Below are 67,737 nucleotides of genomic sequence, written 5' to 3' on the forward strand. Positions count from 1 at the left end.
CCTCCACAGCATTTCTGATGCTTGTCCTGCAGCAAGAGAGCAAAAATCCTTTTGCCAATTGTAGGAGAAGCTTCTAAACTGATTGTTGATCTGAAGTTTAGCTTCTGCTGTGGTACAATAGCTGCTACAGCCTTTGACCAGCAAACAGGGCAGCTAGAAACCTGCTATTCTGGCTGTGAATGCTGTCCTCTGAGTCTGGGAAACATGACTGGATTTGCCCTTCTGTTTGATTTCACAAGAGATCTGACAACTGGGATTTGTTCCTAAATAATTAAGAGGGCTATTGGCAGTATGTAATCCAATATGGATCCCTGGGGCTTAACAAAATGAAAATATATAAAAATGAATGTAATATACTATACATTGTGTTTTGGTTTTCACTTGATATTTATTTTTGTAAGTGCTTGTTTTAGTTTTGTTTTAATACATCTGCTTTTAGTTATGCCTGATTGTATCAATTATCTTGTGTCTGTGAGCCAGGACTGCGCTTACTCCTCTTCATGAACCTGAAATACAATTGTGAAAGTAGAAAGCTGTGTCAAAACAAAACACTGTACAGGGGATTTATGGTAAGTTCACAAGTAAATGACAGAAACTTCCATTCTCTAATGCTTCTGCTTCTTTGCTTTAGCAGCTTGTAGCTGAAACACACTAGCACTAAATACATATACTATATTGAATCTAGCCAACCTTTTCTGTCTTACTTCAGTGAAGAATACAGGCGTCTTGTCCTAATGCTAGCATTTGTATCCTTTGAGAGCAGATGACATGTTGCAAAACAGTATTGTTTACTCATACCTCCTGGAGTTTCCAGGAATAGGAGTTAGCAGTAGTAGGAAGCTATTTTTAATTCTAATCTAATAATAAAGTGTTCCCTATGGCAACTTCTCCCTAAAAGATTTATTTTCTCTTACTTCACCTCTATTACATTTATATGATGTTAAGTGTGGGAGTTTGTTACCTTTGCAAATGAAGCAAATAAAAGCAGTGACCCTGCTCGTCTTCTATCACTGCTACAAGCAGTAACACTACCCTTCCTTTCCTTGGCTGCTATCAGGCAGGTACAGTCAGGCATGGTCTGATTCTTGTAGCACCTTTCAGTTTCATCAATCTTATTATACTACCATTTTGCTCAGGTGCAAAATACCACAAATGTATTTCTCATTCCTAATCACCCCACCTGACTAACAACTAATATTTTCATCCAGCCCTTCAACTCAATGCAGGTTTTCTTTTTGAAAGAGCAGTGTTAGAATATCTGGCACTCTGCTAATGCAGTAATCCCCTGGCTCCACTGCATACCTAGGTATCTACATCATTAAAGGGAGGGAGGGACAGAGTTTTTTAATATCACATATGCAAAACAGTCTGGAAACTTCTGGCTACTGTGTATTGACCAGTCATGTTTGCCCCATAGAGAAAAACTGTACCTTTTTCATGCCAATATCTCTTGACTTGCTCCTCAGCTTGTTAACTTGAGATTCAGCTATTTCTGCCCTTTCTTCAGCATCATCCAGATCATGTTGCTGTTTTCTGTACTTCGAAAGGTACAGATTGGCTTGTGCTTCCTAGTGAGAGAAAACAGAGCTGATCTCCTCGGCTTTCCATTTCATTTCATCCATTTCATTTCCATACAAAGCTTTCCATTTCAAGTGTAACAAAAGGGGCTCAGCATGACTAAGTAATAGCCCTATGGGACTCACTTGATTCTTAAAGGGCAAAGGGTTGGTGGGTTTTTTGGTTTTTTTTGTTTGTTTGTTTGTGGTTAAGGGATTTTTTTCTCCACACAGAAAGGATTTGATGTTTTCAGCAGCACTCTTCATTTAAGTGAGCTGGAAGGCTTTCAACAAACCTCCTGAGGGAGTACTAGGAAAAAAGTCTTTCCTGTTCTTCCCTTCCCTTTGAGTCCTGAAAATTACCCTCCAATCCTGAGCTAAGATGGAATCATTTCTTTTAAAGTAATCAGTGCAAATGCTATATCTTTTATACATAAATACATTTCTAAATCCAGCCTTCATATAAACACAGCTAGGAAAAAAAGGCCAAAGTAAAGTAGTCACTTACAGCTTCCTCTGCTTGGTGCTTGTAGCTCTTCACTTTTAGTTGTAGCTTGTCTATCAGATCCTGCATTCGGGCCAGATTCTTCTTATCTTCTTCTGACTGTACCAAAACACAAGTAATTGGGTTAATAGTGTCAAAAGGCCAAAAGCATCTCCCACAGTGCAGTATATTGGCTTGTATATTATTTTGCAAACATGTCATCTGAAGTATGAGCAAGTCATATTGTGGTCAACCCGCGCATAGATTCTGTAGGCTGATTGAAGATGATGTGTAAGATCTTGGAGGCTGGGGACTAAAAGAGAGTAGTGTCTGTATTTATATATTTATATCATATATACCTATACATGCACAGGATTCCTTGCTTTGGGGTGAGAAGCACTTGTTCTTATAGAGTGTGTCATTATTGAGTGAAACAGGCCTATGTAATTGTATGTAATTTGATTGTTAAATCTATTTTGAAGGCATTTCTGGTAAAAATGAGCCAAGTTTAAGTCTTTGCAGGCCACAAACAGGCAGACCAGTTAACTCTATCTGCCTGTGCCTTCTTAGCAGCTTTCAGGCTCTGCATACAGAAGTTAAACAACATGTGTGATATTAAATAATAGACTAAACAGATAAATGAATACGATCTTAAGAATATATACCTAAAGAACACTGTCAAAAGCAAGGGAAGCAGTGCTCTGTACTGAAGTCCTTTTTTCTTTTGAGAGGCAAGCAGCATGAGCAGATGTTAGTAAACCTGTGCTCAGTGTCGGAGCTCTGGGACTGGGCAGCCCTACACATGGTGATGCATCAGAATCCTCTCTTCAGCAGCATAGCTGAGAGACAGAAAGCTGGGCTTTCTTCCCTTGCAGTGCATATCATCATCTAAGCCTGCTCCATTCAAAACCATGCTAAAACCATCCAAATCCCAGCAATAGCATCCTTCCTAACTGTAATTAAAATGTGTCAGGCAAGGTGATATTAGCCCTACAGAGATATTCTTCCCATCCATAAAGCTTCTTGTAGTCAGAAAGCACTGGGTAATGCCTTCCTTTATTCTTCACTGGGACCCAGTGGCTATGCAGTCCATGGTCACCTGGTAAGTCAGCTCCTTTATGCGCCTTTCAAACTTGCGGGCTCCCTTTTGGGCATCTGAGTTGCGGCGGAGTTCGTTCTCGAGTTCATTCTCCAGCTCACGAACCTGCAAAAAAGAAAAACCTCTTGCTCTTATGTTACGCTTCCAAAGCAGCAGCTGATGTACTTCACAGCTCAAGAATTGCTCATTTTCTCAGCATCTTAATAGAGCCAAATATCAAAAATTCTCCCCATTCTATTTCCCCTAAGTGTATTTAAGCTGAACTAGCAAAGGTCCCACTCAGAACCAGATGCTCTATAGACATATAGCATCTGTTGTCAGTCACTATGAACTTACCAGGCAGCCCTAGGCCATCTACCCAGTCCCAGTTCTGTAAGACAGGGGAGAGTGAACTGTAGTTTGATTGCAAACTTACCCTGGATTCCAGTTTCTGGATCTGTTTCTTGCCGCCTTTCAGGGCTATTTGTTCTGCTTCATCCAGTCGTTTCTGCAGATCTTTAATGGTTTGCTCCATGTTCTTTTTCATTCTCTCCAAGTGAGCACTAGTATCTTGCTCCTTTTTAAGCTCCTCAGCCATCATTGCTGCCTGAAAAACAACCAAACTTTACAGCACCTTTATTATGCCACTGAATAATGCCTCAGTAAAAACTCGATGACAGATGTTGAATCATTCTTGGATCATTCACTACACCCTGAGCTCCAAAGAATATTTGTGTCTGCATGTATCCCCTGGGCACAGAGAATACATTTTTTTCCCTCTCTCTATTCTAAATGCTGTGAATTAAGGTGGGTTTTGTTGTTGTTGTTTGCTTGCTTTACTTGTTATTTGTTTGGATTTGGTATCCTTGCCGTGTGTGTAAATCTACAATATCTGTGATCGGTACAACTCACTGCAGACATTTCAACTTGAGCTTATTAAACAAGTCTAGTAGTGGAGTTAGGGGGTCCTGGTAGGTAGTAGATTAAAACAACTGGAAGGCAAATTTCCCTTAACAGCCATAGATGAGAGCTTCCTGAGCAGCTGTAACAGCACAGCAGTTTCTGTAGCGTGCTGCAATAGGAAGCTCAGTTTCAGCATCTTGTGTCATCGTCCCTGGCCATTCTGCAAGGCTGGTAACAAGAACGCCTACTAGCTCTTTTCTGATTTGACATGTTTCCCTGCTACCAAGAGCCATTTACAGATTTTGTATCCATCACTGAGCAGCCATTGGAAGCCAGCAATTGCTGCAGTCCAAGCTGGAGTTGAATCAAGGACAATCAGTGTCGTCTCTCTGGCAGGCAGTAATAGTGCTGCCTCCTGAGAAGCGAAGACGGTGGTACAAGAATAGCTTCATTCATGCACTCCATGATGTGATATGTCAGCCCAACTCTGCATTTCTCCGGGTCTGTGGGAAATTACAGTATACTCTAATGATGGAAGGACATCCAAATGATCTCCTCCTCCTGATAGGAAGAATGCACTCTGTCTTGTTGGATCTTTGTCCTCATGTTTTCCTAATGGACACCTAGTTATGGGGCGCCTCATTTTGGACTCAGTGATTTTGTTTCTTGTATCAGATTCAATGTGGACCAGTCAACCAGTTAGTGCTAGATCAGTCTGAACTGGTTCAGCCTACAGAAATATGCAATTTACTCAACCGAAGGGAGATGTGACTCGAGGCTGTGAGGATTAGCGGAATCTGCATTCTTGAAAAAACAAAACAAAGTAAATCAAGCAGAATTCTTTCATCTATTTTTGCCTCCAGCCTGTTTAACATTGTAGTTTTACCAGCTGCCTCCAGATTACTGTGGAGCACTTGGGATATACCAGGTTTGTAACATAACTAAGAAGTGCTGAGCTGTCCTTGGACACCGTGGAGCTGAAACAATAGGAGCAAGGAACCAGGCTACTCACATCTGTGATGGCTTTCTTGGCTTTTTCCTCTGCGTTCCGGCACTCCTGGATTGATTCATCCACTTCATTCTGCAGCTGGGAGATGTCACCCTCCAGCTTCTTCTTCTGATTGATCAGGCTTGTATTCTTTCATTGCATTTTCCACAAAGGAGAAGCGGAGAAGGAGGAAAAGTGATTATTGGAAACTTATCTACTCTAAATATAATAGCACACCAAGGCTTAAATATTTTTGCAGTATTTGGGGTGACCCAGCAGTGTGGTAAGGGCTTTTGCTACCTAGCTAGCTTCAGGCCTAGGAAGTGTTAAGAGTACCCACAAAGCTGTAAACATTCAGATTTGGATTCAGATACAACAATAAGCTTGAGACTGAATTAGAAGAATGGATAAGGCAGTCCAACTCGGAAAACTAATGATCCATAGTCTGTTAGTTAATGAGGTGGTTAGAAAAAAAGCCCTGTGTCATCAAAGTGGAAAAAGCTCATTCTCCCTTCTGAGTATTGCATATTTGGTGAAGAGAAGGTTGGATTTTGCAGCAAAAGTGCTGCAGAGTCAAGAGGTGTCCCTGCATGACTCTTCAAGTCCAAAGGCCTCTCTTAATGAAGCCCTGTGGTGTAGCTGAGCACATTTTGCTGCTCTGCACAGCAGGCCTACACCCAAGCTCTTCTACACCAAGTCTTCTCTGCTGAGTAACAGCAGCAAAAACACCATGTCTGCCTCTCTATCCCAGCCGCAGCCAAGTGAAAGCAGGAAGCAGTGGTTTTATAGCACCTAAAGAGGAAAAGAACTATAACTTGCTCTTGTAATCACCCATCCCTATTTTCTGGGAACTGCTTAAAGCAGTTGGCTGAGCCATCAGTTCCAGCTACTCTGGCAGGAAGGAGGCACATCTGCAGAGTGGCTTATTTTCTCTCCTTCATTTCCTAAGCAGAAGGCATGCAGGGAGCGTCTGTCTTGTGATGCCCATGGATGAACAGCGTCAGTGCTTAACACGTGAAGCTCAGTTTAATCCAAAAAAGCCAACCTGAGTATGCAGCAGGTTCACACGTTCGGTGGCTTCCAGCAACTCATGCTCAGCCAGCTTCCTCGCCCGTTCAGTCTGATCCAGCAAAGCCCTCAGCTCATCCAGCTCTGACTGGAGAAGGTTGTTCCGCCTGTCGGAGACTGCCAGCTGCTCCTTCAAGTCTTCATTCACGTGTCCCAAGTCATCCAGCTGCACCTGGAGCTCCTAGAACAAAGCAGCCAGGTTTTATCAGATCAACTCAATTTTGAGCCCCTGTGCTTATAAAAGGACCCATAGATTGCAGAGATGACTTGAGAGATCTCTTAGCAAAACTTTTTAAAACAAAAAAATTACCAGCGTTGAGGCAGGTGACAAAGTTGAACATACACACACACTCCCTGTACTCCAGCCAACTGATTTGCTGTCCAATTTTAAAGGATTTACAGGCTCTCAAGGAAATCCCAGTTTTTCAGTACCTCATGCTGTAGCTCTCTGACCCTGCAGGAGGCTGTAGCCAGCAGGATTTCATGCCTGGATCTCACCCACCTTGTGTGCAAATCTTGGAAGAAATCTACTGCTCAGTAATCTCTCGTATCAGATGTGATCATAAGGGCTTTACTACATGTCCTTGAGAGTAGCTTCTCTCTTGATCTCCGTCACCATTACTGCTTTGATATGAAAACCAGCTCTCAGAGTACCTTGATTTGTGTCTGCAGGCCACGTGCTGACTTGGTTGCTTCTGCAGCATGTCTGTTAGCATGGCTAAGCTGGATTTCCATCTCGTTGAGGTCTCCTTCCATCTTCTTCTTCAGCCGGATGGCCTCATTTCTGCTCCTGGCTTCAGAATCAAGGGTGGACTGCAGAGAATCTATGGTGCGTTGTTGGTTCCTCCTAATTTTGGATAAAGTAGATGGGAAATTAAGGGTGAAGGGAGTTGTTTTACTCTCTGGGAAGGGACGTAGAGCTAAGTTAAACCATACTTCACCTTCAAGAGGTGTCTCATCTAGAAGCAGCACTACATTTCTGAATGACATACACAGCATGAGTTTCTAGCACCTTGTTGCTGCGTACTTGCCTACTATGTTTTACACCCTCAGCCAACTCCTGATCTGTAAGCACCTATAGCATCCTTCTCCCATGTTTTCTTTGGCAATACTTCAGCAGGGAGCTTCCTCAAGTATCTTATGAGAACAAGCAGGTACAGGCCTGAACTTTGCAAGAAACACTTCATGCTTAACTGCCACTTGCCATATTTACTGAATCATATACTGGGATGATTTACATGAAGGCATTAAGAAAGCAGATTAATCGAACTGATGGTTGGTAGCTACATTTGAGCTAATCACCCTAGGGGCTCTGTATACAGTAAATGGCACTTGCAAGCTACAATTTACTGCATCTTAAAGTAGATGTTGGAACATGTATTTTGTATGCTGAATTATTATGGGAGTAGATCGGGAATAGAAATCTGTGTTATGGACATATAAAGTTAGAAAAGATTAAGCCCACTGTAATTAACAAGCTGGTCCCCCTCTTAAAAGCAGCTTACTTTCAATTTAAGAGATGGCAAAACAAATAGAGACAGGTGCATAATTTTCCTCTAACAGTCAGAACAGAGAGGCTTAAAATCAGCAGTTCCACGCTCTGAGCCCCAAGGTGAAGGTTTTGCTCTCCTGCAGCCAGAAAGTAACTCAGTGCACAGAATATGACTCACACAGTAAAAATTCATCTCACCCTTTGGCCAGGTTTTGCTGTTTTCATATCATTTCTGGGAACTCATTAGGGCAACAAGGAAACCCTTGATAGCCTTATTGCTTATTGTGTCCCAGATTCCAAAGGGATAGCACTGCATGCCTGCTGGGCAGCCTAGCAGCAAAACACATACAATGTGGCTGAAGCAGGAACACCGATTGGAATGGCTCATCCTGTGGTCTTTGTAATCAGTGTAACTCTTCAGACTAGGGTTTGTGCTAGGGTAAAGAGGGGAAGAGATTTCATCCTTCTGTCATCTGACTGTTTTTCCTTTTTCCTGCTGTTCATCCCTTTTTACCTGCAGGCTCCTCTCCTTTTATATCCACGCTTTTTGTACCTCTTCATATCTCACCACTTACCCAAATTGTGCATGAATAAGTGCAAGCTCCTTGTGTCCTGGAGAAAGCAGGCTGCTTGTTTCCTGCTGTAAATGTACAGGTTTAGCAGCTCATGGTCTTCCCATGACTGTGCCATCTGGTTTTCCTGCAGCTGCTTTGTGATGTGTCTGGTGGGTTTACATGTACACTGGCAGAGACCAGATTGATAGGAATATCTGAACTAAGAAAAGATATTGTGGTAGAACTACCCTTTGGCAGAGGGCAATAACTAGAGCTGCCTTAGTTACTGGTACCGCCAGCATCTGCTTTTGGTGGCATAACTAGCTGTGGTTTGTTTGGCTGGCTTGGCCAATATGAGAATATTTCTGATCCTTTTAGCAGAAGAAACACTGATAAAAGCTCTCTGCACAGTACCTTATATTTTCCATTTCTTCATCCTTTTCTGCCAGCTTCCTTTCAAAATCAGCTTTAAGCTGAGAAAGCTCAAGCTGAAAACGAAGGGTCTTGCTTTCTTCATGCTCCAAAGCTCCCTGGAATAGAAAACACTGTGAGTTTGCAGTTGCTTTTTCTTTCTTTCTTTTCAAATCACTAACTGATGCAGAAAGATGATCCCTTCATGCTTTTCTCACTGTTCCCAGTAGCAACGTTCCTCCACTGCTTCTATCTCTAAGCAAGGGACACGAGCTGCTTATTTGGCAAACAACGCTTGTATTCACCTTTGATGCAACCTGGCAGCTGGAAAATGGAGCAGAAAGCTCCTCAGTACAAGTTCTCCAACAGCCCATGGCTCACCAAAGTGCCAGGTGCTTTAGGCCTTGCCTGCACAGTTTTGATACCAACATAAGTATTCCAGGAAGTGCATGTGCTTCTAAGGGAGAGGGAGAAACTGAAACCAGATTGTTGTTGGGAGCTTGAAGGAGTCCACATACACCTCATCAAGATCTCTCCAAATGAAGGGGTGTTGAAAACCTCCCACATGTGCAATCTCATTATGGAGTATGACTTTAAGGAAAGACACAGCAGGCATCAGTTAACTTGAAGGAAACATCACAGAACAAGGGAAGTTTCTCCTTGTTCTGATGTTCTCTCTCACTCACAGAGGTCAAGAACTGTGCTGGTGGCAACCAGTAGTTAAGCACCAGGTCTTTGACTCTCAGACCATGCACAAACCAAGTTCATATCCACTCTGACTCACTGCTGCTCTGATCACACAGAGAAGGAAAATGGAACTGAACACCACATAGTTTGAAAGTGCTCTCTGAAGGATAAAAGTGCTCTGGCTTTGCTGTGTTTCCCTCAGGAGATGGTGGAAATAGAGTGGGGTTCCTGAAAGCAAAGCTGCTCAAAATCCTTGCTTAATTCTGGCCACCGTGCATCAGCTACAGGTCACTTTTCATGCCACTTCATGCCAAGCAACCACCCCATGTTACTGGAAACAGCACACAGAAGCACCAGTGATGATGGCCAGAAACCCAAATCACAAGGGAGGGAGAAAGTCTGCACTAAGTCGTTTCTATCACTATTAAGATACATCATCGCTTTACTTTAGTTAGCTGCCAATTCCAGAGAGTCAGGAAACCATTTCACACTGTTCATGAAAGTAAAGCGCGCCCCGTGGAACCCTCAGAACCGATGTATTCTTTCGTGTGAGAGAAGCACAGTGACAGAGCATGTAATCACCCTTCACGTCTCAGAGCTGGGTGAGACAGACATGCCATTTCCCTTGCTCTGATTGTGAGACCTGTTTGTTTGGCTGTGAAATCCCTGCAAACCGTAAAGCATCCTGTAATAGACAAAAGAAGTTGCACAGCATTTAAGGCATTAACGGATCCCTGTTGCTGCGTGATGCTCACTTCAGTAGATGCTATGAAGAGAACAATTCAAATGAAACACAGCCCTCCCCTACAACCCCTTGCTGTGTTGTTTTTAGCCAGCAACACCTACACCCCCTTCCTATCTCTGCAATGCACCAAGCTCCCAGAAAAACCCTGGAAATAAATCAGAATCTCCAGTCAGTCTGTTCTGCGTTGTTGGTTTGTTTCTGTAAACTGTGATGGACCATCCCTATTGGATACGCTCATGTCTGTCCCTATAAAAAGAAACACAGTGTTGTTAAGTGTCTTTACCAAACTCCTATGGGAGTAGAAGATTTTCTGGATGGCCTGTTTTTGTCTTGTTTCCAAGCTTGGGACCACTTTACTTTTTTAAAGCAAAGTGCAGCATCTAGAGCAATATTTAAAGCCTTGCAGGATTTAATGTCATCTGGAGGTTTCTTTTCTTACACCCTGTGGTAGAAAATGGTGAACTTGCTGATGGAAACTAGGTGCTAGAAATATCTGATAAAATACTGTAAAACCACATTTCCTGAATTTCCCGAAAGACTGGAATGCTCTCTGCTGGCTTTTCAGAAGGTGAGCAGAGGATTTTTATGCTTCCTGAAAGGAAAATGAAAAGAAAAAAGAAAAGAAGAAAACAACGACAACCCCTACAAGACACCTCCTTTGAAGCAGCTTCCGTTTGGTGATCTCAGCTGAGATCTCCAAAAGTCACCAGCCTCTCTTGAATCCCAAGGCTGGCTAAGCAAGCTCAGGGGAGCTGGTTGGAGGGCAGTTCCACTTGCTATTAGCACATTTGCAGTGTAGCTGAGAGGATCAAAAAGGAGGGAAATTTGTGATAAAGAAATCGCTTCTCAATCCTTTGAGTTCTCTCTCCTTACCTCTGCTTCTTCCAGAGCCAGCTGAACCTCTGACTTTTCTTGTTCAACTTGCTTCTTGACCTTTTCTATCTCATGGAGGCTCTTGTTTCCTTCACTGATCTGATTGGTCAGATCAGAAATTTCCTCTGAAACAAACAAATGAAAAAAAAAAAAAAAAGGTTAGAGGGATTTAGTGTCAATCTGAGTATTCCAAACAAAGCAATTCATGGATTGAGAATATACGATCCATGCCTCAGACTGCCACCTCAAGTGCTCATCTGTATGCAAGACAGATTGTGTACATCCTACTTGTACAGCAACTGCTTTGGCCTGATGAACTTGAGGGCACAGACTTTCTCGTAAGCACTTTTTGAAGCAGTTTAGTTTTCATCCGTGATCTGCAGGCTAGCCACACGGTGCCCTACTTTGAGAGCTATGTAGGCCTCATCCGTTGCATCTTTGCCACCTTTCTTGTTCCTTCTCTGAGGCTGACACCCCTGCAAGCAGTGAGCTCACTTCCCCTACCCCTGGCACCGAGCAGGAAAAGGCAGTGGTTATGACTATAAACATGCTTTCAGTGATGTGAATTATTCCATTAGTGTAACAAGCAAGGATTGTACTGCTAGTAAAAAGGCTACGCTGACACTTAAGTGTCTTCTCCCTTGCAACAATTATTCTTGTTTCAAACTGTTAGCTACGCTAGATTACACAGATCTAGTCAGTCCTCTGGCAAAACCATTTTCAGTGCTTAAACTTTCATTTCCAGTATCAGTGTCTCCAGGCACACCTGAAAGTTCTAAGGATGAGATAAATGCCTTTCTCTACTGCTGTTCTCAGTGCTGTGTCTCTGGCACCAGCCACGGAGTCCTGAATGAAGCCTACCTTGGAGGTTCTTGTTTTCCCGTTTCAGAGTCTCCAGATGGTCCAATGTCTCTTCATAGGCATTCTTCAGCTTGAAGAGCTCTGTGCTGAGGCTGCGGGCCTCCTTCTGGGAAGCTTCCAGCTCAGCCTGCGACTCTTCATACTTCTGCTTCCAGTCACTGATGATCTTGTCGAAACCACGCTGCTTCTTGTCCAGGGAGGCAGCTGCTGAGTTGGCCTTTTCCAGATCAATCATCATATCTTCCAGCTCATTCTGCAGCCTGTGCTTTGTCTTTTCCAGAGAAGAGCACTTGGCGTTGGCAGCTTCGATCGCTTCCTCGGCTTCTTGCAGGCGGGCAGCAAGCTTTTTCCTGCCAGATGGGAAGAGACAGCAAAATGACTGAGGGCAATGACTGCTGTCTGTCCAGAAAAGCTGACACCAAGGCAATATCTCAATATCTCGGTTCCCAAAGGGAAACTAAAAATCAAGCCACTAGAAAGAAGGGACTATCGTAGACAAAAAATAGCTTAAGTTGTGAATGCTACAAGTGGCAGACAATTCTGTGCATGTGTGTGAATGTTCGAAACTGAACTTTTGACTTCTCAAGAACAAGCCTGCCATGATTTCTAACTGTGACTACTATGGGCTGGTTGTGAATTTTGATAGAACCTAGTCAAATGAAAGTGCCATGTACTGAAACTTCCATTTAAAAGACATAGCTGCTGATTAGGAGGCTGATTGTGCCTTGGGCTTTTGGTCATAGGCTATTTGGATGGAGAAAGCCAGGTAGTCTAAGCAAGAAGATGTCCTGGAAAGAAAGGAGGAGCTCCAAAAAGATCACAGTAAAAATCCTAGATGGAGAAAATGTACTGGAAGCAAGGGAAGATCCTACAGACTGGAGATGCTCAGAGGCAGATCACAGAGTCATAGAATCACAGAATCGCTTGGGTTGAAAAGGACCACAATGCTCATCCAGTTTCAACCCTCTGCTGTGTGCAGGGTCACCAACCAGCAGACCAGGCTGCCCAGAGCCACATCCAGCCTGGCCTTGAATGCCTCCAGGAATGGGGCATCCACAGCCACCTTGGACAACCTGTTCCAGTGTGTCACCACCCTCTGGGTGAAAAACTTTCTCCTAATATCTAACCTAAACCTCCCCTGTCTTAGTTTAAAACCACTCCTGCTTGTCCTATCACTATCCACCTTTGTAAACAGCTGTTCCCCCTCCTGTTCATATGGCTCCCTTCAAGTACTTGAAGGCCACAGTGAGGTCTCCCTGGGGCCTTCTCTTCCTCTCAGCTGAGTGCCAGATGAAGCCCATTTAAGCCACTTACTTGGCATCTTCCAGCTCCTCAGTCCTCTGAATGGCATCAGTCTCATACTTTGTTCTCCACTGTGCCACTTCTGCATTTCCCTTGGAGAGAGCCCGCTGCAGCTCTGCCTTGGCTTCTTGCTCCTCCTCATACTGTTCTCGCAAGAGATCACAATCATGCCTGGCTGCTTGCAGGGCATGAGCCAGGGCATTTTTGGACTGTAGGGATAGAAAGGTCACAACATTGCAGGGTTACCTACAGCATAACCCAAACAAACGTGCCCTAGAAATTCAAACAAAGGGTCAAGTCTTTGTTTCTTTTTGCTTCTGCCCTTGTCATTCCTAGTCAAGACAGGTAAAAAGTCATCCCAGCAGGTAACATGCTGGGCAAACTACCAGAACTGAAGGTATTCTCATACCTTTGGAGAAACATCCAAATTTATAAGATAAAAAATCAATTACAAACACTGCTTATTTTTCCAAATTCTTCCCCTTTGACTTGCTTCTTTCAGGGCAGGAATTTATATCTGTTCAGTTAGCAGGTAGTATTTTCACTTCTACATCTCATTTCAGTTTTTATCCAGGATACAAATGAATATGAGTAGTTTTTCCTATTCCATTTCAATGAATGGAACAATCAAAGCATTACCTTGGTTTCCTCTTCTAGCTGTCTCCTAAGTTCTTCAATCTGCTGTGTAAATGATGTTTTTCCTCTGGATAGCTGACTTATCAGTGACTCCTTCTCTTCAAGCTGTCTTAGAAATTCCCCTGTCACAGGATTTAAGAAGAGGAAGTGACACACTTGCAGCCAGAGCCAAAAATCGAAGTCCAACTTAAACAATTGTACCGAGGGGAAGATCAAACATGATTACGGCTGACCTTTTCTGAAGCATCTTCCAAACTTGTAGCTATCAAGACACTTAACCAGCATGATTTTCTTTCTTTTTTTTTTCCTGATTACTCATATTTGTACTGTCACTACTTTGATTCAGGAACTTCAGCCAATTTCATGAATCAGTCTAGACTGATGCTTATGTTCACATGAAATTGTAGTTGGTTTTGTTTTCTTCACTTGTCTTTAAGGATTTCTTTCTGGAGGGCTCCAAAGTACTCTAATAAGCTCACAACTGCCAGCATACAAAACAGAGGGATACACAAGGAAAACTTTACTTATTGCAAGGGCATCACTATTGGGCAGAAACTGCAGCCCTTCAAGACTACAGGGAACTAACATGAAAATAGATAGGAAATGAAACGTCTTTAAAAATGCACATGAAGTTAATTTAGCAGAACAGTGGTATCTGATGGGGATGCAGAGATAAGAGTTCTGTGGCAAAAAAAAAATGTAGCATGAATTTTTTGGTTGGTTGTGAGCATCCTCTGGAGTGCAGTGCCTGAGGCCATGCTGAGGAAGGTGTATTCACACAGACAACAGAAGTATGCCAACTCCCTCATCTTCCCTCTAGCTCTACAGTGGATGTGCTGTTTGTAAAAGTGGTACTTAGCCAGCGCATCCACTTCAGCTCATGAGGCAGTAGCACAACATGCTGGTAGATATGATTACAGATGAGTTTTAAAAGACAAGTTCAAGGCAGGGTATCTCCACCCAATGTTACAACAATACCGAAGACAGGAAAACTGAAAAATGCAAAGCTGCAACTCTATTCAGCAAACCAAGTCCAGTCACATTCAGTACTAATGCCACCGCACACCACTTCTCTTTGACGTGGCCACTTGACATTCTGCTTACCAGTAACTTATTTGGATTGAACGCTCATATGCTACACGTACCATTCTCACTCTGGAGTTTTGTCTTCTGAGTAGTGAGGTCGTTCATGAGGCGAGTCATTTCATCCAGTTTAGTTTTTGTCTCATTCAGATGATCTTCATAAGTGCGACAAAGTTTTTCTGCGTTTGCCTAGATGGGAATCAGGAGAAGAGACACACAAAGCTGCAGCCTCCAAGTAGCCATTTGGAAGCTGTAGCCTTTGAAATACATCTTTTTTATGTGTGTGCCCCTTTCAAATAAACAGCAGCTAACAAAGACACAAGTATCTCTTCCACCACCAGAATGTAATGAATGATAATGAGAGGGTAAGGCCTGATCTTCATAAGCTTTACAGCAAGAACTCTTATATCATGTTTGGTAGGCCTGGTTTAAAGAGCAATTTGACCTAGCAAATACTACTTTTCTGTTTTCCACCAAATAAAATAACACTGAAATGCACCATACAGGAACACTGAGTGCCTGGAACATGAATAAAGAACTTGAGATTTGGCTCAGTTTTAAAAGTAATCAAGAAGAAATAATCTCACTCATCAGAGCTGTGTGTGTGTGTGCATTTCATCACTGTTTTAAAGAGATGGATACTGGAACACTGAAAAGGAAAGCTGCCAGGTCACTTTGGAAGACAGCAGTGAAATGGGGAATAGAAATCCCATGTCTGTGGTTCCAGGAAGAGGTCTTCCCATCAGAACACCTTCCTCTTTTGCTTTTCCTTAACTGTGTTCTGAAGTGAAATACTTCTGCAAGACCTCCAGAACCAACCATATGCCTATGAAGTTCAGACATAAGCTTCAGCACAAGTGTTAGATGGGAAAATCATCTACAGTGAAAACTGCTCTACTGATTCTGCTGTAATTGCTGTTTATCATAGATTGAGTTTGATGTCAGCCTTCTTGTACTCAGAATACTGAAACCCTGACTTCAGTTTCACAGAGCAGGCTCTTTAGAGCGCTCTGAAAGCTGCCAAGACTGTCTACTGAGAAAGCAAAATGCATAATTCAGCCATAGGAGTTGAAAATGAACAGAATGGTCATGCAAGCCTTTGTTTTACATCCCTTGCTAATGTGAGTCAAAACTGTGAGCCAAGATCAGCATCTGAGCTGTACAGCCTTGAAAGGCGTCACTGCAGTCATCATCAGCCTAAGGGAGCACAATTTAAGCAGCATGGTTTTGTGCTCTGAGATATATGAAGAACTGATATGTCTGGGACTGAGGACGTACTACATCTGAGATAGGTCATTTCAATGGCTATCCTGTCTCCAAGTGAGAAGGGCTATACCACCAGCTGGGGAAGGGGCGATACAGCATACACAAGCACCACCAGATTGCAAGACACAACTTTCTGAAACACACCAGCCCTACCAGCTGTCCTGGGAAGCCTTCAGATAAGCCTTGGCTACACATGACCACTGGGGGGTTTGGGAAGTCTCAAGGCCCTTACTTTTCCCTTAACCGTTTGCTCCATGTTGGATGTCAGATCATCCACTTCCATTTTCAGCTCGCTTTTCTCCTTTTCCAGTTTCTGCTTGACGCGCTGCAGGTTGTCCAGCTGCTCCCCCATCTCAGCCACGCTGTCTGCATGCTTCTTCCTCAGAGCAGCAGCTGTGGCTTCATAGTGCAGCGTGGCCTCCTCAAGGTCACGCCGCAGCTTCAAGAACTCAGCTTCACGTTTCTTGTTCATCTCCAGCTGGGCAGCAGTGGCACCCCCAGCCTCTTCAAGCCGCTCGCTTAATTCCTCCAGTTCTCGGGCCAAATCTGATCTCTGCTTTTCCACCTTGGCTCGAGCAGCTCTTTCTGCTTCCAGCTCCTCTTCTAGCTCTTCTATACGAGCCTGTCAAAGAGAGAGAACCTTGGGGTCACCTCCAGATGATTCCCACCAGAAAACCTTGAAGCATGTTACAAACAGTGAAATTCTCTGCCAACCCAACACTTTACAATAGAGGAACCAGAGGACAAGACATCTTTCTCATAGTAAATAGCCCTATGAGTTCTACAATTTGCCCCACAAGCTTTAGTTCAAGACACTCAGGTAAAGTATGTTGACCTTGTATTCTGTCATGTACTTTACATATAGGTCAAATATGGGAGAGACGTTATTTCTTAGTAGGAGTTGCAACTGACTGCCATTGAGGGGAACCGTAAGAGTTCTCTTTGCTTCCAGTCTAAGAGCTATGCAACAGAAGTAACTTCTCTCTAGGAGTTTTAAGCCTTTCTGCCTTTCCTGAAACTACTAGCATTCTGCAGTCATACATCCTGTGGAATAAGTTCATTGAGGGAAAAGGGATTGGAGTTGCACTACTGTGGGGCGCAAAGCTGAGCGGCAGCTGGCTGTGAAAATCTCTGCAAAGCCCTTTAGTGAGGCAGATAATCATATGGTGGCTTGGATGGGAAGGAACCTAAAAGACCATCCAGTCCCAACGTCTCTGTAATGAACAGGGACACCTTCCACTAGATAAGGTTGCCCAAAGATGTATCCAGCCTTGGGAGGTTCGTCCTAAGAGAAATGAGAAAGAAGCAAGCTAACCTGAAGCTCCTTAATCTTCTTCTGCAGCTGCATTACAATAGCTTGTTCATCTTCTATCTTGGAATTCAGTTGGCTCATTTCAAACTCCTTCCTGCCAAAGAAAGGAAAATCCCACTGTGACAGTTTTCTCCACAGTTCAAAGCTAGGCTCATGCAATTTTTAAAGAGCTGTTCAACAAAACTCCTAATGCATCTAAAAATGAAAACAATCCTTGTGTATCACCATATGCAAGAAAATACGTAACTGTCTTAGCAATCGTTTCCAAGTCAAGACTCTGCAAATTATTGTGCAATTACATTTTTTGTTCTTTGTGTCATACAGAGTAATTTTATTTTCATGGTCAAAGGAACAATATGATTAATTGAGTTAGGCCTTTCAACAATACTCTTATAGTTAGGAGGAACGACTTCTTTAGAAGACTCCTTTCTCCTGTAAGCAATAAAAACAAACCGTATGTATATGTATATATTTAATGCTAATAAGTCTAACCAATTCTGATGTTTCTGGTATACTGCAAACAAGTAACAGTGTTTTTCCTCTCCATCACTCTCTCCTCTGTGATGGAATTTTCTTTAAGCCACCATCAGGCCATGATGACACACCTGAATACATCAGGCAGTAGTAACTATGCTGCTTTATTTAGTATAACAGAAAAAAATTATTACTTCTTCAGCTTTTCTTCCATTTGCAACTTATCATTCTCCAAGTCCATGACACTCTCTTGGGTCAGCTTCAAATCTCCTTCCAGTTTGCGTTTTGCCCTTTCTAGGTCCATCCTCACTTTCTTCTCTTGTTCAAGTGAGCCCTCAAGCTTTAGATACAAAGGAACTCATTAAATACATTCTACACAGATTGTTTACAACAGTCAGTTGCATACTAAACCCATCTGCATGCTGAGCCCTAGCAAGTGTTGAAGAAGTACATAAGTGGAGGCATACAATTCTGTGTTTTCTGGCAGCCAATGGACGTATGAGCTAAAGAAATATAAGGATTAGTCCCTGCTAACCGCTGTCTGAGTAAGCACTGCAGTTCTCTCTGAAGCAAAGTTCTGTTTGCATGTCAAGTTACACTGCAAATGCAAACTTAGTAGATTTTCCTTTTTTTATTACATTCCTTTCAGAGGCTTGAGCATGCAGATAAGATTCACATTGTGTCATTTTACTTTTTACAGACAATTCAACAAGAGCTGCATTTATAAATACGTGACTGGTTCTGAAAGGACAAAGCTTTGTGACATTTCAGACTCATGAAAACTGTTAGTGTTTGGACAAACAAGCATGTTGAAAAATGAAGGCCAAGCCAGCTTACATCATCCACTTGCTGTTCCAGTTTCACTTTGGCTTTGCTCAGTGTGTTGACCTTGTCTTCCTCTGCTTGAAGGTCATCCAGAACTTGCTGATGTGCTTCCTGCAAGGACTTTTTCTCCTTAGTAAGTTTGCTGATGTTCTCATCAAGAGTCGCCATTTCTTCTGTCAGATTTTTCACCTATGTGGAGAATGAAGGTGTATTTGTAGGGTTCTAAAGAAAAGGATTATCATAACCTGGTTCAAATGAATGTTCTTAGTGAATCTGTGTGTGGAATAAGACATTGAAAAGAAAGGAATAAGAAAGGGATGTCTTTCCCTTCACCCCTCTTGTGGCAGAAGAGCCAGTATGCGCCAGTTCTTGTTGCAAACATTTTTATATCAAAGGTATTGTTCTTTTTATTATTATTATTTTTTTTCAGTGTTACTCTTTCTGTGGTAGATCTTGATTCTCTCTGGGAAAAATAGAAGATCCTCAGAAAAAAGAGCTGGAAGAACTCAAGGTTACAGCAGGAAATTGTTTACTTTAGAATGCTAGAACAAGACATAATTCTTTAGAAGAGTTGCAGCAGAACTCATTTCAGAAAAAGCAAAACTCAGAATCAGACTTATAGATTTTTCCACATAAGTTCAAATGACTCTGTGTGTACTGATCTTTCAGTGTGGCCTACATAACAGAGTATAAAGCTGTCAAGAAGACCAGTAGATCTTGTCATAAAGATAATCCTTGCCTGACCACTTTTGAACATAAGGCAAAGTTCAACAGGTACCTTATTTTCAGTAGCGTGCTTCTCTTTCTCTACTTTTGCAAGTGTTATTTCAAGATCATCAATATCTTTCTTGAGCTCTGAGCACTCATCTTCCAATTTTCTCTTTTTGGATGTCAGCTCAGAATTCATCTCTTCCTCATCCTCAACTCGCTCTGTTAGCTCTTTGACTTTGGCTTCCAGCTGAATCTTGGATTTAATCAACAAGTCGCATCGCTCCTCAGCATCTGCAAGAGTGTCTTGCTCCTAGGGTAGCAAAAGGAAGAGGTCAAGTAGTCACTGCCTCATCCCTCACCTATCCTGTGAAGTGGTCACAGGGCTTGATCCAATGGAGGCTATACTCAATTCTGTACTCTTGACTTCAGAAAATAAAACCAACAATTAATTAACAGAGCAGGACAATAGGGTGGTGAGAATGACTAGTCATGCATTCCTCTCTAATTATGATTTTATATAAAACTTCCACAGTAATTGCCTTGGACAGAACTATGGTAAGACTTGCACTGTTAGTCCACCCAGTTTTATGCTAGAGAATGAGAATTTCTATCTGCTCTACTTTCTGGCAAGACTCTTACAAGACCAACAGCTTATTTGAGTTGAACTGAAATAACATCATGGTCTGTAAGCCTTTGATCCTGAAAGTACATCTAATGAATACATAAGTATACATCTACTCACAGCTTGGAGCTGCAATAGCAAATCATTTTTTTCCTGAACTAAAGAGACTTGTTTCTCTTCAAGTTCCTTTCTCCTTGCTTCAGATTTTTCCAGGGCCTCCTTCAGTTTCAAGAACTCTTCCTTCATATTGGCCATCTCTTTCTCAGTTTCTGCAGACTTCAGAAGAGGTTTGATCTTAAAGAAAAGCTTCATCCAGGGCCAATTCTTCACAGCCATAAAGGCACGGATGTTCCACTGAATTACAAGAAGGGCATCCCTGTTTAAGGAAGAAAGCAAAATGCCCTAATACTTAACATGAATTGAGAAAATGAGATCCCTTTTTTATTTTTTATTTTTTTCATTCTCAGTTGATTTTACAGCTCTGCTCCCTGGTTATATTGGGAACTTGTTCTGGGTTCCAACATATACAGGAAATGTTTTCCGTAGCTCTTGATTTTCAGTGACATGAAAAATTTCTAAATCCTATTTTCAGGTAACCAAGAAACAGTTGCTATTGGTTTTATCAGACATGCATGTTAAACCTTTAATTTAGGATTAGTTAGAGCCTTAGTGACAGTAATAATGGCTGTACTCAACATATAATTAAACGCTAATGACTGTTATCCACTAAGATTGAAGAGGGTGACTTCATACCTGCGCTCCACTATCTTCTGGAACTCAATTCTCATCAGTCTGCCACGTGCCCTTGCCTGGATCATCGTAAGGATCTTTGCAAGTCTCTCATCCCTCATTTCTTCTAGGTGGCCCAAAAGACCAGCCTTGAAGAACACCTGGTACGTGTACAAATGCCATTTGATGACAATGATTAATTTTCTTCCAAAGTACACCAACAGTTAGCCATACAGACTTTGTTGCAATTGTTCAGAAAAATGGTAATTTCATTGGCACATTTATTAAGGAAAAGAAGTAAGATGATACTTGCATTAATAAGGTACTTGCATTAGGGACTGCACTGTTCCACAGTTTCTTTAAAACCAGGTCTCATATTCCCAGTTTTGAATAAGCCAAACTGTTTTATTGACATGCTCTGTGGTACATTTCAGCTGTGACAGGGTTCAGCGCAGGTCAGCTAAACCACAGCTCCCCACTGTCAGGTCCCTGCTAATGGGACCGTGTCTCACAGCTTCGTTAAAAAAGATGCAGCTGACCTCATGGTCCAAATGAGCTAGTATTTTAATGGGGAGTGTGGAATATCAGCTGCTCTTGTGTTTGTACTATTGCTGTAATACAAGCTTTGTGGAAGATTAAGTTTAAAATTCATTTTGGTCTTTTGCTATACTGCTAGTTCCTGTATCATTGACTCATTAATTGACATGACCAGAGGTTGTATAGTGCCCTGTAATCGGGTTATCTAGATTTACAGCACAAAACCATGACATGCCCTATTCTGCAAATTAGATGCATTGCCTTTCTCTTTACACATTCATTAATGATCTTTTTTCTGGTTACCTTAGTATGCCCAAAACGGTATTGGTTATGATCGATATCTAAAGATGCCAGTAGTTTCTCGGCAGCTTTTCTGCTATCCACAAACTTATCCTCTGGGATTGCACCTGGGTTCAGAATGCGGTACCTGTTAACAACAGGGAAGCAATGAATAAAATTAGCATAATGGCCTGGACTAATTTCCTACTTTGCATCTACTCAACCACAAGCAAGAGCAGAGTTCTGCCTTCTATGTTCAGGCAAACAGAATGGAAAATAAACTGGAATGGAATAAAACATCCCCAATAAAAATGAGAAAGCATACTTTGCTTATTTTGTCTGTTGGAACAGGACAGGAGACAACACAGATCTTCATTACCTTTGTTTGAAGTCAGCATAAAGCACCCTGTTTGGGAAACCCTTACGGCAAATGCGGATGCCTTCCAGGACACCATTACAGCGGAGTTGATGCAAGACAAGGAAAGCATCCATTTCACCTACAGGCGAGAAACAAAGATAAACTCTTCCATAGGGCTTAATCTTCATTTCACCAAGGGAACTGAATAATGTGAGGCATCATCTCGTGAAAAGGCAACACTATGGGATAATGTGAACAACACAGATACTATTCAAATACATTCTTGGGGGCTTGCGAGTAAATACTGGAATCACACTGTTCAAATATAATGAGGTTTTAAGAAGGCTTTTCCATACCTGGTGTTTTTGATTCATTGGGAATAATGCATCGCACGAAGTGAGGGGCTGTAGATTTTAGGTTAGTCATCAGTTTATTTAAATTTTCCTGGAACAGACATACAAAAACACATTGAGCTTTGATGGAGTTGTTGAATTTTTATCACTTATTTATTTGATTTCTTGGTTAAGCTTATTAAAGTCATTTCTCTAAGTAATTCTCAGTAAGATTATAAGTTTTAAAAAAATATTGATTTCAAATAAATCAAAACATAAATTAACTTTACTGTAGGAATCAACATTTGTTTTAGCAAGCCCCAAAAGTTTCACAAACCATGTGAACAGCCAGCAAGATGCAAGATCATCCCACAGAACACTCCTGTAAAGCCAGTGCTTCGCCATTTTTCTTTTCTTACACTAACTACAGGACATATTCTTAAGGTGATGGTACATGAATAAAAGAGGAACCTCAATAAGCTGTACTGCCTTGATGACTAACTTAATTAAGACATCACTGATGTTAAACTCTGTTTTGTCATAAAATGTTATGGTGACCTTAAGCGTCAGGACTCTCCACACTTAAGTGCCTACTAACAGTCTTCATCCCACCTTGCCTGTGTAGTGACTTTGTACCATCTTGAATGAGGATCACATTTCTTTCACCTAATAAGACTGACTTGAACTGCATTTTTGCCTAGTCACTTCAAATTTCCCATCTGTTCCTCAAAAAAATTAGGCTCTTGTCCTCTTTGACAAACATTTTTCCTTTATTAAGCTTAATCTGATATCTCCCAGGCAGGCAAGTGATCCCCAAACTCTGGGGAAAGTTTTTTTTTCCAGCATGGGAAAAATAGAGAAGATTAGAGGTGATATATACTATCATCATCAGTGCAGAGTGTTAAAACTGAAGATTTCTCCTACATTGGTCAGGATGACAAAAGGAGACAAATTGAACTGGGTACTCAGCAGCTCCTTGTGTCCTCTATTAGTGGACTATTAGATTACCACCGGTGAACACATCTGTCAGCTATCTTTACAGTTCTTCAACTGACAAGATATCGGTCACAATTTCCTGTGATTTCAGTTCATGGTAAGTAACTCCTAAGGAGATGAAATTATGTGACCAGTGGGAGATACCTGCCCACAAAGTAAGAATAAGTAAATGACTTGTAATCCATTCCAAGACCAAAGATATGCAGAGAGCAACAAGCCATGAAATAAAGGATAAACACAGTGCACAACATTTTGTGATACTGTCTCAAATAGAATAAAAAATGTTTTCTCTCCTGATTGCTTTAAGAAAACAGAGCAGCCTCTCACATACGCAATTTTAATAACAAGGTACTACGTTAGCATAATCACAGCATTGCAGGGATTGAAAGAGACCGCAAGAGATCATCCAACCCTCCTGCTAAAGCAGTTCCCTACAGTAGGTCATACAGGTAGGCATCCAGACAGGTCTTGAATATCTCCATAGAAGGAGATTTCACAACCTCCCTGGGCAGCCTGAGTCAGTGCTCTGTCACACCTCTGAGAAGAGCCTGGCCTCATCCATTTCCCTCCCACCTCCCTTTAGATATTTATAAACATTTATCAGATCCCCTTTCAGCCTTCATTTCCCCAGGCTGTACAGACTCAGGTTACTCAGCCTTTCTTCATATGGGAGATGCTCCAGGTCCTTAATAATCATAAGCCAGTAACTCAAGCCCAGAATCAAGTTGCAATATTGGATATTTCAGTCTCTTTTGTCCATTACAATCCTTAATATCCTTCTTCAAAAGTATTGTCTCAACTCTAACCATCAGGTGAAGTGAGGTAAACAAACCTTGTGTAATGAGGACACTGTTTGAAAAGAAGCACCTTTCTTGCGTTTCTTTTCTCCACCCTGGTCAGCTAGGAAAAGAAAGGGAAAGGAAAAGGAAAAGGGAAAGGAAAAGGAAAAGGGAAAGGAAAAGGGAAAGGGAAAGGAAAAGGAAAAGGAAAAGGAAAAGGAAAAGGAAAAGGAAAAGGAAAAGGAAAAGGAAAAGGAAAAGGAAAAGGAAAAGGAAAAGGAAAAGGAAAAGGAAAAGGAAAAGGAAAAGGAAAAGGAAAAGGAAAAGGAAAAGGAAAAGGAAAAAGGAAAAGGAAAAAGGAAAAGGAAAAAGGAGAAGGAAAAAGGAAAAGGAAAAAGGAAAAGGAAAAAGGAAAAGGAAAAAGGAAAAGGAAAAAGGAAAAAGGAAAAAGGAAAAAGGAAAAGGAAAGATCACAATCAGTATCTCAATAAAGGGTGCAGATGGGGCCACAAGAGACTGACACAATCCCAGCAGCACAACTTCCTTCGAATGAAAGGCATGCTTAACAACTTGATGGCTACATGAGTTCAAGTATTATACAGAAGCATGGATGAAATGATACAGAATGCAAAAAAGTAATGCTTAGTGAGAATTTGTGCTGTACATTGTACTGTACAAACACTTTCTGCTAATGAGACTCTGAACTGCTAGTAATGTCTGCCCAGACAGAAATAAATAGATGAAAATAAATATTTATTTTGCAGTTTTAGATACAGTAGCTTTGCATTGCCTGAATTTTGCTTAAAGCTTCAGAGTCAAAATCACTCTGGTCCTCCAAGAGAATGCTAATTTTCGACATGACCGTTATGAAGCCGTGCAATGCAAGAGCCAAGCATGACCCAAAAACGTACAGCAATTGCTACAGCTTTCTAAACGCTGGACCATTAGATCATTCCCAGGAGGTCTGGCATTCTGTCACTTGTCGACAACAGTCAACATTAAAGGAGAGGTGAAGAGTTCGATGTGTTTGATGCAATTGTCAAAATCCTCTCCCCCCTTTTGAAACTGACACTGCCAAGATTGGAATAGGCTAATCTGGGCTGGCTGGTCTTTTCTCCTGATACCAAATAAAAGCAAGGTAGTATACTGACAGACAGGAATATCCACAGGCAAGTAGAGCCTTAATAACTTAAAAGAAATTGCTAGTGGCATGATTTTTGTTATTTATATTCAACTCAATCACTTTTCTGCATTATGAAGTTTGCAGTCTGCTTGCTTCCTCAGCAAGTATCTTATGATTCATGACAACAACATCTACGGAGACAAGGTTACTAATAAATAGGCTGTAAGTGATTGCAACTTCAGGACATAAGAGCCACATCTATGTGATGCATTCCAGTCTTATTTACTGAACATCAGTTTTCTGGATGCTTGCTACTTGTCTTCTCTCCAAAAAACCAGTTCTGTACAACACGTACAGCTTAATAACATCCTCAGACAAACCCCAATCTTGTGAGAAAAGAAAGAAATCCACCAAAAAATCCACAACAGTGACAGCAACCCAAGAGAAAGATGCATTTGTACAATATTCTGCTGCTTTGGACAAGGTGGAGAGATATTTTGTTGCTTTCTCACCACTAATCCAATAAAATATTCCAAATTTCTCTCTAAAACTTTGCTCTTCTTATTTAATTCAGGATGGCTAGCAAGGAACACTACAGTGTGGGAAACAAGAGCTGTTTTTGTGCATAGGTATTTATGCACAGAATGTTTTGTGCAACACTTGCCTCCATATGTGAACACCTGCATGCCCAAACACTCACTGGAATGTTCACAACACAGATTTCCTTGCCAAAATTGCTCAGAGGTATTGAGCATTTAAACTGAGTTAATGGCCTACTCAGAATAGCATGGCAGGCTCCTACAGATGCTGTGAACATCTAAATAACTAATCACTGCCTCATTTAGCATTGACTCGAATGCAGCTTATAGAATTGTTTTGTTTCTTATACATATTTCCAAGCACACATTCCAGAAATGAAAGAAGATCCATGTGAGGCAATTCTACTTACCGCTGTCAGCACCAATGTAGCTTTCAAACAGGCTTGCCAGGAGCTTGTTGGATGACTTTTGAAAAATACCTACTACAGTTTCATTAAGTGGGTCTTTGTTCTTCTCAAGCCACCCAATGATGTTATAGGGAACCTACAGCAAAGTATTGAAAGTACAAACAAGAGGTTAAAAATGCTTTCCTTCACAGCAGTTCTTTATGACCTAGGCTTGGAGCCAATGGCATTTTGTGAAGTGCTGCTCTCAGAGCTGGAGCATCCACTTAGTTTTTCACCACTTTCCATCCAGTTCTTTGCTTTCTAATTGCCAAGTATCTCTTCCTAATAACTGACATCTGAATGCTTCACATCCCTTCCAAACTTTCTGGTCCCTTCATGTCCTCATGAACTTCAAATGCCTGGCTGTAAATATACCACGTCATCAGTGTTTTTGGAGCCCTACCTATAGCAGCTGAACTATAAAACACACAGGTAATGATTTCACTTCACAACAGAATACTACACTGGAATAATTAAGATTCTTTAACAGAAATATTATGCTTAAAATTAACAGCTCCACGTGAGGATGCAATTTTTCATTTTCTTTGCAGAATACATTAACATCTGCAGATAAAGAGTAAGATAGGCATTTTTTCCTCATAATAAATACAAAGTTTGCTTAAAGTTCAACTGTACTTAGAAATTGTCTTAAACGAGCACCATCTAGATTCCAGCTCTGCTGTATTGAGCCTCCATACCAATGCTAGTTTTGTTTTAAGAAAAATGAATAATCCTATATCCCTCTCAAATTCTTTCTGCCATCTGGTCTGGAAGCAGCTTTGAAACCAGGTACATTTTGGCTCAGATGTTGTAGTACTGGACTGTATTTCTTTACCTCATCAACAGCAGGCCTGTAAACTAAACCTTCACAGCAAAATCAACCACATTTCCTCTGGCTATACCGATACAGCGGTCCTAACATAAGTAAAAAATGATGTTAAATTTATTTATTTATTTATTTAAAACTCTTTGGTTAGACAGAGATGGCTCAGTTCATTTGTGCAGGGAATTAAGATGGAAAGTTTGCTGCTGCTACGGATTAAATCATTAGTTTGATTATTGGAAAAGTAAAAAAGATGAACCGTATTTTCAGCAGCACTGCTATTAGCTCTCAGTTTGTTCCCTTTATCTGTGCAGCCAAGGACCAGATGTCTTGGAGGCTGATGGCATCATACTGTGTGGCAATAATTAGGCAGAGAGAGCAGACATCTGCTCTTAGTCCTCACTGTTCCTGTGTTTCTCCCTTCAGCCTTCCCGCCCTCCTTCATTGCATATCATGGGCTAAACCCCACCTGGAAGCTGTCTAATATAAGATCTACCTGCAAGCAGAGGAACTTACTGAGCCAGCATAATGAACAAGTTCAAAGTGAGCTTCATATTTCCTTTTCTTATCAGGCCTGGGCTTCTGCAAGTTAGGTGACTTGCCAAGATGATTGTCGTAAAGTTTGGCTTTGAACGTCATATCTGTAGCTTTTGGGAACATACATTCTTCTTCAAGGATGGACAGGATTCCCAATGGCTGTAGAGTTAAAAAAAGATCATTGTTGGAAAATGTTTAGGCTGTCTGCAAGAGCTGTGTAGACTTTAAGTTTGATCCAGTGGAACTTTAAGCCTGCAAAATTTCTTCTCATCCTGAGGAGGAAATCTTTGAGTTAAGACAGTAACCACACCTTTGGCTTTCAGTAGGGCATTTCTGCCTTTGGAAGCCTTGTGATAACTTCCAGAAATGATTCAGTTTACATTTTAAGACAATTGCACCAAGTCATATTTTATTATCTTTCAGGAGAAGATGGACTAACTTCCTAGGACTTGACAGGGCAGATTGAGGAACTAGGATGACTGGCATAGACATTCATTGACATTAAGCATGTGCGGAACAGAATAAATAAGAGAACAGTAGGAACAGAGAAAGAGGAAGTAAAAGATAAGGAAGACTGTATGGCAACATACACACACATAAAAAACCCAGTACAACTTCTGATTGCTGTTGGCTCTGTGAGGCAAGCTCACTGAAATAAAAGGCAAGTAGCCACAAATGCTGATTTTCCTTTGATTCGTATTGCATGTAGAGTGGTGAGAAACTCATCCTGCTTTTTATCTTACTCTGTTCCCTGAGCTTTGAAGACAACTCCAGAGGTACATCATGAGGAAAAAAATATCCAGTAAATACACCCTAGGACCCTGTACCTACCTTCTCAATTAGATCAATACAGGCCTGCAGGTCCATGCCAAAATCAATAAATACCCAGTCGATGCCTTCTTTTTTGTATTCTTCTTGCTCAAGGACAAACATGTGATGATTGAAAAACTGTTGCAGTTTCTCATTAGTGTAATTGATGCAGAGTTGCTCAAAGCTGTTGAACTGCAGGAGTTAAAAAGAGAAGCATTTGTACATGGTTAACTACAGTAGGAGTTCAGTGAAAGAACAAGAGGGAAGCTGGTCACATCTAAAATCTTCTAAACACCACCTGTTGAGCAACTACCGAGCATAACACTGAAGGGAAGGAAGGACAGAGTTGAGTAGCAGGCTGCTGGCTCCCTCATGCCATCCCTCTGGGGTGTGAGGGTTTCCAGTTTTGTTCAGATCTCTCACTTAGGATGCACAAGCCTTCTCCTCAGCAACATGCCATCCCAGACCTCTAAAACAGTGAAGTGTTTTTATCACATTTATTTATTTTTTACAATCATTATACAAAAATAGAAGAAATACTACGCCCTGCAGAGGATACTTTTTTTTCCTCAAAGAGAGAGTGAGTACAGCACACTGTCCTAAAATTCAGCACAAATAGTGCAGAATGTTGTCTTTCCTAAAGGCTAACTTTCCCTCCTTCCCCAGGAACCATCGGCACCTTCACCTGTGCCGAATGCTGAGTGCTGTCGTGCGCTTTTTACTTCCTGTCCACTTAGAAGAAATGCCCACCTGACATCTAGTACTTCATCAATTTTATGTCCTTCCTCAAGTCCTCACACATTAATACTCACATCAAAGATTTCAAAGCCAGCAATGTCCAGGACTCCAATGAAGAACTGTCGTGGCAGCTTAGTGTCCAGTGTTTTGTTGATACGGACCACCAACCACTTGAACATCCGATCATACACTGCCTTGGATAAGGCCCCAACAGCATACAAAACCTAAAATACAGATTTCAAAATACAACTACATACAACAGCGTTCACTGTGGAACACATGAATTTTAGTGCAGCCCTTTTCAATCTCTATTCTAAGTCAAATATCACAATTTTTTCTTGTAATTGCCAAAGCATACTTAATAGAGCTTCTCTCATTATCTGTTATGCATGTTTCAGTCATGTATGTACAAATGTGTACACAAAATGCTAGTAAATACCTTTTGGGAAAGAGATAGACAGAAGGCTGCAAATAGTTTAATCTCTTTAACTGCAATGAAAAAAGCTTGCGAGCCTGATGGCAGCCATGACATCCAGAACTGCTATAGCCATAGTGGAGGACTGTGCTTATGTTACTTGTTGGCATTTGCTTCTAATTTGGAGGGGTGCTAAGGCAGGAGATTTGAAAAGGAACTGCCAGTTTTTCTTCTTTAGTCTACAGCATACACACCTACACCTACTCTCTCCACTGGCTGTCTAGTAACTGAGCCTGGACCTTAGTCTATCTTTGGACAGTTTTTGTTGTCATCAAAAAACTGGAGCATCCTGCTATAGCCTGCAGTAATACCAATCCAAGGACTTTTGTTTCCTAAATTAAATGGTACTCAAGTGGATATTACCATGAGCTGATTGAGGTCACACAGAGCTTAAAATTACATGAATAATGAATGAGTATATAAATAATCCATGGATAAGCTCTTCTAGGTAACTATTCAAATCCATATACCAATTCCCACATGCTTTTACTGCACCGAATTTCTTTAAGTGGCTATTACAAATGCACCAGAAAAATAATCCATCAAAAGCAGTGCCTTTGTTAGTAAAGAGACAAACTATTTCCTGCTAGTCTCTTTACCCATTTCCTGCTCTTCCACTGTCTGTTAGCCCAAGTGAAAGGATGCAGAATGAAAACAGGCACTAGAGGATCCAATATTCAAGTGACATGTATCTGCTAGTGCTTCTAGAAGCTGTTTCAATCTTAGAGATGTTGCAGAAGCCTTAAGGTTTGTAATGTGTATCCAAATAGTATGATGGTTTCTCCTTACCTGTTCAACACTTTGACCTTTGGTCACATACTCATTTCCAACTTTCACTCTAGGGTGTAATAAACCCTTAACCAAATCAGAGGAGTTGATTCCCATTAGGTAGGCAGCTTTGTCGGCACCTGATCAAGAGAAACAAGATTTTAGCTGGATGTGAACTGCTACATGACAACATCCCTAGCCAAGAAAAATTGTTTAGTATGTCCACTTCCACAGAGAAGCTAAGACCTTGCTAGTTTTGTAATACATCATCTTGGATGTGCTTGTGTTCTTTCCCACGGCAGATGTCAGCTAGAAACACCTTTAGAAATTCTTGCTGTATAGGGAAAATAACGTATCTTCACAATGGATATAGTTAATTCAATCAGTACTATTCAGGGTGCTGGAAGATGCAAAGAAGTAAGACCTGAAGATGTAAAAGAGAAAGCTAAGGCAACAACTTTGTCCAATCACTTTGTTCAAATAGTTACAAAATGGAGTTTCATTGCACCGGTCTGACTGCATCTATTCACCTTCTACTAAGCAATGTTATTTGATAATGTTCAAACCACAGCTAGAGATGAAATAACAGCACTTTTGGCTGAATGGTGGCTACATTTGCAAGGCAAAATGAAATGGGATGCTTCTTCCTGAATACAGTATATGATACATACCAGCATTCTGAATGTAAGGAACAATGTTAGGTGCGATTCTTACTTTCAGTGCCATCAGCCTCTGCTTGCTCTTCTCTGGGTCGTTGTTTGAATTTCATGTTCCCAAAGTGCATGATGGCACCTGTGAGCTTGTAGGCACCGGATTTCTCATCTGGCACAAATCCCAAAATGTCCATAGCTTGCTGTGGAAAGAAAAACAATTGGATATTTCGTCACATGACTCTTCAATGACAGTGGGTTTTTTTTCAGTCCTAAAATCTATTTTTGCATTATTATTATTATTATTATTATTATTATTTTTGCATAATTTGCATATTATTAACCTGCCCAGGGGCATTGTCTCACAACGGCCCTTGGAATACCCTGATGACTCAGCGGTAGCAGGGAAGCAAGGGGACATCTCACATTTATTTAGTTTTAAACATCAAAATTATAAGAACATCGAGGCCATGTACATTATGTGGGACAAGGCCAGATTCAAAAGCATCCTAGTTTATCAGATCTTATGCTTCATGGTATGAATGCAGTTGAGACCCATTTTCTGCTTCCATTTTATTCCAGTAGTTTCCGCAGAATAAGTTAGGGTTCTGCCATCACTTTTCATCCCAACACGCACCCAACCACTGAGTCAAATCAATACAGGCTTACATCAGTTGCCATCAATTCTTCTCCATCATCCAAGTTGTCCACTGTAACTACTCCTTGGGAGCAAAAGTGATAGTCATATGGGTTGGTGGAGACCAATAGCATATCTGTAAAAGAACAGACAAAATCAAAAGTACTGTCTATTCAGGATATACCCCCCCAAAAAAGCCAGAAACTGAAAGGATGGATGCCAAACCTGAATGCAATGCTTTTTATAACTGTGTGGCAGCAACAAACCCTTTCACTCTACTTTTCCAGTCCAAAGACCAAGATTTAGAGAAAGATTCTTGTCTCTCAATAAACAGAAGTCTGAATGTGGCTCTATTTATTTCCTCTTTCCTTTTCCCTCACCTCACAAAATAGAGTTGTTTTCTAGAAAGCTAGCTGGCCCCAGCATTTAAGGGAGAGTCCTGCTTCTTTAAATCCACAGAAATTTCAGCCATACAACAGACAAAGCTTTGACCAAGCTAGATGTCAATTTGTACATGCTCGTGCATGCATATCTAAGCATGCGTGTAAATATGTCTGCTAATATGCATATACATAATCACATTCTGTCTGTATGTTTGCCATGTAGTCAATATGAGATGCATTCACTTACTTACATTTTCATTGTCTATATTTATGTGTGTCTATGCTGAGATATCTGTGCACTGATGTACAAAGACACACTTCTTGTCTACAAAACAAAGCTACCATTGGTTTCAGTCTCTTCAAAAGCCTGCAGACATGCTCCTGCTGGCCAGAAAGGTGTGTGCTGTTGTGGAGTATACAGACAGTTGATGAGAAGGATCACATCATCCCAGCACAGGGATTAACAGAGGAATCCCATTGCAGTGCTTCCTTGAAATGTTTCCCATAATTAATTAGGCCACATACAAGCTAAGAGGATCAGGGACTTGACCACACACTGTCAGGATAAGCTTATCAGAAGTTTAATGTGGCAATATAGTGACTCTTTAATGCCTTTTACAAGATGTGCTAGATGTGTTTCTCAGAATATGAGAGTTAGATAAACATGTTAATTAAATGAGTTTTTCTCCAAAAGGTTTTATTCAAAGCATTAGGAGATGGGAACAGGAAGACCTCATTCACTCTCTGCTTTTCTTTAGCACGTGTTTGGAACAGCAACAACAAAATGAACATGCTTGAAGTTGTAATGTCCCCAGTGTTTTCGGAGGCATAAACTTTTCTAGCTACTTTGAGAGCTTGAATTACACAGATTTAACGTGATGGTTTTCAACTGTACAGCGTTAACATATTAAAAGTCCCAATGAATTCCCTTATTCTAATGTGTAAAGTCACCTCACTTTGTTGAGCACCTGAATCAGTACACCAGAGAAAAATTTCTTCTGTTGCTGCCATTGGATCACTACCTTTAGTAGAGCATGTTTGTCAGTGGAGGTTCAGATCTGAGAAGTGGAAGCTTAAGGGCCTTTCTGAACACAAGTTTACTACCTGGCCTCTCTTCAGTCACTCTATTCAGCTAAAAGCTGGTTCTTAAAAGCTGTGTATCCATGAAATGCTTACCCAGTAACTCTGGTTTCTTTCCTGACAAGATCTGGTAGAAGATGTGATAGTCTCTCTCACCCGGTTGCTGAAAAATCACTCGGGATTTCTCCAGTAAATCTAGTTGCACAGTGAGAAATTCAGTGAGAAAAGTTCCCCAAGTTTTCATAAGAGCGATTGTATTTTTTAAAAGAGGAGAGAGTTTGGTACTTACAGATCTCAATATCCGCAGATGACAGCTTGCCTGTGGTTCCAAAATGGATTCGGATAAATTTACCCTAATTCACACAGAAGAATATTCTAATTAGCAAATACAGAGAGGGAAACAAAGGATGTTACAAGAAAGCAATCATTTGGATCAAAGAATTAGTTTATGCTAACTCCTTAGCTTTGCACAGGCAGATTTCCAATGAGAAATGCCAAACAATGATATAACAGTTTTCCAAGCCTGAGTGTATACATACAGCTGAGTAATTGGCTTGTGGGGAAAGGATAATTGAGCACCTTTCAGACAGGCTGAGATATGGGAAAGCACGTGTTTTCCAGTTTCATGTTGCAGCTTTGCCGTAATGCAGGACTTAGAACAGTAAGCCACTAAGCCTGGCTAGGACATACAGCCACTCTAGCTCTCTCTTTTTCTTTCTCTTTTGTTTGACTCTCCCTAATCTGCAATCCTGACTTTTATGGTCCGCCTAGTCAGAACCGTGCTGTGCTATTTACCCTGATTTGCCTGTTAATTTTGAATATTCATCCCCCTAAATTAATTTAAAACAAATCAAACCAGTTTTCATCTTATTTATCACGCTCAAAGACATCAGCTTTTCTGAAGTTAATTTGCATTCCAGCTGGAAAACTTACACCAACTGCGTAGCTTCCCACAGATGCTTACAATCTCCGATTCTCTACATGATCCCTTCCAATTTCACTTTTAATCAAATTTCTTAGGGAAAAGATGGGCTACAAACTCAGGCTATCATCCTTCATGCAACACCTTTTGGACCTCTGAACCAACATCAACCAAATGCGACAGGGGAAGGGTACCCCCGCAGACTGATCTCCTGTAGGTCTAATGGAAACAAGGAGAGAGGCCTGAGCTTATGACCACACTGAAGAACGAGCAAAGGCAGCTTACTGAAAAAAGGTAGGTAGCATGAACCAAAGGTAGGAGAAATTCTATTTACGGGGCTCTGCAGAGTGGGAAGGTCTTGCTTTTTTCTCTTTACTTCCTTTAGTAGTTTTTCCTAGTCATGTTCTACTTTGTTATTCCTTCCATGTGAAGAAAACCCAACCATTTTAGCAGACAAAATTAGAAGCAATTTATGAAAGAATTATGACAGAGATGTAATTAACTGATTATTGTTGAAGATATGTTACGTTACAGACTTACAAAACGTGAAGAGTTGTCATTTCTCAGAGTTTTGGCATTTCCAAAAGCTTCTAGGGCTGGGTTTGCTTGAATGATTTGATCTTCCAAGGTTCCCTAGAAATCAAGGTTGAAATACTCTTGAGAAACATAGAGCCCACAAACTCAGATGGCCTCTATAACTCAGCTTTGCCTTCTCTTACAGATAGAAAGCCTAGTTAACACCAGAGGGGTGGCACAGCATGAGTGATCTAATACCACAACTGCCAACTAGGAGTGCTTAAAAGACCTCAGCCGTTCAGCTGCTCTCTGCTGCTTTGCTTTAGGTTTGATAATTTATACCATCTGCACATGAATGGTATCACCATGTCTTCCTCTGTGCTATGTATGGAGTCTCTGGGGACAACCATGTGAACATGTAGAGGAGATGGGCTGCTAAAGACTGTGACAAGTACTACAGTGAAACGCAGTAGTTTTGAAAGCACTCAGAACTTGTAATGCCTGGAATTTTGGGAGATGAGAAAGGCATTATCTTCTGCTTGCAAAAACTTGAGTTTGCAGAAGTAAACTGCAACTGCCTCGGCTTCAGGGAACACTTTGCTGGGGGAACCATGTGAAATTCTGAGGTTCATGGAGTGGAATAGCGATTCTGTATGGAAAAGATAAAATAGCAAGGCGATTACTTACCCCAGTTTTGGTAGCTGGTTGCTGTCAAAGGAGGAAAAAAAAACAACAAAAGAGGTTAAAAAACCCAACATGAGCATGAACAAGAAAGGCAACACAGAAAATAAAGGTTAGAAAGGTTAGATGTCCAGTTGGTGCCAACATACCATTAGAGACTTCTGAAACCTTAGTTTACATTCACCACACGTCACAAAATAGCCTAGTGCAGTTCCTACTCGGCTTGTTATTTTAACCCCTAACCCAAACACATTTGAGTGCTTTTACTGTAGAGCTGTTTGAGAAGAAAGTGCAGGGCTGAAAAGAAGCTGGGACCAGGTGAAAAACACAAAAAGATGTAAATGCATACAGATGAGTTTTAGACAATTAAACCATGCTGCACTAGAACTCTTGGATTATTGGAAGCAAAGGATGATGAAAGCAAAGATAAAATGTGACCTCAGCTGACAAATTACAATGAAAAACTTTTCAGCTGCAATATCTGTTATTAACACAACTGTTTGACAAGCACACCACATTTCAGACGCCATTATGAGCATCTAGATCATTGCACATATAAGGCTAGCACTGGACCATTCAATCATTTTGCTAAGAGACCTTTGCAGACTTCAGATGAATGCATATTAGATTTTGGTGTCATAAGGTGAGCGTACAGTGTCCAAGACTGGCTGAAATTTTGGCCTTTTACATATGGTTCATAGGAATCAGTCAATTCACCACAAAGAACACTGAGCCTTGAAGTGCAATGAAACAGATAGTGAATAAGCTCATAGCAACACAAGATAAAAAGCAACATGAATGAACTATTCACTGTAACATTAGCACTTTTAAGCAGAACAGTGCTTTTTTCAAAGGGGAACATAGAAAAGCTGATTTAAATTCTTTTGTCAAAGCACTCCTATTTTTGTGGTCGTAAAAGGCTTTTCAACAAAACAGACACTGATGAAAGCTAAGCTTCTTTTTTGAAGACTTTTCCAGGTGAAAAGAATCAATTATTTCTCTTAATCTTCATAGTATCCCTAACTTTGAACCAACTATAATACGTTCAGGAACATTTAATACATGTGAAAATTAAACTCCCAGAGAAAAGCAGCAGCAACAAGCATTAGCTCAGAGCCAGAAGTCATTTTGTGGCTTCACATGCAGCATGGAAAATTTGGAAAAGAATTACTTTTCTATCTTCAGAGCCATATGGTCTTAGTAACGTCATTTAGAAGCACCAGTAACTTTTCCTAACAAACGCTTATCCTAGCCATGCCTGCTGAGGTTTAACACGTGGTCTAGTGCTCAGGATGCAGACTTGCAATGTTAGTTGTACACAACAAAAACTGTGGAAGCCTGAAATGAAACATCTTCTGGCAGACTTACATTCTTTTTACCAGGTTCACCCAGGGCTGCCACTGTGGCAAAGTACTGGATGACCCTTTTTGTGTTGACAGTCTTGCCAGCACCAGATTCTCCACTACGGGAAGAAGGAAGAGAACATTACTGTTGCTCCACAAGCAGTAACTTGTGCTCTCACCTACCCATCATCTCCATGTACTGCATAAGCTTTTCTTAGAGTCACCAACTGATTTTTGTAGTCTGTTTTCTCATTCCAGTGAAAATCACGCCAGTGACAAATAATGCTTCCTGAGACTGCATTCAGAAATCTCACACAAATGCACCCTTCTTGGAGATTCCATTAAGGGCATAAAACTTTGTTGCAAACATCCACACTTGCTATTTGAGGCATACCTCTGTGCAGCTAACGAGTTAAAAACCAAAGGAAATCTGCAGCACTTTGCCAGCATCGTCCAGAATCATATGATAGCTGTGCAGAGAGACACACAGCTCTCCATCTCTCCATCTTTCATGCTTGTCAGTAAAAACGTGTGCCTCTTCTGTCTCGGTCATCTTCCTCCCTACAGATGTGTCAACTCACTGTCCTTAACTGTGTTTTGCAGCAAGAACAACTGTGTTCTGAAGAACACAGAGAAGAAGTCTTCTGAGCCTGAAGAGGGCAGACAGCAAGGACAACCCCGGAAGAAATTCTTTAACTGCCTGCAGAGCTGTTATCATGCTCACTTGGAATGAACACTAAATGGGGATCAGAAACAGGCTGGCCTCCATCAAATGAAATCCTCAGCTACTCCTTTCCAAGACTCAAAGCAGACATCAAATGGCCAAAGTGCTAATTATTGACTTGGATTAAGTTCCAGGCAATTTAGCTGAGCTTTCAAGGGTCAACTTGTATTTCAGGGGGATTTTTTTTCTTTGAAGTTTTTTTGTAGCGATAGAGTCTCAAATCAGTCAAAAGAGAAGCACTTACGTGATCAGCATAGACTGATTTTCCCGATCTGTGGGTGAAAAAAAAAAAATGAGACAAACTTAGCAGGCTGTACTTTTTGCTTATTACCCTTGCAAATCAGCACCAACTAATTCAGAAACAGTCCTGAAAGAGAAGCATAGAAACACAGGAAATATGATGGAAAAGTAAAAATAAGCCCCAGGTATTTCAGCTTTGAGCAGTGCCAGTTCTACTCTTGCCCTGACTCTCCCTCTTGTGTTTTGTTCAAGTCAGCATTAAACATCTGAGTCACGAAAATTCCCTTATGTCTGAGAAACAATAAAATAGAAAGTAATTTCCTGTTGGCAGAACTTTATTTATTCCTGTGTAGGTTTCTGCTCACACCTGACCCCTCTGCCCTGCAGCACTGCACCAGCCCAAGCAATTCTACTGCTCGCTATTTAGGTATGTATTCTTGTTTGGTTAGCTATGCTACTGAAATAAAGTCTTACAGCCTTCTTTCTGTTAATGGGCCCAAGTAAAAACAAACGCTTAGAAGAACAGTTTGCAATCAGTATGTTAAACAGTCCAGTTCAGCAAATGTGAAATAATACCACCAGCCTTGATCATTACACCTAAATTCCTCTTTCCTGTTCTAACCCCAGAGATCATGACCAGCTGCACACTGGGCAGCCTGACGATATTTCACTCATGCAATAAAAGAACACCTCTCTGCAGCCACATGTAGACCTCCTCTGCCCCAGTACCTCCCATCCTCTTGCATTTGCCATTTAAAGAAAACCAGGTGAGAGGAATGCGCTAATCTGATTCTCTTCGGGACTTTCTCGGCAGCCTCTCAGCACCCGGTGGAAGCACATCACTGCTGCCCCCTGCTGAAAGCCCCGAGGCAGTCAGACAATGCTGATCCACAGCAGGCTCCTGAGAGTGACATGTGCGCAGCACCCTCTATGGCTGCCCTTCATTAACCTTTCAACGTTTGCATCTGATGAGCATCAGAATGAGCTCGCTGCTGCCAGAACCCTCACAACGATTGGCAGGGGAGAGAGAGAGAAAAAACACACACACACAACAGTAATTAAAAAAAATATATGGATGCAAACTCCCAAGCTCCTGTTGCTTGTCGAGTATCTGCGCATTTGGTGTGCACTGCTCTCTCTAACGGCCATCTGGTATCAGTCACGTCTGCTAAATAAAGCGAAACTAAATTTAAAAGCAAGGAGCGCCACTTACTACGCAGCATGTCGTGGTATGCGTTATCAGCAATGGAGAAGATGTGAGGAGGGGCTTCTGAGCGCCTCTTGCCTTTGTAGGCAGCAACAACCTCCGACTTGTAGACAGGCAGCCACTTGTAGGGGTTTATAGTCACGCAGAACAAGCCTGAGTAGGTCTGGAGAGGAAAACAAAGCAAGGGAGAAGAACAGACTCTCAAGGAATGAGAAAAAAATATATCTGTGTTAACCAAGCAGAAACTGGTGTTGCCAGCTTCTGATCTGAGTTGGAATTCTGACTGCAAGTTTTAGAAATTCAGATCAAAGGCTGAAATAGCAACCTGCTAAGTGACTTCCTATTGGCAATCAGTGACATCAGTATTACAGATATTAATCATAGAATCATCGAATGACTTGGTTTATGAAGGACCACAATGCTAATCCAGTTTCAACCCCCCTGCTATGTGCAGGGTCACCAACCAGCAGACCAGGCTGCCCAGAGCCACATCCAGCCTGGCCTTGAATGCCTCCAGGGATGGGGCATTCACAGCCTCTTTGGGCAACCTGTTCCAGTGCGTCACCACCCTCTGTGTGAAAAACTGCCTCCTAATATCTAACCTAAACCTCCCCTGTCTTACTTTAGAACCATTCCCCCTTATCCTATCACTATCCACACTCATAAACAGTTGTTCCCCCTCCTGTTTATAAGCTTCCTTCAAGCATTGGAGAGCCACAATGAGGTCTCCCCAGAGCCTTCTCTTCTCCAAGTTAAACAAGCCCAGTTCCCTCAATCTTTCTTCATAAGAGAGGTGCTACTAAGCTGTTTCCCAAACGGAGAAAAAAAGTATTTCTAAGGTGACAATCAGACAAGCTTGCCCCTTCAGCACAGCAGAGGAACAGCAAAGAGATCTGCATCTGATTTTCTACCTGGCTGCCCAGAAAGAACTCTTGAAAACAGTAATTATGAAATAAAAATCACAATTTTTCTATTTGAGTTCTATTCTTAGGAAGAGAAATCTGGTATAAACAACTATTCTTAGAAGAAGAAATCTGTGAGAAACAATCTGTCATTACCAACTTGCTATGAGCACCCTGGGGCAAATTTCAGTTGGTTGAGAAAGAGAAAATTTGGACTAGGTTGCCCAGAGAGGTGGTGGATGCCTCATCCCTGGAAACATTCAGGGTGAGGTTGGATGGGGCTCTGAACAACCTGATCAAGCTGTAGGTGTCCCTGTTCATTGCAAGGGGATTGAACCAGATGACCTTAAAAGAGTCTTCCAACTCAAACTATTCTATGATTCTGTGTAAACTTAATAGCACTGTTCTCCAAAGCTGTGAAGCTTCTTCAGTGTTTGGAAAAATAAGTAATTGGTAAAAATCTATATAACGATTCTTTAGTCTTCCTACATCAGCCCACAGAAAGCAATTTGTATTGTAACTCTGGGGAATTCATGTTGGATGGTAACTTTTCAGGCACTTAGTCTGGGTCCAAGCAGAAAACTTCACAGAAACCAGCTGCTATATTGGCATAAACACCATATGCCTGTACATTATTGAGTTAACAAATCCAGGAGCCTTCCCCCCAAAATAGCATTTGGACCTGCTTCAGAATGCCCTTGATATGAGTCCTCAGTCCTAATTTTGTAAAAGAAAAAAACTCCAACCTGTAAATGGATTAAAACAAGATGACGAATGTCATTTCCTAACTATAATGATCTGCAAGACATAATTATGTTTTAGGAAATACGTGTCAGAATCTTGTTCTGGTGATGACAGAAATTATGTTAATGATGCCATGGGAAAGATACAGAGTGAGGAATAAGACCAGAGCAAAACAAGGCAGATGACAGCACTGAAAATGAAGGAAAGAAACTTACTGAACTAAAGATAGAAAGGTTAAAAGGTTAAAAGAAGCTATATGTGTGCTCTAAGCTTGAGGCATTGTTTCTTAACAAGGAAATTGCAATGGCTTGTAATGTCATGGATTAATAATAGGAATAGAAAAACAAAACTGGTTTCCCAAAGGCCTTGCCTGCTGAAAATATGTCCTATGACACCCCCTTTCCAGGCAAGCAGAGAAAAACAGGGCTAGACAGCATCTTATTCACTTTTGTTTGTCTGTACTGCAACAACCTTCTTTGCTTTTTGAGCAATTGAGCAAGGCCCTCAATTTTATGACATATGCAAGTTATAAGCTGAATGTGAAGAACCTGCGTTCAAACGTCATAGCACTTGAAATGCATGTTTCCAAATACACAAAGCAGGGACCCTTACATAAATCATCCAGTTGCTGTAGCGCTTCCTCAGGTTGTACAACACAGACGCCTCATTCAGATGGGTCAGCATGGCCATGTCCTCAATCATGTCAAATTTGGGAGGGTTCATTGACTGCACGTCATCTTCTTTTATAGTCATGGTCTGCAAAGACAGACAGAGTATAGCAGGTCTAGAAAACACTTAGAATCCCTATCAGTTCCCCTCCTTAAAGGTGGATGTATTAGCTCTCTAGGAGGAGGTCCTCCCTCTCAATGTGGTCTAAGTAGGTAATTCCATTTGTTTTCACAGACATAAACGGAAGCAGGGAAGGCTGAGATGCTATAGGTAAGGAGAGTGGTATGGCTGTGATGCCATGAGATTTAGCTCTAAGTGTGGAGTTTTACCTCCTGCCTTCCTCCTGGGATCCAAAGCTGGCCTGGCTGGTTGCACACCTCTGCTTGCAGTGCTGCACAGAAGTTGATGTGCCACCAAACTCCTATTTTTCTCTTGGCAGTTTTTCATTTGTCATCAGCTATTGAGGCTCCCTGTTCACAAACTGTTTCACAGCTGATGTGAACCAGGCAGCAGTGCTTAAACTGAGCCAGATTTGTTCTGGGGCTTGCTGCTCAGTCCTCCTTAGTCATGGGTCAGACAAAAATGCTTCCATACCCGTCCATCTGTTGTCTCAACGGTCACTTTGCCACCGCTAGATTCTGTTATTTCAGCTTCAACATAAGCTTTCTTATCATCAGGAACCCAACATTTTTTTTTCCCTGTGAAATTAAGGAGAAGAAGGGTTCACAGACTTGAATAGAATAATAACACCATGCTAAACTGGGATTGGTAGGGTTAGTTTTACCACAGAAGCAGCATGAAACCTAGGGACCACAGCCAATCGTAGAGCTGTGGGAGCTGCATGCCAAAACAGAAGGTGCAGGGCTCATGAATGTTGTCTCTCCTTTGAAACCACCACTTGGCTTCCCTAGATCCTCCCAGCACAAGGTGTCACAATATTTCAAAAATGCTGGCTGACTCTCAGCCTCCAAGGGAAATTCATAATCACTAGCACTGATGTGCAGATGGAGGAACTGAGATCCAAGCCCAAACGAAGCTGTTTGCTAAAACTCACACTGAACATTGCTATCTGAGTGAGGAATTCAGCCCGGCCTGCTATCAGATTTAACCTTATTCCTGCACATTCTCCTGAAGTTTGTCTGGAAAAATAGCAGTATTAATAACTCACACTTGGTTATGCCTGCTGCTTTTTAGAAGTTTGGAGTATCTGTGCTAGACTTCAGATGGCTCACTACAGCCACTACTCTCAACAGTGTATTCATAGAATCATAGAATTACTCAGGTTGGAAAAGACCTCAAAGATCATCAAGTCCAACCGCAGCCTAACCATAGTACTCTAACAACCCTCTGCTAAATCATATATCTGAGCACCACATCCAAACGGCTCTTAAACACATCCAGGGATGGCGATTCAACCACCTCCCTGGGGAGCCTATTCCAGCATTTGACTACCCTTTCTGTAAAGAAGTGTTTCCTAACGTCCAACCTAGACTTGGTGCAACTTGAGGCCACGTCCCCTCGTCCTGTCACCAGTGAGAAGAGACCAACCCCGCTCTTACTGTAAGCACCTTTCAGATACTGGAAGAGAGCAATAAGGTCTCCCCTCAGCCTCCTTTTCCCCAGACTAAACAGCCCCAGCTCCCTCAGCCTCTCCTCATTGGGCTGATTTTCCAAGCCCTTCACAAGTCATGCTGCCCTTCTCTGGGCCTGCTCCAGTACCTCCACGTACTTTTTGTACTGAGGTGCTCAAAACTGAATGTAGCACGCAAGGTGAGGCCTCACCAATGGCAAGTACAGGGGCAGGATGATTTCCCTAGTCTTGCTCACACCATTCCTGACACAAGCCAGGATGCCATTGGCCTTCTTGGCCACCTGGGCACACTGCTGGCTCATATTCAGCTGACTGTCCATCAGCAAATTATTAGTATTGCTGTGGTTATTGGCGTGTTTATTCTTACTACTGCATCTCAGAACTCACGTGAACGCATTTCATGAAAAATAACTCTTGGAAAGCTAAAAACTAGCACTGGTTTGCCAATAAAATGTATAAATCAAGCAGATGGAAACATATTTTCAGATCACAGAAATCCTTGCATTACCGGAACATCAGTGCATGATGATTTTCTCTCAAATGGATAAAGATGAAGAAGCAATCTCTCTTTTCTCAGTACAGTACAAATACATCTTAATTCTAGAACTAGCCAGTTGCTTAGTACAAGCTGATAGGTTGTTGTAGGTCTTCAGCACTATCAGAGGCTTCTTGTAGCTTTGCAGGAAAAAGAATCCAAGCAAGTTGATTGCGAGCTGCCTCAAAGAGCAGCAATAACAAGAGGGCTTTGCAACCTGGTTTGCTCTGCATCCCCCAGATAGATTATGGATGCAACCCTCATCTGAGTTAGCTGGCCACTGAGTGCCTATATGGTATTGCAACTCACCATCAAAGGCAACAGTTTGTGCCATCATCAGCTCCTTCTCGCTCTTTCGGAGAAAGGGAGCAGCCTCCCCGAATTCCGACATGTCCATCATCTTGGCAAGGTTTCAAGGTAGTACAACTCAAGGAGGAGAAAGAAAAGGACCTGGTCTACAGAAAGAAGAGGAAAAAGCTGTATTTCTTGGACCAAAATGTGGCAGGTGGCTGATTAAAACGGACTAATTTGAAATGGCAATATCACCTGCAGATTGTGGCTTTACTGCACCCTTAGCTAAACCCTTGCCTGTCTCAGTTTAAAGCCAGCCAGATCCTGTGTGGTTCAAAGCCCTGACACTGGTTGCAGTTATCTCCACAGGAGAATTCAATCTTATTATGACATGAATGTTGCTTCAGAGCAGCAGATGAAAGGCACCACTTGAGGCTGTGACTGAAAACCCTGCACCAGATCCTTCTGGACAGCTGCTTACTTGAAACTCCAGCACAAGGTTTCAGGGACACAGGTCCATGTTCCTGGTGGAGAAAACTGTTGCTGGAGCTGGGTACATCTGGTGTCCCAGCAGTGCTGCCCTCAGATGGTGCCCTTCAGCCTGGCAGAAACCTAGGGCTTGCCCACCACGGGTATCCCCATACAGCAGGGCAGGGCAGAGGGCAAACTGCAATGCTGGCACAATGGCTTTGAAGCTTTTCACACTGATCTGAGTTTATTAGTCCATCTTAATGCCTACACTGCTTGTTTACTCAGATAACACAGCCATGGTGTTTGGGGATTTCTTATCATGAAGGAAAGGCCAGGGTCACATGAGTGCAACTGATTTGCTGGGTTTCTGAGCACTGAGGAGCTAACTAGTTATCCTATTCTTAATTTTTTTCATTTAGAAAGCATATAGACAACTCAAATCAGTGGTGCTTCATAGAATGAAAATTTTATAAATGCAAATCGTCTTTAAGGAAAATTAGTCCAAACAGCCATATCCAGCTTTTTACTAAGATTTAATTTATTTCCCGTGTCCTTTCTATAACTGCATCAATGAGCTGACATAGATGTATACACACAAGTACACACACGTGGATATAAAATACTCAGGATGCTGCCCATAGAACATCCATGAAGTTCCATTGCTAAAAGATGTCCATCCCCTTCCAGCTCCCATCCCCAGTTTAAGAAATTTAGGTATACTCTCTTTCAGTTCAAGATACTCTTCAATTAGTACCTGAAGCTACACAAGTGACCCTTAGGTATTATCTTTTCCCTTACTCTATTTATTATGCAGTATCCAGAACAGCTGAAAAAGTTTTGAGAAACCTAACAAGACAAAAACTTCAGTCTTTTAAAATGTAATTCAATTACTTCCTAAGAAATTGCTGTAGATCTAAAAGCTCTTCATCAATAAAGGCTTTTTTTTTTTTTTTTTTTTTTTTTTTACCACAGCATATTCCTCCTGGGGAGTGCAAAGCCCTAAAACAGCAGAGCTGTCTAATATTTAACAACTAGCCCTCTCCGTGTGCCACAGGGAAACCTTGGGATCATTGAAATTAAGAGTTTATATAAGCACAACTATCAGCAGTAATTCTAACATCATCTGAAATGAGCAAAATTCCCATCTGGAAACAACTCAAAATTGGCATGGCAAAGTCTCTTTCCTATGGGAAGTATGTTTAGCTCAGCTCTGGTTGGGCACAGAAGTGACATCACACATCTAAACAGAAGAGTGTTAGAACTTTCCACATTAAACACACAAAGATAAGAAGCACCACTCCAGTCATTATCTCTAGGATTTAGGAGTGATGCTTACAGGTCCAAATATAATAATCCAGACCTTTGCTGTGTAGACCTGCTCCATTTGCAGGCCACTTTGGGACAATTATTCAGCTATCATGTTCTAGTACAATTTCGTCTTAATATATATTTATGACTTACCACCACAGCAAGTATTTTATAAAATAGGGCACAACAAAGTGCTGCTGCAGATGGGAGAGAATCCCTTTTTCTGCAGCAGTCTCATGTGCCAAGAGTTAGGACAGAGCCCAGGGCCCAGGGAGCACTTGATAAGCCAATCCATTGAAAGATATGAGAAACTGGAAGTGTTTGGCTTATGGTCAAAGGATTGTTTGTAAAAACTTCTATAATCAGGAAGGACGAGACAGAACTAAAGACATCCACTTTCCTTTCAGTTTGTTTTGTCTAATAACAAAGAGGTAGCTCTTGCACATGAATTTTGGAAGATCCTTGGTTACATCTACTCACTTTAGAAAGCCAGTATTGTAACACAAAGTTAAGCAGCACGCCCAAGGGTACCAAAAATTCGGTGTTGCATTCAAGCTTGGAAAGCAGGGATATTGTCTTTCCCTACTGTGGCTGTTGGAAGAGCTACCGTAGTGCTGGTAGCTCATCTGCCATAGCATCAAAACCCATCATTGTCTGCCTTCAAAAGGAAAACCAGTAAATCTCCAAGAGCGGGTCTAAAGAAATCCTTGGTACAACACGCTGCTTAGAATTGTGAACTACATAAGTCATCGTTATCTCTTGCAGATGACAGAGAAGAAATAAACATGACTTGCAACCACTGGTCAACCAGTCCACTTAGATACACAATTACAAGTCACTTGACAATGTCCTAAATTGTTATTCTAGCTGACTAAATGAGTGCACTGCTGTTAGAAAAGAAGTACCTACTTTCCATCCTACTATTCAAGCAGCATCACAGGACAACCAACTCAGTGCTATAGGTTTAGAGATAAAACTACTAATAAAACTTAAGCCCCATTAAAAATGTATCACATCAAAACTAAGGCAAAGTGTTAGAGCACAGATGGGCACACACATTCAGAAGTGAGAGAGGTTGGTACTCACCCTGTAAAGCACACACAAAGTGACACCGCTCTGCCTGGTCCAGACTTTATATACACCACCTCAAGGTCACCAGAGATGGCTTTATAAAGGCACTGGACCTTTCCTTTATGCCTATATTTGTCTGTCGGATGAGGAGACAATGCTTGAGCAGGGAGCATGCATGGCCAAGGGACAGAAGGAATGCCAGAGGGGGAGTGCTCTGAGCCTGCTGCCCCTTGTCGCTCCATTCCTGATCCATGACTTCATGGGAGAAAATTTCCCTGCCTTTCCACTGTGTTTGCACAGGGGCAAGGCTTGCTTCCCCACATGCCTGAGGGCTTGATTAGTGTTGGCTTGGGGAGAGAGGAATCAAGGTCTGCACAGATATAACTCACCTAGGAAGTAAGAAGCAGAACTTCTTATGCAAGAAGCAAGTGATTTTAAAGGGAATTTGGTAATGTGAGCCAAACAGCTTTCAAATAACAAAGCTAGGATGTGCATTCTCAAATCCAAACCAAACTTCTTAAATCCCATTGCTTGGCCTCAGAGAATAAAAGCTAAGCCTGTCGGCTTACGTTTGAGACAAACAGGTATTCTGCTGCTTATAACAAAGGCGAGATGGAGAAGGTTTTTAAGAATACATTGATTCTGCCTGGAAAGGGAACTACAGGTTATGAATAAAGTAAACACCAATTTTAGTGGTTGCTTTGCTTCAGAAAACTTGTTTATGGTTGAATTTAGGTCTTCTTATTATCAACTCATTTTTCCTGTTAAACAAGTGCCATAAGTAACACAGGTCTCATTTCACTTTAGTACATTAAAAGCAAAACAACTGACACACTGAAATCGATTTGCCTTTACCAGCATGTATAGGTTTCTTTTTGTTCCAGAATAAACTGAATATGAAAGCTCAAAGGAAAAATAAATACCGTGGGCAATGCTTATTTTCCACAAGGGAAGATAATGTATTAGGGCTCTATAAAACTCAATTCCAAGGAAGCGAGGGGGAGCAGAGAGGGTGCTTACCTACAGCTACGCTGAATTCTTAGATACCCACAGGAACAAATGGTTTTGTTTGTCACCAGGCAAGAAGAAAAATATTTGCATACCGAATCTGCTATTTTTATAGCTGCTGCCTTGAGGACTGGGAGATGGAGGGTTGCACAGAGTAATTACGGAAGGAATTGAGGGATTTGTGGATGTGATGGACTTAAAGACAGGAGACTGGGGATCTGAGTGTTTCAGTGCCCTGGTATTTATAGCATTTGGGGAATGCAACCAAGAGGCAGAGAATAGCTACTGCTTCACCAGAGACATGCCACCTTCAGAAGGATATAAGCTAAGGAAAATGCTCTCTGCTAAGGCTCAGGGTGAGGCTTTCAGACCTGGATTACTCTGGAAAAGCAGCCCAAGCTTGAGCTGAAAATGAGAGTGTGTTACACTGGCACTTGACTGGTGGTCAAGCTCTTCTCATCTTCACTCTTAAATCAGCATCACTTCCCACCCTGCTGCTTTATAAGTACTCAGTGCTCTGCAGCATGGATGTATTTTGATGTTGGATTCAACTCATAACCTTTTTGTTTTTATACCTGGCAACAAAGGAAACAGAGCTCATGCTTCCAACTGAAATGAAAAGTGAGTGACTCTGTAAAGATCAAGGAGATGCTCCCAACCACATAATTCAAAACAAGGTAAATTGCGTGCATCACCGAGAATCCAGGATACCATTAATCTGCTGTCAAGGTGAAGAATATGATTATTTCATGCCATGAGCACATAGCACACTGGTGCTCTCTCCCTCCTGCTCTTTTCTTGCACTACCAGCAGCTTTACTTCTAAGCACAGTATTCCCATTACCACCTACTTCGCGTAGAAGGCATCTTTTACAAATGCTCTGTTATCACTTACATGTTTTCTGTTCTGCAAACATTCAGCTTCTGTCAGCCCTGCATGAATACTGCAGTCTCTCTCCCACGCCTCCCTTTGCTTTTCTGGGGCTGTAAACAGCTGTTTCTATAGCTGATCCCATTTTACTTCCAATGCATTTGTCACATAAAAGGGACACAATTCAGCAGTGGGTCAAATGTGATGAATTTATTTCCCTTGCTGACCTAGAGTGAATTAGCCCTGCACACGCTATTCCTGCCTTTCTGGAGCTTATTAGCTTTGTGTTAATAAGAAGCAGAATTCACAGCGTATTTCCACTAGATTACATTTGTAATGGTGACAACTGAAGACACTTGTCTCTCGCAGGAGCTACTTTTAGAAAGGTTAATGCTGGTCACTGTTTCTGAGGAAACAAGGTCCTTTGATAAGAAGTGCTTGTGACAAACCTATTTTTAATAACATTACATATTGGAAAAGAATGCAATAACATTTATCAGCTCCAGACACAGATAGTGTCAATAGTGTGGCTTTACACAGAAAAGGTGACACCTGGGATCCATAAAAGCCCAGTTATGAAACCTTTTCCATTTTATTAGAAAAAGAAAAAATCAACAAGTTTACGGTGTTATGATGAAGCTGGCCTTTAGACAAGTGTCTACTAAGCATGCAGTGCAATAACCTGTCACTCCTGAAGAGTCGGATCAGCGAGACAGACAAAGAGTAGTGCAAGATAAGATACAGATGCTAGTAGAAAGCATCTCCAGAGTCGCCGTGCTCTGGGCTATGCTGGGCTTCCACTGAGCCTGGCACAGCAGTCCTCCCCAGCTACGCTACCCAAGGAAGAGCTTCTGGTACTTACGTAGATCATCCAGGCTGCATAACGCTCTTTGAGGTTGTACAGCACAGCGGGTTCATGGAGGTGGGTCATCACGGCCACATCCTCAATTTCATTGTACTTGGGAGGGTTCATGAAGAAGACCTGATCTTCCTTCACAGTCAGAGTCTGTCAAGGAAATGAAAGATCTATGTCAGCTAAAAGCTCAGAATGAAGATCAAATGCTGATTTGCTTAATCAAAAGTTTGATTTGCTGATCAAACTTGCTTTTTTCTCATCTCTCCACTTCGGGCTATCTCCTTCCATGAGTTGCATCTGAGTAATCATATCTAAAGTGATAATTAGAGCTTTTTTTTGTGGTCATCGATCCTTGCTGCTGTTTCGAGGGTACACGGGAACAAATAAAAACAAACTACTTGGGTAATCTTTGAAAAAGCAAAAGTCATCCACGCAAGAATGCTTCTGGTAGAAGGAAAGCATGAGCATCACATCCAGCAGCACATCCAAGCCCATTCTGTATGGGCTGATGCATTTTCTCTAGTGAAGAATTACAGTTTAACTCCTCAAGCTTCTGAGACCCAAAAAGGAATTGGAGGGAGGGAGAAGCTTAACCTTAAAAATAGCTGTGCCCTGCTACATCTCTATAAGGTGAGAAAATTGGCATTATTGGCACTAGCCATTCCATTTAAAGTTTATGACAGCCAGATTTGAGTTATTGGAAGGGGAGATTTCATGGTTTGTGTATGCCTTTATGCCCCTTCTACTGTAGTACACATTCAGGCAGTGGGCACAGATGTCCGAGTCCTGGGGAGGGAGCAGCAGCTCCTGCTCCTTTCAGGGTGATCATATTAAGTAGTTTCCTCTGTTTAATTCTTTGCCTACAGCTACTGTGCAATGCACAAGATTGCCATTGTTTGTATAAAGGAAATGTAAGTTTTTACGGGAAATAGAAAGTGTTTTCTTCTATGTCACTGGACTGGGGGAAATTATTTCTAAAATAGCCACAAAAATGCTTACATGCCTTTTGAACCACTGAAACCCATGACCTATAGCTATGAGCATGCAGATCCTGGAGCCTGAGTATCTCCTCATGCTTTGAACTGCTGGAAGCCACTAGCAGGGGATGAATGCAGGAAACTGCATGAGGCCAGCAGCTGGGCTGTGGAGCTTGGCTGTTCTTCCCTGCTGGGTGAGCTGCATCTGAAAGCTGTCACAAGTGCCTATCCCTGCTGACATGTGGCCATCACACTATCATTGGGATGTTTGAATAGGTCAGGGCTCTAATGGGGAGCACATCTCCTGGGAGCAACGCTGGTGGTGCTGATAAATCAGCACTGGGCTGATTCACAGCCCCAAGAAAAATAAAAGAGGTGGAAAACAAGAGGAAGTGAGCCTCAGAATGTAATCAGCCTCAGCTCTTTGGCTGTAGAGATGTTCTGGGGAAGGGCAAGTCTATCATGCGCCTTCCAGAAGTTGGCATTCCACCTCCTTTCTCCAAAAAGATTCCAATTGCCAACAGCGTTATCCTGCATTGAGGTCAGAGTCTGCACAATGGCATGGCTGCAGAACTGCTGTGCATCCTTTTACTGGCCTCCACGCACACCCATTGCTTTCATTGAGTTCCCCTCCCCGCCACCCTTTTACACTGCTCTGCATTATTCTTAACCCTGGGGGAAGGCAAGGAGTTAAACGCCTCAGTAATATATGGAAGTAGTTCAGGTTAATCTTTTCAGTATTTATTAACTAAGCATTTGTTTGCACAGCACATCATTAGAATTCCTGTAACCCACACACCAGTTTTATTACGCACTTCTGAAGCTTCTAATTTGAAGTGCTGTAGCCTTGATCAAGGGAGAAAAGAAATAACAAAGCCATCTATTTCTCTCAAGGGCTGTATTAGGCAGCCCAAACAGGAAGCAGGGTGCTGCAGCTGGGCAGCCAGCCCAGGACTGTGATCTGCTCTCTCTGCTCTGCAAATTACATTTCCATGTCAATATGCAGCACTGCCCTCTGTTACTTTGGAAGCCTTCAGACACAACATATCCCAGCACTTAGTGCCAACCTCCTGCAAGACAGCCTCCCTTTGTCTTCTCTACGCTGCAGCCTCAAGGATGTAGGACCTGGGTAAAGTGAGGCAGAGATGGGCACAGCTCTTGCCGATTGCCCATTTTTGCTGCTGTTTATGTTTCAAAGGAGGTGAGGAAAGAAGGAAGGAAAACATTCCTGCCTTTCTAAACACAAGCAATTTTTCAGTGTTTTGCTTCTGTAGCTCTGCCTGTTAGCTTGACTCCTTGTCAAGGATTGTTTGCTGTCTCGCTGCCGTATTTATCTTATGCCAAAAGCAAGCTATACAAAAAAAAAAAAATATGCCAACAGTTCAATCGAGGAAAAAATTGCTTTGCGGAGATACTTAACATTACGAGAGCTGAGAAAATAGACCCTGTGTGATTGACGTGACACTAAATAGCAAGGAGCCACCGTGGGAAGCCAGCTGTGTGATTCCTCAGTATTTACATCCCTTAAGCAAAGGCAAGATGCTTTTTTCTTTCTGAACTGATCACCTCAGCTAGGGAGCAGACAAAGATTGGTGAAACAAACCTGGGTATAAAACAAGACCTATTTCCAGAAACACTGCATCCTGCCATAAGCTTGAAAAAGCTTGTGCTTCTGACATGGTCCAGTGACTAAAAGTTGATAAACAAGAAGCATCAACACCTCCAAAAATGGACATGCCACCCTTCTCTGCGCTGGCAACCACTGGCTGATGTGTGTATACAAATACGTATGTATACTTTAGTGTGTGTATATTTAAACACACACATATGCATACTTAAGTGAAAAAAAGTTTATCTTCCCACCTTCCTCCTCTCATATGTGGTATTCCACACTCAGAGCTTAATGCTCGATAAAAGAGCATTTTCCTGCAGAGGCAGGAACTGACATAGAGAACTGATCATAGAATCATAGAATGGTTTGGGTCAGAAGGGACCCTTAAGATCACCTAGTTCCAACCCCCTGCTATAGGCAGTGACACCTCCCACTAGACCAGGTTGCTCACTGCCCCATCTAGCCTGGCCTTGAACGCTTCCAGGGAGGGGGCATCCACAGCCTCACTGGGCAACCTGTTCCAGTGTCTCACCACACTCACAGTAAAGAATTTCTTCCCGATATCTAGTCTAAATCTACCCTGTTATGCTGCTAAATCTACCTGTTATGGTGCCATAACAAAACATCAGCTGAAACTGCAGAGAGGTTACGTGCACTGCTCTTCAGCCAATCCTGTTGGAACAGAATTGATTTAAAATGCCTTCGTGTGTGTGTGTGTGTGTGTGTGTGTGTGTGTGTGTGTGTGTGTGTGTGTGTGTAATTTAAATATGCATTATGTCTTCACAGGGAAAAAATGAAGGAGGTGAAAAAATCAAAGGATGTACTTGAGATGTATTGCACAGAGCCAGCGTACCTGCCACACACACAGCTTTAGGCACTTCGGTATCACAGTGTTCCAGAAGAGAAAAGCAAAAGAAGAAAAGAAATACCACTTCTGGCAGAATGAGGTAAATACTGACTGCTGGGAAAACACTGAGGGGGAAATGGAGCTTATGCCCTGCATCAGTGGAGGCCTCTGAAGCCTTGCATTAAATACTGTAACTCAGTGGCATGGAAACAGCAAACAACACATTTGACAGGACCACCAGCCCAGCTGAGTAACTTGTTAAATTTTCATCAAAACCCAACAGGAAACCTAAGGCTTTGATCCAGCATGTCCCATAGAAAGATCTCACCAGCAGCTTACTATTCTAACCCATTTATTTGCCAAAAGATCAATTGGGAACAGCTTCGATTCATAAGGATGCATCTGCCTGACCCCATATGTGCATGAGGTTGTTATAGTCTCACCTCTCCCAGTGCTGTCCTGTGGGTCCCGTGCCTCTGCCTTTATCCCAACAACAGCTCCGTCGCAGCAACAGCTGACTGTTTTTATTGGTGTAGCAGAGAGAGAGATGTGTATCATTTTTAAACACTTTTCATGGAATAAAAACTTATAGCAGAGGGTTGAGCTGCAAAATCTGACACAGAATTTTAACAAAAACATCCATAAAGAAAATGTTATAAGGTGGATTGTTCTGCCTCATGCTTATGAGGGGATACATTGGTTCTGCTGGAAACTCCAGTCCTTCTTGCCATGCTGCAGTTGGGCAACAGGGATTTTCCAGAGCAGAAAAATCCCCACTCCTGTAATCACCTAACTGTGCAACAGAAGGACATCAGAGATGGAATTGCAAGACTTAAGTGCAGGTGATTTCCATTGCATTTCCAGCATAATCTAAATACGCTCAACCATTACTGACATACCTTTTTCTTCACCAGACCAGGCTGCCCAGAGCCACATCCAGCCTGGCCTTGAATGCCTCCAGGGATGGGGTATCTACAACCTCCTTGGGCAACCTGCTCCAGTGCACTTGAACCACGTCCAGTTTTCTATCGCTACACGGGGGGTGTGGGCTTGGGGTGGTTAAAAAAATACACAAGATTCAAATTGGAATGCAAGATGAATTTATTACAAAAAGAGAAGACATCAGAAGGCAGACATATGGATCCCTTCCACTTAGCTAATGAAACGCTGAGACTGGGCCCGCCAGTGGGCACCAGTTCTGTCCCATAGCCGTGGGATCTAAACAGGTCTTACTGATTTGAACACAGGGTACGTGTGGAGTTCAAAGAGGAAAGAAAACATTAACCAGAAAGGAAGCAGTTCTTCAGACTGCACCTTCAATATGTATTTTAGTGAGCATTACAGGCTATATAAAAAAGTCTGGAAGAGCACTTTTGTACCGCGTGAAAAAAGAGAGGTTGCAAAAGGGCACATGGTACAAAACCCTCCACTCTCTTCCCATTCCCCATCTTGCAGTCTGTTTGTTAGCAGTAACAACATGCAACATATCACACAGAGCTCTGCTGAGATGAGCTCCAGACCTCTGACACTAAATCACTGATAAAGTCATAACGTGGAGGGGAAAAAAAAAGGCTAAGCCTCTGTCTCTTCACAATAACCAAGCCTCGGTAGCAAGTAATGGCTGCTTTAATCCAGCTGTCTCCATTAAATAACTCCCACCACTTTTATCACAACCAGCGGTGAAAAAGGCATTAGCAAAGGTGAGATATTTTTGCTCAGCACACTCTTGCTGAATAGGGTTTTGTCTGCCTCATGCTTCCCAGGTCTGCAATTAAAGGACAGAAAGAGAGTGCCTGTGCACCAGGGCATACAGGAGAACTGTCAGCCGGCTGTGAGAGCCACAAAGAGCCAAACAGTAATCATTCAGCTTTACCTTAACGTATAAAAACCATTTAATTTTCCTTAGCATCACCTCCTCACTCTCCCTTCCTTAAGGCAAACAAGAAATCAGTTTGTGATCTCTCTCTATACCATTCTGTTTTTGGAGCAGGTGAGCAAGCATGGCAGAAGGACAACAGTGTGAGAGGTCAGCACTCATGGATTTACGTGTAGAAAATAAAAGGCAACTCTATAAAGGCAATGAATGGTAATTAACAAACATCATTTCATCCTTACTCGTCCTTTATTCATTAGTGTCTTTACAGACTCCCACTTCCTCCCCCAAAATAAAACCCTCCTTGAAACAACAGGCAGAACACACTACTTCCGATGTCTTACAACCTGTCAGAACATGTTAAGCATCAACATTTGTTTAACGTTCTCAAGATCCAGCACTTGTCATTTCTGGGTTTACCAGTCTGAAATACCAAAGCCAGTGCATGCTGAGAGAGTACCTTCCTAGCCATGAAGAATTAGGGATCTTAAATAATAATGAATGGATAATAATAACTAAAAAAATAATAATAATAAAACAACTAAAACCCAATAAACCTGAAAATTCTGCGTGAACTGCTAATGGGAACTGTTCATCAGTGTTAAAATTTACACAGAGGATGCACCATCCTCCCTCACTGACAGCATCTCTGATCAAGCTGCCTAAGTAAACTCAGCCTGGTATTGATGCATTCAACTTAAAGAGAAATACTTCTTAGTGATGGAATCAAAATTAGGAACAAGAAGAGGGATAAGACAAGGTTGATGCTGCTATTTTCAAACCAAGATTTTCAAATCAAGCATCACCGATCCAGGAATCTATGAGATCAGATTAAAAGAAAGTTGACTAAAGTAAAGCAGATAACAGATTACAGCGAGGGTGCTCAAACAGCCTTAGTGTTGCCGTATAGCAAAGACAGGCCATGTCTAAGGCATGTGTTTCTGTTACTAGTTCTATTAAAGCTGATTCCATCTTTCCCGAAGTCATTAAATTAATAATTGCTTTACATTCATTTTAAGAGGCTTTCATTTCAACTTTTTCTTTTTTTTTTTCCTCCAGGAAGTTCCTATTGGAAGAATAATTAAGGTTGGAAACGATCCCTCAGGTCACCCAGTCCAACCATCAAGCCATCCCCACCATGCTCACTGACCATGTCCCTCAGTGCCACATCCACACAGCTCTTGAACATCTCCAGAGATGGTGACTCCATCCCCTCCCCTGGGCAGCCTGTGCCACTGCCTCACCACTCTTTATGCAAATATATTTTTCCTAATCTCAAACCCGAATATTCTAAAAGGATTATGGTGAGACTCATCAAGCAACACAGGCTGCTGCTGTGCACCAGATTTCTGTCAATCTGGAGAAGCACAGTGCCAAACGGCACAGGGCTATTTTAAGAATAGAGCTATTGAAGAATTGTAAAGCAAGCAGCAATTGCCAGTCCTCTGAACAGGTTTTCACCTACTTTGCATGACTGGAGCCTTGCAAAGCAGCCAGATCTACTTGCAGACTTGGTTTTCACTTTGCAGCAGGAGAACACATACAGAGATATGGAATTAAGATCCTACTTTGAGTCCTGCTGGCACTGAACTTCTGCTGCTCTCTGTGGTTCTGCCTCATTTTCATCAGCAGCCAAGTTTCAGTGGTATAGAGGATATTTCCTGCAGTAGTATGTGAGTCACTTGTATGGGAGATTGGTAATCACAGCCTGAACCTCTGATTAATCAGCTGAGGCAAGTATGGGGTCAGCTGTGGGAGCACAGGTGAGAGTGATGTAGCTGTGCTCCCGGAAGGGGTGGAGCTTGACTCCATCCCCTCTGAGACCTCATTTAAGGGCTGACTCCCACTGGAGCAGTATCTCTTGGAGATCGCTCACCAGGGAGGACTGCCTCAGCTGCCTCAGTCAAGGCACCACCATTGGTGAGTTTTTCCTTTACTTATTCACTTGTATACCTTCTGTACATTTTGTTTCCATCTGTACATTTAAAACCAATACAGTCACTCAACCATGAAGATATTCAACTTCTAAGGACAAAAGCGAAGTGGCACAGTTAATCCAGCAGTGAAAATGTACATATGCTTTCTCTCCCCTATGAGTGGCATTTCAGCCAGCAACTTGCTTGCCTGCAAATAAATTTGCACAAGTCTTTTAAGGTTTTGCTTTCTTTCTGATACCACATTGGACTACTGATCAAAGAGCTTTTAGCCTGGTTGTACCCTATGCGTAACATTAAATACAGCCACTGCTGATATCTTAGCGTAATTATTTCGAATTACTTTATATACATGCACTCACAAGATGTCAATTATTTGTAATTACATGGAAAGTTTCAAGTTTTATTCCGCTAAGATCATTCAGAAAAGCCACAAATGCTTAATTTTTGAAATGACAGATTCTTATTAATTTGAACTCAGGCTAATTAAAAGATTTGCAGATTCCAACAACATACCCCATTTTCAAAAGGCAAAACTTTAAGCCTGCAGAAAATATGCTCTACTTTCCATTAAGATTAAAGATTCAGTATCTACTTTAAGTGCAAAAACTTCTTCTGCTCCAAGGTACAAACAGCCTCCTGAGGACACCCAGCACCATTGCACATACTCATATAAAAATCTCAGCACTGGAGACAGCCATCAGCGGAGCAGCCTGGGGTAAGTACCTTCTCCTATTCAGCAGTTATCTTTGTACAGTATGAATAGGGAAACCAATGAGCAGCTCTGAAAGCCACTGACAGTCACCCTGAGGCATAATAAAGGAAAATGAGTTTGGTAGATACCCACAGAAACACTAGATTCAGTAGATAACTTCAACAAGGGAAAATAAAATCATAGAATCATAGAATGGCATCTTTATTAATGACATCTTTATTAATGACATCGATGAGGGAATGGAGTGAACCCTCAGCAAGTTTGCTGATGACACCAAGCTGAGTGGTGCGGTCGATACGGTGGAGGGAACGGATGCCATTCAGAGGGACCTTGACAGGCTGGAAAGCTGGGCTCGGGTGAACCTAATGAGGTTCAACACGGCAAAGTGCAAGGTTTTGCACTTGGGCCGGAAGAACCCCAGGCACTTGTACAGACTGGGAGGAGTTGTCCTTGAGAGCAGCTCGGCAGAGAAAGACCTAGGGGTCCTAATAGATGAGAAACTTAACATGAGCCAGCAGTGCGCTCTGGCAGCCCGGAAGGCAAATGGGATCCTGGGCTCCATCAGGAGAGGGGTGGTCAGCAGGGATAGGGAGGTGATTGTCCCTCTCTACTCTGCTCTTGTGAGGCCCCATCTGGAGTACTGTGTCCAGGTGTGGAGCCCTCAGTACAAAAAAGATATGGAGATTTTGGAAAGGGTCCAGAGGAGGGCCACGAAGATGATCAGGGGGCTGGAGCACCTCCCCTATGAGGACAGGCTGAGGGAGTTGGGTTTGTTCAGCCTGGAGAAGAGAAGGTTGCGGGGTGACCTCATTGCAGCCTTTCAATACCTGAAGGGAACTTACTCCCAGGAGGGGAGCAAACTCTTCGAAAGGGCTGATAATAGCAGGACTAGGGGAAATGGTTTTAAGTTAAAAGAGGGAAGATTTAGGTTGGATGTTAGGGGGAAGTTCTTTACTAGGAGAGTGGTTAGGTCCTGGAACAGGCTGCCCAGGGAGGTTGTGGATGCCCCGTCCTTGGAGGTGTTCAAGACCAGGTTGGACGGGGCTCTGGGCAACCTGATCTAGTAAAGGCGTATGTTTGGTGGCCCTGCTAGGCAGGGGGGTTGGAACTACATGATCCTTGAGGTCCCTTCCAACCCGGGTCATTCTGTGATTCTGTGATCTGTGATCTGTGAATGGCCTGGGTTGAAAAGGACCACAATGATCATCTAGTAGCCAACAAAATTAAGTCTGATGGTTGTGCTGTGGATTTCTCACAGTTACTTTTAGCCTCACTAATCCATTTCAATGACACTTATCATAGGAAAAGTCAAAGCAATAGCTCTACAAGTTAAAACCAACATAGGCAGAAGTTTGTCTTGTCATATTCATGACTGTTTATGAGGGTGGACAGTGGTAGAAAAAGGGGAAATGGTTTTAAACTGAGACATGGGAGGTTTAGGTTAGATATTAGGAGGAAGATTTTTACACAGAGGGTGGTGACGCACTGGAACAGGTTGCCCAAGGAGGCTGTGGATGCCCCATCCCTGGAGGCATTCAAGGCCAGGCTGGATGTGGCTCTGGGCAGCCTGGTCTGGTGGTTGGCGACCCTGCACACAGCAGGGGGTTGGAACTAAATGATCTTTGTGGTCTTTTTCAACCCAGGTCATTCTATGAGCCTGTTTGGCCAACTAGCCCAAGGTCATCACATGACATTTCTTCCTCAAGTGAGAATATCTGCAGTGGCACAGAGGCAAGGAAGATGAGCTCACCTTTTTTGGAACAAAAAGAGTTTTCAGGAGGACAAAGAACCCAAAGTTTTGCAGCTTCCATCATGCATTGTTTTAAAATGCACGGAAATTGTCAAGTCATTGACTGACATGAGTAAAGTTGGGTTTTAGCCCAGCAGCTTCACACAGCTGCCAGCAGTGAGCTACCTTCCTGTATAAATAAAGTTATTGCACACAGATATCATTGGCTTGATTTCTCCATGCAGAGTGAGCAATGCACAGAGCCATAGTAACCAGATCCTCTCTCCAAGTTCTCCTGCTCTTCTGAAGGATGGGTATGCACGGATCTGTGAAATGGAGTTTACATTTTTCCTGGTTGGAAGAACACAGGCAGGAGAGCTGGCTCCGCTGCTCTGTGACACGCTACAGCAATGACATGGAGTGACCTTGCCTATTGGTCTGTAAGTGGTTTTCCAGCATGTCACATGCATCTGTTATCGATCCACTTGAATCCGTATAGAACAGCCAATATTCCCTCTGCTTAACAGGGTTACTAAAAATGCAACAGTACCGTGCAGTAATATCTCCAAACAAAAGTCCCAGTTGAGGTATTAAAAGACACTGGAAAACAATTTGAATGAATTCATGGAATTTCACAATGAAATGAACTTATAACTAGTCTTACATTAGCATTTTGTTGGCCTAAAACATCTCACATCTGAGGACACTTAGCATGTAGTGTTTGAAAGATAGAAGCGTGTCAGAGCCTTTAACACAAGATAATAAAATCCAGTCTCACTTGCGCACATCAGCATGCCTAAGTGTTGGCACCCAAGATAAGAGCCCAAGCCCAGACCTACTCAGTTTTTATCCCTTTCAAAACAGGTAAAAATAAATACATCCTTTCTTACCCATTATGGAGATGAAAACATTTTGAAAAGGGAAGTTCACATGCACTGCAAAGAGCAGAGCTGAGCAAGGTTACCTCAGTAGTGCATACAGCAAGCACTGCTTCAGCTGGAGATCCTCACTGCACACAGCTGTGCTTATACATATAATTAATGATTCATATGTTAGCAGAGCTGTGCCTGGAAGAGGGCAAGTCCTACCTCCATCTCCCGAGAGTGCTAAAGAGATTGCAGAGACCTTTGCATGAAGGAATAATGTGGGTAGGCTAAGAGAAATCTCAAAGCTCTTGCAATTTTCTGCTGTTACACAGTACCTTGTCTTGGCTGAGTGGAATGGAAGCTGACCATCAGTACGAACAGTGTGATGAATTGACTTTACCTGGAAGTAAAAGAGATTTGACCTTAATTGCTGAGCTCAACTTTACCTTGGGCTATGGACAAGGGCAGAAGTAGTCTGGAAGTCCAGCTGTCACGTAATAATAATCCATTAAATTCCTTCACTCATCCCAAAGGTGTGAGGCACCATTGTGCCCAATCTAACAAAAACCTACCAGTTGCTATCAGTGGTATCGATAATCACTGCTTAATATTCCATCCATCAGAGTTCTCATCTAATGTCTCCTTGTTAGATTTGCCTGTGACTGAGTCTGGGAGAAATCCAGGAAAATATTATCACTGAACAACAGCCAAAGTCTGGCACTCGTCTCTGCCTGCTTTAACATTTTAATTGCACTTCAACAGTACAATGAGCAGAAAATACTTACCCAACAATTATCTCCATTCCTTCCATTTCTCCTTGGATCACTTTCTACCTTAAGGTCTGAGAAATGGGAGAATTTGGGGGAGGTTATATTCCATTTTCTATAATGAAAATCATCTGATCATGGGTGATCTTTAGGGTCCGCTCCAACCCAAGCCACTCTACGATTCCATGACTTAGCAGTCTTTTGTAATCGTCTTTGTGAGCAGACGTGGTAAGCCAGTAGAATTATATTTGCAGTTTAGGACAAACTCCTGTTCTTTCTTCACACCAACTCGTGAATAAAGATAATGGTAGCAGGCTGGGTTGTTCGAATTCTAATAAACAAGGCCTAGGAGCAGGAGGAATAAGGGAAAATGCTATTTGAGTACTCCCAGCTTCAGAAATTGAACTAAAATGGGAGGCTGCACGACCTCCCTCCAGCACCTGCCTGCACAAACTCCCTGCTCAGCAGTGTGGTTAGATGCTATTTTCCACCAAGGCTCTGCCTCACTCTGTGCATGAGGGAGGCCTGCATGTGAGGGAGGCTTGAGTGGGAAGAAAGGCAAGCAGGTGACAGGGCAGACACTGCTGTCGGCATGCCCCCTTCGCTCTGTATCAGCAACACTTCTGCATGAGTCAGAAGTGAGAAAAGTAGGATGATTTTAAGATCCAAGTAACTGCTGGCTGCATAAGCAAGCCAGGACACTTTGCCACAGAGCAGCTGTGTGACAGCAAGTGAGGCATTCACACTAACCTTTAGACAGGCAGCCGCTACAGCTGGCTGTGTTTTCAGTGCAGCTAGGTTGAATGTAGGGTCCTGCATCTAGGGAGGAATACTTGTACACATCAGTACAGGCTGGGGACTGACATGCTGGAGAGGAGCTCTGCAGAGAAGGACTGAGGAGTCCTGGTGGATTATCAGGCTTGCCATGAGTCAGCAGTGTGCCCTTGTGGCCAAGAAAGCCAATGGTGTCTTGAGGTGCATTAAAAGCACATGGCCAGCAGGTCAAGGGAGGTGATCCTCCCCCTATGCTTTGCCCTGGTCTGGCCACATCTGGAATCCTTTGTCCAGTACTAGGCTCCCCAGTTCAAGATATATAGGGATCTTCTTGAAAGAGTTCAGCAAAAGGCCACAAGGATAATTAAGGACCTGGAACATTTCTTGTATGAGGAAGGGCTGAGAGTCCTCAGAAAGTTCAGCCTGGGGAAGAGAAGGCTGAATCTCATTGCTGTTTATACATATATTAAGGGCAGGGGCCAAGTAGATGAGACAAGACTCTTTTCAGTGGTGCACAGCAACGGGACACAGGGCAACAGGCACAAACTGGAGCACAGGAACTTCTATACAAACATGAGGAAGAACTTCTTTACTTTAAGGACAACAGAGCACTGGCAAAGGCTGCCCAAAGAGACTGTGGAGTTTCCTTCTCTGGAGATACCCAAGACCTGCCTGGATACTTCCCTCTGCAACTGGCTGTAGGGAACTGCTTTAACAGGGGCTTGGACTCAGTGATCTCTAGAGGTTCCCTCAAATCCCTTAGAGCTCTGTGAACTGCTCTTGTCTTGCAGAAGCCTGCTGGTTTGTACAGAAACTTTGAGTAGAAGTGCACAAATGTACTACATTCCATGGCTGCAGCCAATGCCACTGAGAAACACTTTTTGGAGCTATAGGTACTTGTAGAAAACGTATTTGTTCACGCATGTATAAAATAGTGAGTTTTGTCATTTCACATAAGGAACCTGAAATTAGTAGTTTACCTCTGTTTCTTGGCTCTCTGCTGGTAACATAAGGGAACTGTGGGTAGGTACACTATGATAAGTACTCTGATGAAGTTAAGTGATGGATAGGAGGCTATGCATTTGATATTTTGTCTTCATTCAATAGATAGCTACAGATCAGGGTCTTCACATGCACACAAATGCATGGGCAGAGCAGCAAACATCCAACCATATACTGCTGCGGCCATGTCCTGCTCACAGGGAGAGGAGCAAAAGCAATGTTTATCTTGGCATTCCCCAAGGCCTGTAACCTCTCTGGGGAAATACAGCCACCTTGTATCTGTCAGCTCAAAGATTGTGCTCCCTAAGTGCACCAAGCCTAAAAATACATGGCACTTCAGCCATGGACATTGAACAGGTCAAGGAGTGACAGAAGCCCCGTGTGCACAGGATTCTGCTTCCCAGGGTACTAACACCACACCAGTAAGAGCTACTTTTGTTCTTGCCAGTGAAAAGCATAAAGGAATTTGCTTGGCCTTTGCAGAATACACACAAGGCAACGACAAAGAACCTGTATTAATTTGCCTCAGCTTGAATATAAGAAAGAAAATGAAGGGCTTCTTTTAAAACTTAGATTCAAATTCAATCATTAAATATGTGATAAAGCAAAGATGTTTTCCTCAGCTTTATCCTCAAGAGATAAAAAGAGAAACAATTAAAGCGCTTGATATGACATGTAAGCAGTAGAAAGGGCTCCTGATGATGGCCCCAGCCCCCAACAAGATTAAACGAAATATTGTAACTGAGCAGCACTTGCTTTTTGTTCCTTTCCCCTGGGGCTTATTGTAAGCCTCTGGATTTTTAAATTACAACAGCCTTTTACTTCCTTCAAAGGTTGTAAGACTTTTTTTGGCTGTACTGTAAAACGCGGCCGAAATGCAACACTTGAGTATCAATATGAGCAAACAATACATCCAAATAGATTATTCCAAGGTGAAACTGAGCCAAAACAACAGCTGCTTACTCACAAAATGAATTTTTAATAACTTAATGCAGCGCAAAACCCTAAAACACATCGTAAGCTCAGTTACTTGGAAGAAAACTCGCTAATGCAGTATTTACTCTCTCATAAAGGCTCAGTTACATACGAGGGAACCAAGGGCTAGCCCTTCCTGCTATGCGGGAGATCTCAGCATTGTGAGGTGTCTGCTTTCCACGCAGAGATAACCTTCTCAGAGATGTGCCTTGGCTCAAAGGGGCAGAACCCTACAGAATGTAATCAGTGCGTATTAGGTGACAGCCCGCAGGCTGGAGTTAGAACAAAGGCTCCGCGACACAAGCCAGCCACATTAAAAGAAAACTGCAACCAATTATTATGCTACAGTGGCTTAGCCAAGGAAGTCTGGGATTTTTCCACTCCTATCAACTTCTTCAGGACAATATACTCCCTTTTCCCTACAACCTTCCCACTTATCATTTCCTGGAACACACTGGGAACATCCCACAGTTCCACTTGCCATCTACCTGGGTTCCCCAGCTCACAACAAGGGGCGTGTAATCCATCTTCACATTTATCAGACACTCAAGAGTTTGTTTTTGAGACTTCTTGCCAATAGCTCCCCAAATTCCCCACTTTCATTTGCAGACAAATGCCATAAAGCCAAACAAAACTGGAAAAGAAGGAAGATGCTCTCTCCCCTTCTTTCCCCTTTACAAGACAGCAAAAAGCTCCAGCAAGGGAACACCAGCTCACCAGCCCAGTCTGCTGTTAAAGAGCAGTATGTCAAAAGGGACATAAGGTTGTTCCTTAGGAAGACAAGTTTAAGAGATTGCAAGGACGAGAACCTCAGGCCCAGCAGATTTAGGCAGAAGGTGGGTAGAAAAATGAGGATCATAACACCATGTTATTTCTGTTCAGGGATGGCTACCTTATTTGATTAAGATGCTGCCAATTTTCTACTGTCATCAAACAATCCAGATTTTTATTTTTTAAGTTGAAGGAGGGAAGATTTAGGTTGGATATCAGGGGGAAGTTCTTTACCAAGAGAGTGGTGAGGCGCTGGAACAGGCTGCCCAGAGAGGTTGTGGATGCCCCATCCCTGGAGGTGTTCTAGGCCAGGTTGGATGGGGCCGTGGGCAGCCTGGTCTAGCATTAGATATGGAGGTTGGCAGCCCTGTCTACTGCAGGAGTGCTGGAGCTTGATGGTCCTTGAGGAGCCTCCCAGCCCAGGCCATTCTGTGATTCTATGATTTGCCATTTGGAAAATGGAAAAGCCCTTTGCTCCAGCTGTTAGGCCTGGTCCAGGATTACCAGGATATTTGCATAAATAGCTATACAGTTTTCAGTTCTACAAAATTCAGCCTAATATGTTGTGCCTCATTCCTGTGTACTCCTAGGAAAGGATCCAGTTTATATCTGGGATAGAGATACACAAGTGCATCACTAGGGATTTAAAGACAGCAGACTGATCCCACCTTTGTCACCCTGCAGAAGAAAAGCTGGTGAGAAAGTCAGATAGGAAGTGAACGAAGTTGGAGAGTGAACAAAAGCAGTGATCTCAAAAGTAACCAGATGGGAGCACACAGAGCACTTTGTTTACACACAAACCAAATTTGTGAGGCTGAAAGCTTCTGTAAAACAAGTAATTGTCTAAAAATATATATTTGGTCGCTAACAACTACTTGTAAGAAAAAGCAGAAAACACTTCCTTGCATCTTCACAAGAACGCTTAAGCCAAACCAGACCCATAAAGCCGAGTGTTGTAATTTCAACAGAATTTGTTTCATTTTCACTTGCACTTGTCTCAGAAAAGTACGTTGTTAAAGGATTCCTGGAGAAGCAGAGACTCACTTCTGAATCAAGAAAATCATAAGCATAAACAATGCATCACTCCTGGCCCGCAGATAGCACTTCAGGCATTGATTTATCAGTACAGTAAGTGGATTTTCAGACCTCTTTATGCACAATTTTATGTTTTGCTTACACTACTTCTAAATAAGTTCTATGATTTACAAACAGTACTGAATACTTTCTGAGCATCCATCAAAGAGCTTCACTGTATTGTTCATTTTAAAGTAGTTTACTTACCACCACTTGCACTTGGAATTCACTTCTTAAAGCAGTGCATGCCATTCAATTGGTAAGGCTCAGAAGCTGTGTTATTTGTGCAGGATATTAGTCAGAGGATGAAGGGAAAGAAAAAATCCAGCCAAGCTTTCTGATTTTTTGGTCCTGTGTGGAGCCAGGAGTTGTACTCGATGATCCCTGTAGATTCTTTCCAACTTGGGATATACTATGACTAGGATTCATACACCTGTGAGGAAAGGGTTTTTTGTTTAGCCTATGTTATGTTGCCCATGATAACACAAGTAGAACACCACAGATATTTTGACCATGCCAATAAAAATACGTTCTGTCTTGTTGGTAATAGGAGTGAGCATAGCGGGAGGACAGTGATGGCACGTGGTCTGGTTCAGGAAAAGCTTTACGTTCCATCTTGTACACAAAGATGACCAATCGTTCTTACCTCAGAGTTTGAGTTCAGTAAAGCCACCTGTTTTATCCAGTGGTGGAAAAGATTCCATACTACTAGATCCAAATAGCACACAAGAGAAGATTCCCAAATTAAATGCAAGCCAGACTTCCTCATGATGAGGAAAGATACAACTTTCAACTTTAAGTCTGTGAAAGGGATGGAGAGATAGGAAAGTGAAAGCCCAGAATAAATCAATAGCAGGGAGTTAGGAAAAGGTCTGAGGACACAGAGTTAAGACCAAAGAGAAGGGGAACAGTAAAATGAAGACAACATACAACAGATTATGTATTGAAGGGCATCAGTATCAGCTCACATCAACTATTCACTGTCTCATCATCCCAAAGAGGCACACCAAAAATGAACTGAAGAGTACGGCAATCAAAGGCTATAGAAAAAGAACTGGTTATTTTTCCACCAGCAGGATTCATGTACAAAGCTAGACAGAGCCATATGCAGACTGAAAACCTTCTCCAGATTTTATAGGATAAAAGGCATCCACTTTCAGATAAAAAGTACTAGAAAGCCCAATAATGAGACTTGATATTGCTTTGAATCAAGACAGCTCAAGTGTCTCAGCACTTGTAAAACAGGCAATTGACAACCTGACACAACAAACACATAATTAAAAATCGACTCTATTGAGGAACTGTTCGTTGTGCCAGATGCTCTCTGCACTAACTGTACAGAGCCTGTGGGAAAAAAGTATAGTTCAACAGCACACTATATGCAATAAGAACTGCCCAGAGAGCTTTATTACTTAACTGTTTCCAATGTATGATAATACCCACATGACTAAAAGCAAAACTTCAGAACACAATTCATGTAGAGAAATAACTAAGCGTAAAAAGTGACTGATTTACTTTTATTTATACATTGTAGAATGGTTTGGGTTGGAAGGGACCTCAAGGACCATCAAGTTCCAACTCCCCTGCCACAGGCAGGGCTGCCAGCTGCTAGATCAAGTGCTAGATAAGACTGCCCAGGGCCCCAATCAGCCTGGCCTTAAACACCTCCAGAGATGGGGCATCCACAGCCTCACCACTCTCTCAGTAAAAACTTCCCCCTGACATCCAATCTAAACTTTCCTTCCTTGAGTTTAAAACCATTTCCCCTTATCCAGTCACTATCTACCCTTGTAAAAAGATTTCCCTCTTATTTATAAAATCCCTTTAAATATTGGAAGGCTGCAATGAGGTCTCCCCACAGCTTTCTTTTCTAGGCTGAACAAGTTCCTTCAGCCTCTTTTCATAGGAGAGGTGCACCAGCCCTTGGATCAACTTCATGGCCCTCCTCTGGACCCTCTCCAAAAGATGCACATCTTTGCTGTGTTGGGAATCTCAGACATGGACACATTACTCCAGCTGGGGTCTCATGAGGGCAGAATAGAAAGGGACAAATTACTCTCTCACCCTGCTGGCCACCCTTCTTCTGATGGAGCCTACGATACCATTAGCCTTTCACATTGCAAGCACACACTGCTGGACTCGTGTTAAGCTTTTCATCTACCAGGACCCCTAAAGTCCTTCTCAGTAGCGTTACTTTCAAGGAGTTCTTTTCCCAGTTCGTATATACAGCTGGGATTACTTCAACCCAACTGCAGCACTTCACATTTTGCTTTGTTGAACCTCATTAAGTTCACCAGGGCTCACCTTTCAAGTTTATCAAGGTTCCTCTGGATGGCATCCCTTCCTTCTGCTGTACCACAGTGAGAAGTGCTATAGATTTTGAAGCAAATTTGAAACAGAAACCAATTTATTTGCTAGTCCCGTTAGCCACTACTCATTATTGAGAAAACACTGCCAGGAAGGAACATAGAAATACTGTCAAAGCAGCTAGACACGTCTACACATTTATTTGCAGTGTGTCCCAACAGAGTTCAGTGACACTTGGCTTAGAAAAGCATATTGACACAGCACATTTTTCCAAGGGAAAAAAAGCAACAATCATTATTTGTATACCACGCCTTTTAGTGTGGATTCTCTAATGTAAACTCCAAGGGTTCATCACTCTGGGGCCATGAGCCTTACAAAAGTATAAACTTACTTTGTTGAGCAGTGTGTAATTTTGGCCCTCCAATCCATCATCTGAAATCCAAGTTAAACCATCATTTATCAGTTTAATTAATAACATGCTTGATGTTTCCTACTTGATCTATTTATTTATTTTAGGAGTTGTTTCTGGCAGAAAGTGAGAAAAAACCATTCAGCTGCCCTTTTCCTGTGACCAAGAGACTGAAATAGTAATGAATTAATGTCTGCAAACTTACT

The 67,737-nt window shown here is 42.1% G+C and overlaps 1 protein-coding gene across 1 annotated transcript; it reads right to left on the reverse strand.

The window, feature by feature from the left end:
• Window positions 1-462: 462 nt before the first annotated feature.
• On the reverse strand, window positions 463-43,424 carry MYH15 (myosin heavy chain 15). The gene is made up of 42 exons (XM_072337179.1): window positions 43,334-43,424; window positions 41,493-41,596; window positions 40,842-40,985; window positions 38,590-38,746; window positions 37,381-37,408; window positions 36,438-36,531; window positions 35,076-35,096; window positions 34,413-34,505; window positions 33,240-33,303; window positions 33,047-33,145; window positions 31,520-31,623; window positions 30,915-31,053; window positions 30,222-30,340; window positions 29,032-29,181; window positions 28,241-28,411; window positions 27,389-27,568; window positions 26,014-26,146; window positions 23,995-24,062; window positions 22,191-22,278; window positions 21,856-21,973; window positions 21,501-21,624; window positions 20,685-20,821; window positions 20,052-20,307; window positions 19,377-19,619; window positions 18,611-18,787; window positions 17,968-18,113; window positions 17,303-17,393; window positions 16,220-16,609; window positions 14,784-14,910; window positions 13,642-13,760; window positions 13,015-13,211; window positions 11,701-12,050; window positions 10,840-10,964; window positions 8,538-8,653; window positions 6,732-6,924; window positions 6,055-6,258; window positions 5,034-5,159; window positions 3,555-3,725; window positions 3,140-3,244; window positions 2,065-2,160; window positions 1,431-1,568; window positions 463-506 (listed from the first exon to the last, which is right to left on the reverse strand). Exons 1-42 carry the CDS (start codon window positions 43,422-43,424, stop codon window positions 489-491), a joined length of 5,814 nt encoding a protein of 1,937 aa, XP_072193280.1. The 3' UTR covers window positions 463-488.
• Between the last annotated feature and the right edge of the window lie 24,313 nt (window positions 43,425-67,737).

The sequence above is a fragment of the Excalfactoria chinensis genome, chromosome 1, assembly GCF_039878825.1.
Source record: "Excalfactoria chinensis isolate bCotChi1 chromosome 1, bCotChi1.hap2, whole genome shotgun sequence".
In the NCBI taxonomy this organism is placed as follows: Eukaryota; Metazoa; Chordata; class Aves; order Galliformes; family Phasianidae; genus Excalfactoria; species Excalfactoria chinensis.

Excerpts from the sequence above, each read along its gene's own strand:
- MYH15 (XM_072337179.1), bottom strand. The coding sequence starts at position 43,424 with ATGATGGACATGTCGGAATTCGGGGAGGCTGCTCCCTTTCTCCGAAAG. Across the intron at positions 37,409-38,589 it reads ATACCACGACATGCTGCGTA|ATCGGGAAAATCAGTCTATG; the intron begins GTAAGTGGCGCT and ends TTTCACCCACAG. Across the intron at positions 21,625-21,855 it reads TATGCTGACTTCAAACAAAG|GTACCGCATTCTGAACCCAG; the intron begins GTAATGAAGATC and ends TGTTGTTAACAG.